Source organism: Micromys minutus, assembly GCF_963924665.1.
Source record: "Micromys minutus genome assembly, chromosome: 5".
Taxonomy (NCBI): Eukaryota; Metazoa; Chordata; class Mammalia; order Rodentia; family Muridae; genus Micromys; species Micromys minutus.
The window spans coordinates 63,346,947-63,419,035 of NC_137974.1; the positions used below are offsets into that span (position 1 = coordinate 63,346,947).

The 72,089-nt window shown below is 35.6% G+C and overlaps 1 pseudogene across 1 annotated transcript; it reads left to right on the forward strand.

Moving 5' to 3' along the window:
* Positions 1-35,393: 35,393 nt before the first annotated feature.
* On the forward strand, positions 35,394-52,135 carry LOC308421173 (proton-coupled zinc antiporter SLC30A1-like; annotated as a pseudogene). The gene is made up of 4 exons: positions 35,394-35,414; positions 50,393-50,432; positions 50,840-51,004; positions 51,236-52,135. The product of its transcript is annotated as a proton-coupled zinc antiporter SLC30A1-like (transcript).
* The last annotated feature ends 19,954 nt before the right edge of the window (positions 52,136-72,089 follow it).

Below are 72,089 nucleotides of genomic sequence, written 5' to 3' on the forward strand. Positions count from 1 at the left end.
GTTACAATGTGTAGTGGCTTAGAGTGGAGAGAGAAACTCAAAATTGATGTGTGACAAAAGCCAGTTGACAGAAAGACTAGAGGACCTACCCCAATAGGACTACATGTAAGGAACAAACAATTCTGGATTTAAAAGTCCTAAATCTTCATAAAGGAATAAGATATAAATGACTCCTTAAAGATATTGGTAGCTCAAGTTTTTTGAGCTTCTAACTTTCTTCAGCCCTCTTGCCAACATCAACCTTTAAAAGCATTTTCTTAATGAATTCTCTCTATTTCTACCACTCTCAATAAATTTCTGGTCTAATCCTGTGTTTCAGAGCAAAGATACATGGAAATCTGTGGAGGTACCCACTGGACTCTAATAATATACATTTAAGAACAAGTTAGAAATGAAAACAGCTAAGCTACTGAGGCACCTCCCTCAGCACAGTACATGTCACATATTAATTAGGTGCTTATTATCCTGGTGGAAGCAACGCAGGTCTGAGGTTTTAATGGGGTTGTATACTGATAGCCCAGGTAAACATCAAGATTCAAAACTGAAAGTATAGCTCTACTCTCCTTAAGCTGAAAGCCACATAGTCAAACCATGGCAAATCAAGAACCATCTCTATTGTGATTCTACTTCACAATGCCATAGATGAAAATAATTTCAAGTGTTAATAAGAAAATGCCATACCTCAACCAATGAGCTCACATGGAGAGACCCATTGCTGCAGTTGCATATGTAGCAGAGGATAGCATTGTCTGGCATCAATGGAAAGAGAGACTACTTCATGAAGGCAGTGGGAGGGGAAGGGGGGATGGGATTGTCAGAAAGAAGATAACACCTGAAATGTAAATACAGAGAACATCCAATTTAAAAAAAAAAAAGAAAAAAAGGGAAAAAATAACCCTGAAACAAAACAGTAAAAATAAAAATTAAATAAATAAAAAGGGAAGTGTCTACTTGTGTTTTTGGTGTGTATAGATTGAGGGTATATATTTGTGTGTACATTTGAAATTTCAGACATAAACATTCCATATCCATAGGTTCAACTAACTGCATATAGAAGATATTCACAACAAGCACAGTACATTTGACTGAACAATTCCAGACTGCCTTTTTCTACTGTTATCATTTAAGCAATCCAGTCTCACAATGGTTTGCATATCATCTGGACTTTGTCAGACTTCAGAATAATATTTTGAATATATTTATCCAGGAACTGGAGAATTGTCTCCACCATTTAGGACATTTGCATCACTTGCAGAGGACCCTAGTTCTGTACCCAGCACTCAGGCTTAGTGGCTCACAACCACCTCTACATCCAGTTCAAGAAGATTCACCCTCTGGGGTTTCCAGGTACCCATATTCACATGCACATCCATCACAGACAGACACATAAAAATAAATAGGAAAACATATAGTCAGATATTTGGGAGATTGATATATGGCTTAAAGGTTAAAGGCAATGTTTTTATAGGGGACCTGGCTGTGGCTCCCAGGAGCCATGGTTCTTTGCAAGAATCTCATTTCAGCATCAATTTCAGGTTCCTTATAACCACTTGTAATTCCTGTTACTGGTGATCTGATTCCTTCTTTTGGCATCCTTGGGCACCCACACACATGTGCAGATGTACATATGAGGCCAAGTACACACAGAAAACAATACATTAATGAGCAAAAGAAAAATGGTGTCCATAGAATGATTCCAAAAGTCCACCCAAAGATATGTATAATTATGAGGAATTTTTGTTAGCGTGAATAATTCAATCCAACTCTTGAGAAACTTTATGCCATCTAATTGAATTCTTCAGTCAGCTTCAGTTTCCAAAGCATTTATGACTTTCTAAATAGTACTCATTTCTAGAATTTTAAAGAAAGAAAGCAGACAGTCATATTTTATACAGCTAACTCTAAATAATTTTGCCTTCTTACAGGCACATGTAAATGTATAATGTATAGAGACTTGACATTCCCAACTTTAAAACAAATGAACAACTGATTTGGCTAATTTAGAGTTAACCTTTCTGCCTGTTCTTTTTAAACAACAGTATTCTGATTACAGTCATTGTCAGATGATTTGAACCGAATACTATGAATTTATGAATAGCATTTTGCAACATTATTCATTTAAAATAGGTTCATTTTTCTCAAGTTTTTCTTTTTCTCTTACTTTATATCCATACATAATAACCGTAACTAAGGAAACAATTAATTTCTATTCTAAGAATTCCTGTAGGAACAAATGATTTTTTTTTCTGGCAGTATTCATGAATATTTGAAAATATGCCAAAAATAAATCACAAGAAAGTGCTGTTTGTCAGGATGCTTAGCCCCAAAATGGGTTATTGTCAGCTTTGAGCAGATGTGAGGTGATGACATTGTGGCAGGTCATATTCCCAACTAGAATTGGCAACAAGGCAGGTTAACCTTGACTCAGGCTAAAAACCCCTCTAAAATCTCTAGTCCTCATTAACGCGTAAGTAAGCAAGTCTTCAATTCTCCACTTACGCTAATTAACTGATTTTAATAGTAAATATACAGAAGTGTTGGCTAGTACAAATGCTCAAGCATAACCTGCATTTTAGCTTTGCAGTCAAAAAGAATCCCACTTCAAGCAGTAAGGTACAAACTAAGCTTGTGATTTTCTTAAGGGTTCCCCTATGGAGACCTAGGCGGTTATTCTAATTAATTAAATCACAAGTTGTTAATTTGTTTCAGCTTATAGGCCTGCTTTTGGGAAGACTGGTTAGTGTAAGAAATATAATTGTAAAATTCATTTTTTTAGACTATGGTATTATTTGAGCAATTAAAAATGGGCTTGGTTTAGCATTTTAAAACATTGCCTTTTAATTTATACAGTAATTCAAACAACAATCACCAGCCAAAAACAAACAAACAAACAAACAAACAAACAAACAGACAAAAAGCAAGCCCATATAAAACAAAAATACTTAATTTATCACAATATCCAATTTCAGAAAAATTCACAAAATGGTCACATGACAGTTTTGGCAAAGTTATCAAAACCATGTAGTTGAGTGGGTACAAGGTATTTCAACTAATGGTTCTAGAAGAACTGAATCATCACAAGTAAAATAAAACTAGATCTCTTTTTTTAATTACTGAAAAAATGTAATGCAGCATATTCTGATCATGCTTTCACCCTCCTCCAACTCTTTCTAGAATTTATTCACATTTCCACCCAAACCCAGGTCTTTTCCTTGTTTTTCTCTCTTTAGAAATAGACAAGAAAATCGGATAAACAAAAAAAAAAAAAAAACTGAACAAATAAACAAAGAAAAAGAAAGAAAGAAAGAAAGAAAAAAGGAAGAAAGAAAGAAATGGAGGGAGGAAGGAAGGAAGGTAGGTAGGAAGGAAAGAAGAAAGAAAGAAAGAAAGAAAGAAAGAAAGAAAAACAAAGTCAGACAGACCCAAGGAACTCTCACACATCCTATTTCTTATACTATATAAATGTTAATTTAAATTATTCAATGACCTTAATGTAAGATTTGGAACTACTAGGGAGAAACCAAAAAAATCTTCACAACAAATTATAGTTAATGGCTTTTGAACAGGTTTCTTAACAGCCCATGACATAATAGCAATAATTGACAAATAAAATTTCCATTAGACTTTTTCCTTTGACATTAAGGGGATTTTGATGCTGCAATTGTTCAAACTTCATTTATGAAGCCATTTTCAGAAAAGATTGTTCTACTGTAGATTTCCTGGCATCTCACTTTTATAATATTTCTCCTACATCGGAGATATTTTCTGAGGAATTGATGTAGAAACAATGATGGAGATGTGTCCCCTGGGGCTGGTCTCCTCATGATCTCTTGATCTCTGCATGAAGTCATCAAATTCACTTGTGGAGTTTTGATGATCATTTCCATTTCCTATGAGCAAGCTTCTTTGCAGAGGTAATGATAGCCACAATTCTCTCTGTGTATAAAAAAATGATTGAGAATGTAGGAATTTTTTTTTTTTTTATCTAGCAAAATGGTAGTAGCAGAAACGCTTTGAAGATTCATGTCTCCATTAGCCCCATCCAAGAAGCTGGGTAGGATTTTAGAACCAGGTATGCTTTCCCTCCTATTGAGAGAGCATTACTCCAAATAAATTGATATAAATTACAACCAACATACAAATGCCTCTCATTATTCCAGTCTTCCAGACATCTTGTCACAATGGTCATTGCTGTGATTCACTGGAGTCATAGCTAGATAAGATTATTAATAGCTTCCCTCCCTTAGCATAGTGGTTTTTGGTACCATGGAAGCCTGATCGTAGGAAGATGGTATTCATGTTAGAGCCAGATTGGATTATTGAAGTCCTATATCCAAAGTCGAGCTGTTTTCATCAATAGGTGTTTAATTTCAAATTCTCAGAGGAAACCAAGAGCAACTGCCATAGTCTTTTGCTTTGGAAGCCATTTGGATTACCTTTATCATGTGTGCATACATACACCCATATGTATTGTGTATGATTTTAGGTAAGTGTAAAATGATTCCTTGACGTTTTATCAAACACCCTTGGTTGTTTTGGCCCTTCTTCCCATCTGCTCCATTTATCTAAAGCTTTTCTCTAAACTTGGAGGCCCCTTCTCAATGTTTCACATCTCTTGTTCCATATCAACTGCATCCTGCTATTTTCCTTTTATGCACCTTTGCTCACTGTGGTCCATTTATGCTTTTCCATTTGCTGTGGTTACTCCATTTATACATCCACATCTGAAGACTTAGAGCTAATGCCACAGAAAAGAGAGCATGTGACATTGGTCTGTCTGTGTCTGAGTACCACTGTTGGACAAGAAATTATGGATACCTACTCCCGAAGAGAGTGAGCCTCTTACAATAGTGATTATTCTAATTATCTGTCCAACACATAGTGGTCATCCCTGATCCATGTACATACAAACAACAAAATGATCCAGCAGGTTGTATTTATATATTTGTATATAGATATAATATACTTTCATACTTAGATATATAATTAGGGAAAAAGTAGATGCCAGTTTGAAAGTAAGGGCATGGGAAATCTGAAAGAGGAGACATGTCAGGGCCTGGGGTGGGGCTATGTAAGGGAAAGAATGTGTTAAATATATCAACTTAACATTTTCTTTAATTAAAAGTGAATTGCCAAATGAGATTGCATAACATTTAAAAGCTTCTTCTCAGCGAAACAGTCACCACATTGAAGGAACCACCTTCAAATTGAGAAAAATTCTTTCACAGCAATTCAGTCACAAAGAGATTAATATTCTAAATAGGCAAAAAATTGAAAATTAAACATCATAAGAACAAAGAACATGATTAGTGTCTGAGTAAATTAATTTGACAGAAACTTCTCAGGTGAAAAATCATAAATAGTCTTTGAATATAATAAACAGTGCTTAACAATTAAAATAACTGAGGTTGTGCAAACAAAAACCACACTAAGATTTCCTTTAGCTAGAATAACTATGATCAACTAAGAACAGTAAATACTGCTGAAAATGATGGGGAATAAGAAGCCTTTGTACAGTTTTGGTGTATAGGTAAATTTGTCAACACATTATAGAAAGTAGTGTAGATGGTCCTCAAAAAGCTAAAATTATAATTATTAAATGATCCAGATATACCAATATTGGCTATATACACAACAAAATAAAAGTCTTCCTTCAGTAGAGCTTCAGACACATCCAGTTTTAGGGTGACTCTATTCACAATAGTGATAATCATTAAATTATGTCCAGGTGCCCTTAAAATGATGAAGCATGAAATATAAAATTGTATAGTTTATAGGAATAAAATGGAGACAATTCATATGTAAAGAAATAACATAGATGAAAAGAAAAATGGGCATGTTTTCTATGTGAGTGCTATCAGATTTTTAAAAAGATATAAATGTAAATGGAAGACTTAGAGAGTGTCTTAGTTAGGGTTTCACTGCTGTAAACAGACACCATAACCAATGCAAGTCTTATAAAAGAAAACATTTAATTAGGGCTAATTTACAGGTTCAGAGGTTCAGTCCATTATTTTCAAAGTGGGAGGATGGCAACATCCAGGCAGGCATGGTGAACATAGAGCTGAGAGTTCTATGTCTTCATCTGAAGGTTGCTAGCAGAGTACTGCTCCAGGAAGCTAGAATGAGGAACTTGAAACATACACACAGAGTGACACACGTACTCCAACAAGGCTACACCTACTCCCACAAGGTCACACCTTCTAATAATACCACTCCCTTGGCCTAGCATATACAAAGCATAACAGAGAGTAAGAGAAGGCCTCTATCAAACAAAATACAAGGTTAGTCAGGGTTTGAATATAATATAAATACATCTCTACATGGCAATGTAATAAAGGGTACTACTTTTTAGAGTTAATATATAGTAATAAATGGTTACACATCACAAGTCTTTTGTAAAATTGCAATTTTAATCTTAAGTAAAAAAAAATAAAGGCAACTCGGAGGAAGCTGAAAGTTAAACAGAATTGGTTACTCCTCTCTCTCTCTCTCTCTCTCTCTCTCTATATATATATATATATATATATATATATATATATATATAAAACATGTGACTATATATATATATATATATATATATATATAGTCACTTAACATGTATCTGACATGCCAGTGATTGAGCACTCTTTTAGGCTCTATGATACCTTAATTAGGTCTAAGTAGCACCAAATAAACAAACCAACAACGTTAGCAAAGAATAGATGCTTTTAGATGCTTGTTAGATAAATAAATGTTGTTTGACTTCATTTTCATACATATTTACACACTCCTAATATGAACACTGAACAGTCTTGGAATTATTTCATGATGAAATCTTTTTCTGTAGCCCCTCATATTAATAAGATGAACATATAAATGGAGGAATCCAAGACTCACCAAAGAATGACACCCCAGTCTCAAATAGTGTGTAGAAACAAAGTGTTTTATTCTGCAGAAGTCCAGCACGCTGGGGTCTTCCATTACAAGAATAGAAAGACACTCAAGGGAGATTGCAGGCCACATTTAAAGCACAGTAGGGAATGCTGGGTAGGAGTCCTCTATGTTAATCTGTTGGGTCCATCTCTATGAACATTCCATTACTGGGGTTTGGGGGCAGGAATCTTGCTTGGTTATCTGGAAAATGTTGCTGACTCATTGTCTTTTCCTCAAGCCAGCTGGCAGGGCAGTTTGTGAGGCATGGACTTGCCTGAAATTGCCCAGACTTGGAAACCTGAATTCAGGCCTAGCCTTCTTAACTGCCAATTTGAAGCATGTCATGGAATTGGCCCAGCCTTCTCATTCTCCTCTTTCAATAAAAGGCCATCTGGAATCATTGAGATGTTTCTTAGGCCCCTACACTAGCAGCTCCAGCCCTCCCTGGGTCAAGGAGAGAACCTAGTAATACAGTGGAAATGAAAACTCCTTTAATTCAGTTTCTTGGAGGTGCTAGCTGCTTGAAGACATGAAAGTACTCAGTCCCATATAACCAGGCCATAAATGCATGGGGTCAGCCCTGAAGTATAAGAGCACCAAGCATTCTCTAGGGGAAGCATGTATCCTGCAACAGTAGGGGTTACAGTGCCTTTGCAGAGGTGGTATTAGGCTACTGGTACCTTATTTCCAGTGCAGAATCCCTGTCCAGTAACTAATAGTTCTGTGTCAGGTCCAGGGGATGGGGGAGAGAGGAGTTGAGAACCAGCAGTCTAATTGGCCTTCCTTCCAACCACTGTGAACTTGACAGTAAGGTTGTTCCATGGAACATTGGCAGTACCCAGATATTAAGGGGGCTAGTGAGTGATGCAGCAACACTTAAGTAGCAAGCCAGCAGGATCAGAAGTGCTGATTTACGGGGTGTCGGGGGACCTTCCATGGTTTTTGTGGCAGCATGTCTGGGACATCAACTGCTGGATTGTTTCTGCTGCTAGGTTTAACATGGGTATGGTGTATCCACATCTGATCCTGTCCACCTTAACAGCTCTAGGCGTGGCCAAGATCATGGCTTGAGTTCCTTTCCAGAAAGATTCCCGTGTCTTGTGGTTATGTCTCTTACTCCTGACATTGACACCGGACTCGAAGCAATGGGAAGTTAGGGGGAAGAGCAGACTCATCAGCCTGGCAGGTGGCAGGCCAGGGTTGTGTCTGGTTCCCATGGAGGCCTTCCAAAGTTTTTATATATGTATGTTCGTCATATTCCGCTGCAATATCAGACTGAAATTTAGGCAGCAAGGGAGGGAGCCTTCCATGTAGGATCTCAAAAAAGGGGTGGCATCTAAAATATAAAAGGTGTTCCTAGCCCTATATAGGGCATAAGGTAGGAGAGATGCCCAGTCACTGACAGTTTCAAAGGTTAATTTGGTCAAAGCTTCCTTCAGGATCCTTACAGGATATTTATCAGTAAAAGCTTAGGTGGCTTCCCTTTAGGCTCGATCAGGTAGCCTGTACCCTCAGGCTATTCCTGATGTCCTGTTCTGATGCTGGTGTCAATGAATCATTGTCACTTTGAGAGGAAGCCATAATGCCTCCAATAAAACAAGTATTCCTTCCTTATTTTTGATGGTTTTTCCTTCAGCAGACAATAATCCTATCTGTTGTCAGTGTTAATGTTATCTATGGCTCCTTTTGCCAGTTTGAAAGCCTGGATTAGAGCCTTTCGTTCAGATTTCTGGGTAGAAGTTCCTGGTGGCAAAGTGATTGCCAAAATAATAGAGTACAAGTTCATTAGAATGAGAGGCTGGGCCGATACCATGTCAGGTTTCAAATTGTCAGTTAAAGAGACTAGGCCTAAATCTCTGTTTTCGGGAGAGCTCCTGTCACATGGTTATTTTGTCATCATCCTTGACCTCAGGGCAGTGGAAGCTATGATCTGAAGGCAGACTGGTCATTATTAGGCCACTGGGTCCAGCTTCTGAAATAAATAAGTGGGTCCCAAAGTTTAGGTGAGCACCCCCTTTGTTATGCTGTTTCTCTGATCCATATATGTATCGAAAGGTTTGTGAATGTCTGGGAGGACCAAGGCTAGCACCTTCAAGAAGGTTCTTCTTAGAGTCTTAAAAGCCATGTCTCTCACATAGGTCCATTCAATTAGTTTTCTTGGCCCCTGGTGGCCTCATATACTGATTTGGCTATCTCAGTGATTTCTGCACCCAAAGTCTACAGAATCCAGCAGATCCCAGAAATTCCTTTACTTGCCTTCAGGTTGATGGGACTGGACTGCTAAAGGTGGTTTGAATCCTAGCTTCTCACAGCATAGGTTCTCTTTGAATATGTACTCCAGATTGGTGGCCTCAAATTGATAAAGCTAGGCTTTTTTTTTTTTTGCAGACCCTTCATAGCCAAGTTAACTCAACTCCTGTAGCAGATCTCATGTGGCTTCCTGCCATGTCTCTAAGTTGGGGGCCCACGATACATACTAAAACAAAGTTGATGGTGGGCCTGCTGGTACTCACCCAATGTCTCATGCAGGGAATCATCCAAGATGTTTCCTTGCTTTCTTTTGTGATCCCCCTTTTATCTCTGATTTTGTTAATGTGCAACCTTTTTTCTTACCTTTTAGTTAATTTGGAGGTGTTTTGCCTATTGTGTTGATTTTCTCAAAAAACCAATTCTATGTCTCATTGAGTTGCTTGTAATTTTGGTTGTTTGCTTTTAATTTATAAATTGCAACACTGAATTTGATTGTTTTTTGCCATCTTCTCCTTTGCATATGTTTTCTTCCTATTCTGGAGCTTTAAGGTATTGCTAGGTTACTAGTGGGAGATTTCTCTCATTTTTTTCTGTAGGCATTTAGTGCTATAAACTTGACTTTTTGGACTACTTTCATTGTGTCCTCTATGGTTGCAATGTTGCTACTTATTTTCTTTCAATTTTAGAAAGTAATCTCTTTTAGTAATTTCTGTTTTGATCCATTTTTCATTAAGTAGTGAGTTGTTCAGTTCCATGAGTTTGTAAGCTTTCCGTTGTTTCTGAAGTTGATAGCGACTTTCATTCTTTAATGATCAGATAGGATGCAGGGTGCAACTAGTCTGCCTGTAGAAAGTGCTATGAGGTGCTGGAAGGGTATATTGTTTTGTATTTTGGTCAAATATTTGTAAATATCTTTTAAATTCATTTAGTTTGTGCACATTACATCTTTTGTTTAGTTTTTGTCTAGATGAACTGTCTATTGATGAAAGAGTAGGTTATTGAAGTCTCACATTATTAGTATGTGATGGTTAAAACACAAATTATGCTGTATTGCTTTATAAACTTTATTATGTGATGATGGAAATTTCATTTCTGGTCTACTTTGGTGTTCTGTATGGTTTTTGTACCTTGACAGGCATGTCCTACTTTAGGTTAGGGAAAATTTCTTTTGTGGTTTTTTTTTTAAAACATTTTCTCTACTTTTTTTCTTGGGTTTATTTTTCTTCCTCTGATTTTTTATAATGTTTGTATTTTGTCTTTTTGTATGGCCCCAGATTTCCTGGATATTTGTAACAGGATACTTTTATATTTAAGATTTATTTGATCAACGCAACCAGTTATTTTATGGTCCACTCAGTGCCTGCGATTCTCTCCTTCATCTCTTGAATTCGGTTACTAAGGCTTGCCTCAGAGGTTTCTGTTTCAGTTCCTAAATTTTTCATTTCCAGATTCCCATGAGTTTTGATCTTCTTTATTGACTCTGTTCCTGTTTTCAGGTCTTAAACTGGTTTTCCTGTCTGTTTGTTTTGTTTTCAATCAATTTTGCTCTACTGTTTGCTTAGGTTTTCATAGATTGATTTAAGTGATTTATCCATTTTCTCTTTAAATACCTCTATCATATTAAAAAAGGATCTTTTAATGTCCTTATCTTCGACTTTAGCTATGTTCTATTTCTCATGGACTACTGGAGGAGGCTTGCTTGGATTCAGTATAGACAGACTGTAATGGCAGTTATTCTGCTTTTATGCTGGTGTTGAAGCATCAGTGTGAAGGTTATATATCTTGTTTTTGTTGGGGGTTGTTTTTTTTTTTTTTTTTTTTCAGTTGCTCTCTCTCTCTGTGTATCTCTTGTTTGTAGAGGGTCTGTTGCCTGGTAGAAACTTCTTTTGGGATCATGGTAGGTATGATCTTTAAAGGTTAAATGTATTTCTAACACTTAGTGTTATGGATGGGCCACAGGGACGAGGCTCTATTTTTCTGTAATTGTGTCTCCATAACTGTAGTCTATGGTCCACACCTACTTCAAGTTCACGACAGCAGATCATTTGGAAATCAGAGACTTGAAAGTAATAGGAAGCTCTTCTGACTTTAAAATGGATGTTTGTGGTTTGCTGCTTTGTTTCCTAGCTTCCTCTCCAGGCTTCTCAAACAAAAACTAGGCAAAGGCTCTTGAAGTGCAGTCCTGATATGTATGTTTTTAAGTCAATAGAGAATTAGAAATATGTGAACTGGTTCTCACCTGAGATATGTGAGGTGATTAGAAAAGCAAGCACAGATCCAGCATGGAGAGGCAAGTGTGAAGAGAAAACAGTCAGCCAGCCAAGAAATTTGTTTCCAAAATATGGTGCCATAAGAAACATTGATTTCATGGAAGGATACCAATGAGAGACCATTTCTGAGAGAAGAGAAATACAAGAGTCATCTAAATGAGAATTCAAATTAAGCTTGAATAGTCTTTAAAAAAATAAAGCAACACTTCAAAAGTAAACAGAAGGCTATGAAATGAAATCAGTTGGATATGTATCAAGGACTGTTGCATGTAGACAAAAGCACAATATTAATCTCAGAAACAAACAAACAAGAAGTTACCCGAGTGTATACCCCTCACATTGAGGAGTCTTACTTCCTTCAGGATTGAAGAGTTGATACTGATTCTGTCGTGTAAGTGCCTGGAATATTGTCCAACAAACAAGCTCTCATTTGTCTCTCCATCAAAATCTCTGGCAGCAAAGAAACCAAGTGTAAAAAATAAACATCCAAGTTCACTCTATCAGTGTGAATCCTTTTTGATTCATGGTTAGTATCACTTGACCTGCCAATGCTTTGTAGAACCTATTATGTTATGGGCTGCCTTAAAAAAATAAAAAAGCTAGAAGGAAAGTAAACTGGTGTGTTTTGAACATTTACTCAAACAGATAAGCTTGCTGTCTATTTAATCCTTTAATTACTAAAATATCTATAATCACATATTTGAAGTAGGAATGGGTCTGTCAGAAACAGGCTCTGCAGGTGCATTGAATCACCTGTAGCATTTTTTACACTGTTGCTTCTCTATGGAGGCACCACATCTGTGGAGGTATGATCTATTCAATACTACTGGGACACTATTTTTTTACATTAAACAATATATTATCATTCAGACCAAGAGTTATAGAACCTTTGCTAAATTGCTTTGTGCATTTATGACTATACTTAATGCTTAAACAGATCAAAATGTAAATGCAGCCCATTTAGGCCCTCAGGGTCTGGACTGTATGGAGTGCTGAGCATGATCAGTGAGCCAAGAAGCTGTCAGCACCACAATAGACGGTGCCAAGAGAGGCCTGAGCAGACTGCTCACTGCTGGCATGCCTCTCTGCCTGACAGTGATGCTGATGGTAAGGACACACTGCCTCTGTTCTGGTCCTTGTCAGAACAAGAAATCAAAAGCAGTTCTACAAATAGCCATTTCAGTAACTTCTAGGAAGCAAATACAAAACATTCCTGCTTTGTGTTAGGGAGAGGGACATCGGAGGCAGGCTGACATCTGTGCGCTGAATGGTCCATGCCATGCTTTGTCTTGAACAGTTATAGTCTCTTCTCTAAGCAAATGTGATAACTGGAGGTTGAGAAGAGATTTCAAACTCTTTATAATCCCTTCCAAATTGTATTTTTAGTTCTACCACTGAGTTATTTCTGTAACTACACTGACAAATGTAAGGTCAGGTAGCTTTGGCCTTTATTAGAGTCTTTCACTTGTAGAGAAAAGAAAATCACAAGCATACAAGTGAAGAAAAACAAAAGTACAGTCAAATCTCACACTTATGTGAGAATTAATACTTTGTCAAAGTAGTTATATAAGAACCAATGTAAACAATTATATAATTAACACTTTCTAATGCTTTTAAAATTAAAATATTTCAAATCTTTCTTATGGTACTAGGTGGGCAAATTTTCCAGTGTAATGTTCATTTTCTTATAACTGCATGCATGTCAACAAAACCTTTGAAATGGCAAGGAAATCATGTCAATAAACAACACACATAAAAATGTATAACAATATATCAATGTAACTTATATTCTGCTGCAGTACCTGTGAGACCCCAAACATAGCATAATGAAGAAACAGAAACTGTATGGCCCAAGATTCTCATTGTAGAGAATTTGTTGACTCATATGTCCTTGCTATATGTTAGAGGATCTTTTGGATATATGACCAGGAGTGGAACAGTTGGGTCTTCAGGCAGTACTATGTCCAGTTTTCTGAAGAGCCACCAGAATGATTTTCAAAGTGGATGTACTAGCTTGCAATCCCATCAACAATGGAGGAGTGCTCCTCCTTCTCCACATCCTCAGTAACATCATTATTTACCTGAGTTTTTGATCTTAGCCATTCTGACTGATATGAGGTTTTGTGAGGGTTTTTTGTTTTGTTTTGTTTTTTTGTTTTTTGTTTTTTTTTTTTGTTTTTTGTTTTTTATTTACATTTCCCTGATAACTAGGGATGTTGAGTATTTCTTTGGGTGTTTCTCAGCCATTCAGTATTCCTAGGTTGAGAATTCTTTGTTTAGCTCTGTACCCCATTAGCACTGAGGTGGGGAGGGTGATTAGCATAGGAAGCACCTTCATGGAAGCATGTAGAGAGGGAGAGGGAATGGGAGAGGGGAGGAGAATAACCTTTGAAATGTAAATACACAGGATATTCAATAAAATAACTTAAGAAAAAGAATGCACAGACACACAAATGTCCTGAACTCCAGGCTCCTTAATGGGCTGTTATACTGACAGGAGTCACAGGGTAATGAGTGCTACCCACTCATGGTGCTGTATACCTTCCACCGCTGAAAGGGGCCTTGAAAACATTTAAGAATTACTAAAATAATGACAAATAAGAGGAAGACTTGGGAGCAATATTTGTAACTCTCTGATATTCTCATTTTTTTAAATACCTACAAACAGTGACTTTTCGAAAACTGGATGCATTGTAAAGGGACTTTTTGGAGTACAAAGCAATCTCATTTGCTATTTTTTTTAAAGATTTATTTCCTTTTATGTCTTGATGTCTTCAGACACACCAGATGAAGGCATCAGATCCCATTGCAAATGGTTTTGGGGCAACATGTGGTTGCTGGGAACTAAACTCAGGACCTCTGCAAGAGTGGTCAGTGCTCTTAACCACTGAGCCACCTCTCTAGTACCAAGCCTTTTTATTATTAAGGCTTCTACATTCCAACTTGATCAACAGATGTTCTTTAAATATTTATTTTATTTTTAATAATATGTGCATGGGGATGGGTAGAGGTACTACTGGAGGAGGCCTGAAGTGTCTGTCACTTTACCCTCGAACTAGAATGACATGTGGTTGTGAGCACACACTCAACTGTTAATTAATCTCTCCAGATCCATAATGAAGAGACTTTTAATGTAAACATGGTATGTGTGAAAAATTATTTCACTGTTTATATGGTTAAATATGTCAAAGCACACACACTTTATTTATAACACATTTTCCTAGTTGCTGCTTATCTAAAGTTAAACTCAATCCATATCTGATACATTATTTAGGGAAAATTATATGTAGAACATTTTTGTGATTCATCAATATTTTCAAATATGTTTATAGACACACTACTTATTCTTGAATTATTTATCTACTTTCTTGTTTTCTGTTACTATTCCCCATGAAGTCTTTTAATAAAACATATTTTAATTGCTGTATTTTCTGTGTGTGGTGATTTGCTTGCATGTGTACCTGCACCACATTTTCTTCTTGTACCTGAAGAGACCAGAAGAGGGTACTGGATCTCCTAGAACTGTGGCCACCATTAGTTGTGAGTGATCTTACGGGTACTGAGAATTAAACCTTAGTTCTTTAGTGGAGCAGGCACAGCCTCTAGCCAGTGATACATTGTCTTATTTCCACTGCCCCATTCATTCATTAGTTGTTGCATTTGCTGGCTAATTCTTTCATTGTGGGGCGAATTTATCATTTAAAAACACATTATATGCAGGAGGCGAAGTATGGTACTTCTATAACTACATGTAATATATTTAAATCATAATTCCTTCCTCTGTCGCTCTCTATATTCTGCCTCACCTTCCATTTCCAGGGTAGTCCCATTAAATACCACGTCTGCCTGGGTTTTTATTCTTCTTGTTGTTGCCCTGTTGTTATTGTAGTTCTAATTTCACATATGGAAATGATCACAAATGGAAAAAAATGATCACAAGGTAGTAGCTTCTTCCACTTCATGATCTCTACCTTGGAGCATTTCTATTTGAAAACAACATAATTTCACAGTATTTTTATATTTAAGTTACACGCTATACTGTTTGTTCCATATTTTGTTTGCTTTTTTGTTTTATTTTTTTTTAGTGCAAGGTTTATTTCCGTAGTCCTAGCTGTCCTGAACCTCGCTCTGTGGAACAGGCTGGCCTTGAATGCAGTGATCTTCTCTCTCTCTCTCTCTCTCTCTCGCTCTCTCCCCCTTTCTTTCTCTATAATTAAAGGGATGCACTACAAGCTTCTGGCTTTAGTCGTTGGTTCTTAATTGCACAGATACTATCCTTACTATCCTATTCTGGAAGCTCAAATGTCTCCATTTCATGGTGGAATTCTTCCATAAGGTTAGAACATACTTGACCTGGATAAAAATAAATAAATAAATAAATAAATAAATAAATAAATAAACAAACTTAAAATCAGAAAAGGTCAGGGGGTGTTAGGGATTTTAAGACACAGAAACTTTACCTGTGGCTTTACCTTTTTAGGTCTTCTTGACTACATGAAAAAAATTACCATCAATATACATCATCATTATATTGCTCCTTATATAGCTATATTGATTACTTATAAACAATATCCAAATTGTTACATAAAGAATTTGTAATCAGTTTTATATGAAGAAATATCATATAAATGTACTCAAGAAGAGTGTTGACTTTATTACTGCTTCAATTATTACTGCTTATATAACCTAAGAAATGGGCTTTAGGAATGTTGAAACTTTCAGAAGCCTCCTGAGCTTGTAAGATTTATTTACTTTCTGAATCTTAAAAGTTTCTTCTCTCCATCAGGAGAAAATGTTGGAGGAAAGAGTTGTATAATATAGCACAACTTAATAGTTCAGATATTATTTCTTCTCCCATTAGAAAAAAAAAGGTGAGTTCATAAATTTTCTTCTGGCTTTTCTGATTCTTCTCCTTTTTATTTGTTTTGTATAGCTTATTTTTGGAAATCACAAGATATTAAGGGAAAATTACAAAAGAAATACATAGATTAGTTTATTTTCCTAAACTTGAGATACTGTCTCAAATACCAAGAGCCAAAGGATTATCAGCTTTGATCATGTATGGAGAGAATAATCCTTAAATACTTTTAAGTTTTAAGTTTTTATGCAATAGTTCAGTGCTTAAATGGCTAAAATTCCCAGTCTAAATTATAACATAAGTAAAAAGAAAACTAGTTTAATAAAGCATTTAACATTTTATATTTATATTTATTTACAGTTGCACTATCATACCTAAAAATATCGACAGCTTGGTACCTGTGTCTTACATAGCTCAAAGAGACCCAGAAGAGAAGGCATATTTTGACTATAAGGACATTGATTAATAAATGAAGAAAAGTACAATTAACTATATTGACCTGGTAAAATGGCTATTGAAGAAAAGCTTTCTTAAAAATTGGTGTTAATGTTTGGTTGTTTGTTTGCTTGTTTGTTTATTTATTTGTCTTGGTTATTTGTTTGTTCCTTTTTCTCAGCCTTCCTTTAAACATTTTTTTATTAGATAGTCTCTGTATTTACATTTGAATTTTATCCCCTTTGCCAATCCCGCTCCTATCCCTCCTCCCCCTCTACTTGTCTTCCAAAAGGTACACTAGCTCCCAATCACCCTCTCCACCTCAGTGCCTTGGCATTCCAATGCATTGGGTGAATGTCCCCTCCCTTGACTAAAGGTCTCTTCTCACACTGATGGCAGACACTGCTATTTTCTGTTTCATATGGAACTGGAGCCATGGGCCTCTCAATGCATGCTCAGTGGTTAGTGGTATAGTCCATGGGAGCTGTAGAGGATTTGGTTGGTCGACAATCTTGTTCTTCCCATGAGGCTGCAACCCCCTTCAGCTCATTCATCCCCCCTCTAGAATCCTTACAGAGGTCCCCGTGCTCGGTCTGATGATTAGCTGCAAGCATGCTCAGCTGCAAGACTCTGGCAGAACCCCTGAGGAGGCACCACTATCTGGTTCCTGCCAGCAAGCACCTACCAGCATCAGTGATAGTGCTTGGGCTCAGTGGCTGTACATAGGGTGGATCCCCAAGTGAGGTAGCCCCTGAATGATCCCCTTGATTTTGTTTGAGAGAAAATAAGAATGAACACAAATTTGGGTGGCTATGTGGTAGGGAAGATCTGGAAGGCTTTATAAGAGAGAAAAGAACATGATCAAAACTAAAAATAATTATAAAAATGAAAACATATTTAGAAGCTGGCAACAACTGCTACTATATTAACATAGAAACCTCCCACTCATGCTGACTCTGGAAATTTTGAGTGGCATATATCACCAGGGTATCTGTGTGTATACATGAGCATGTATAAGTGAGCTTGCAAATAGACTAATTTTTAACATAATATTTATTAATTCTTTTTAAAGATATATTCTAATTCATCATATTCATTCTTGATAATTTCTTCCAGATCCATGCCAGGTCTCATATCAAACCAACTTTGTGCCTTCATTTTTATTTAAAAGAAAAACAAAACAGTGAGACCACTTTGTGCAGGAAACAAACTTGGATGTATAATGCTGCTAGGAATATTGTTAATAAAAATCAATATTCCATGATTTTGATATTTTGCTGTTTTTATTGTTGTTAGGTAGTTTTTGTTTCTTGGTTTAGTTGTTTGTTTGTTTGCTTGGTTAGTTGATTGGTTCACTGAATTTTTGTTTTTTTCTTTTGTTTTTGTTATTTAATCAATCTTCCTTTGTAGCTCTATCCTGGACTCTTAGACCTTTTAGACCTATTTGGGTTTTTACTATCTTTGTAGACCTGGCTGGCCTGAAACTCACAGAGTTTGATTCTCACTTGATTCTGCTACTGAGCATATGACCATGTCTGGACCACAGTCTTGAATTTTTAATTGTTTAGAAACCAGATCCGATTCTCGTCTGTAATAGGCAAAGTTAACTCTGAGTTTAATATATGCTGTTAGACGCAATCCAGGTTGCCATTATTTACCTGGATTGTTATTTTTTCTTTTCTTTGTTTTTTTTTTTTTTTTGGTTTTATTGAGTTTCACCTTTTCTGAATCTAATTTTCCCATTAGAAGTAGTTAATTTACTTATTTATTTATGAAGGTATAATCGGAACACCATTACAAGGAGATGGCCATAATTCCATTGTCTTTTCTGTTTCTTCTATTGTTTTTGAATGGGCTTCCTCTTAAAGTAATGGTTTAAATGATTTTAAATGTTTTTTAAATATATAATGGTTTTAAAATAATGGTTTTAAAAATGATTCCTATAAAAAGAATTAATGTTTCTGTGAATGTACACCTATCTTAAATTCAAGTAGATATGTTTATTCCAAATGTTCTTATTGTGTTAAACCTATATATACCCACTTTACTGACTATGTGGAAGAAGCCTCTCTGTCATGGTTGTAGTCATGTTGAAAATCAAGATTGGTGTAAGAGTCAGGAAATCCACCTCTAATGAATCTAATGGACTCCAGAAAAGTACCCCTTTCATTCAACATCCTAAGTTTTCCACCATTGTCTATTCAAGAAGGCAGGATTCCTGTTTATTCCTTGGTTTGGGGACACTTTTCCCCCACAACTACCAAGACCATGGACCTAAAAGATTTAAATGTAGACCTAGAAAAAAGCTTTTATTCCTAGCCTATTTAACTTCCTCTGCTCCATGACAAGCTTCAAATTGGCAGTTACAAAGACTAGGCCTAAATCTCTATTTACAATTTACAAGTCCAGGCCTCAGAAGCTGCCCTACACATGGCCTGAAGAAATGACAGTAGGTCACCGGCAGTTTCCAGACTTCCCCAGAAACAGTTTCCAGGTCTTTTCAGCAAGTTTTCAGCCCCCACACTCAGGAATTTGAATGTCTGTAAAGATGGACCCAACAGATTAACTCAGAGGATACCTACCGCAGCATTCCCTAATGTGCTTTAAATCATGCCTGTTACCTCATTTTGGTGTCTTTCTATTCTGGTATTGGGAGACCCCAGCATTCTGGACTTCTACAGAATAAATTATTCTTTGCATGTTCATATTGTTTGAGTCCAGGGTATCATTCTTCAGCAAATAATTGACTCAATGTGTGTATGTGTTGTGGGTATGTACATCATATACCTATACCTATATCTATACCTATACCTATACCTGTACCTATACCTATACCTATACCTATACCTATACCTATACCTATACCTCTACCTCTACCTCTACCTATACATCTATACCTATACCTATACCTATACCTATACCTATACCTATACCTATACCTATACCTATACCTATACCTATACCTATACCTATACCTATACCTATAACTATACCTCTACCTCTACCTATACATCTATACCTATACCTATACCTATACCTATACCTCTACCTCTACCTCTACCTCTAACTCTAACTCTACCTCTACCTCTACCTAAACCTCTACCTATACCTCTACCTATACCTCTACCTATACCTCTACATATACCTCTACCTATACATCTATACCTCTACATATACCTCTACCTATACATCTATACCTATACCTCTACCTCTACCTCTACCTCTACCTATACATCTATACCTCTACCTATACCTCTACCTATACCTCTACCTATACCTCTACCTATACATCTATACCTATACCTATACTTACACCTACACCTACACCTACAGCTATACCTATACTGATACCTATACCTATACCTATACCTATACCTATACCTATGCCTATGCCTATGCCTATGCCTATGCCTATGCCTATGCCTATGCCTATGCCTATGCCTATGCCTATACCTATACCTATACCTATACCTATACCTATACCTATACCGATACAGATAGCGATACAGATATAGATACAGATATAGAGACAGATAGATAGATATCTGTTACAGCATCCTACCAATCCAGGTGTTTTCTGCATCCTAGACAGCTTCAAAATCATTATGTGCTTGCTCCAGTCTAGCCTCACAGTTGCTTCAATTGAGATTGAACTTTCCTAGCTAAAAATGGTCCCACAGATCCTAGACAACTGTGAAACAGGCAGCTTTCCCAAGACTTGGTGATCATCCCAATGTTCTTAGGATCCCTAACAACAAAATTGCCCTGAGTCAGCAGGTAGTCTAAAAATCAAAACACTCTCCCTCCTTCCCCATAATCACTCCTTTCTAGTTCCTTATTTTTAAACAGAAAGGGAGGACTGCTAGCTTGCAGCAGATTCCACTAATCTCTTTCCACTGATCTAGTAATGGCTTAAATCATCTGCTGCTACCTTCTGGTACTTCAGGTATGGGCTGTTCCCACATATTTCCAGCCAAGCTCTCCCTCCCTTCATCCTTCCTCATTTCTGCCCTTTGTGCTTCATCCTTTTCACTACCTCATGATTCTGCTCCTATCTGTCTGCCTGTCCACCTGTTTACTTTTCTGACTCTACTCCTCCCGCAGGTAAGTCCTCACTCCCTCTCTTTTCCCAAATAAACCCCCATTACACCAGATGTGATACATGGCATAATTATTGAAGGGCATACCTTGACATAGGCCTGCCATAAGTGTGAGTGGTAAGTTTTTTCGAAAAATTCAGAAAGATTTTTAGATGACCTTTGTCAATAGCATTTGGCTACAATAGTAGAGTCAATGGATTTCATGATGTGAAGATAAAAGATAAATTTTAACAACTGGACATTTGAAGAAGAAAATGATGTTAATAAATAAAATATTAATAGAATAATATAGTTTACAAACACTGAATATTTTATAAAGAAAGCTCAGTTTACCTGTGATGTACAGTTTATATCGATCAGATCCTAGATGTTAAGTTAAAAAATTAACTTTTTCTTACTAAATGTAAATGGTTTATTATTTCAAACATTTACTTATAGAAAAGCAGAGGGCCAACACAGCTACAGATGTTAATAGAGCTAATATAGAGGCTCATTGGTTATTACATTTTGTGGATCATAAATAAAATAACAGTAAGTATGTTCCTCTGCTACATAGTTTTCAAATTTTTTTCTTGGTTAACCATTTCATTCATTTACATCTCAAATGATATCTCACTTCCAGATTATCCCTCCACCAATTCCACATCCCACATCCACTCTGCCCCTCCCCTTTGCCTGTATGGAATCAGCAATCACCTACCCTCTTCTGCCCCACTGCTCAAGCATCTTCCTACACTGAGGCCTTAGGCTTCCCCAGAACCAAGGGCCTCTCCTCCCATTGCTGTCGACAAGGCCATCCTCTTCTACATATCTATCTAGAGCCATGGGTCCCTGCAGGTAAACTCCTTGGTTGATGGGCTAGATTATGGGAGAACTGGGTGGTTAGGACAGAATATACTGTTCTTCCAATGAGCGAAGAGTCCTCCTCAGCTCCTCCAGTTTTTTCACCAGCTCCCCCAACATATTTTTGGATAAATGATGCTAAGGCTTAAAATTTGCAGGTAAACAATTGGTTCTTATACAACAGTTTAAAACAAGATGTTTCTGAAAGCAGTGGTCATTTTATAAAGGTCATTTCATAATGTGTTAGGAATTTGTTATTCATGTTGAGAAAGTAAAACACCCAAAACCAGAAGATGCCTTTTCTATTTTTTCTAAGGAGAATCTGATGATACAGAATCCCTATAATGCTGGGTTAACACACAGTCTGGCTGTCTTGCTGAGGGATGAGATGTGGAAGTTGTAAGATATTAGATTTGCATTTCCTTTTCCCAGATGTGGTAATTATGTAATTATGTCATAGAACTCATCCCCACAACCCCTCTCTAGGGATTTAATGATTTACCACCTTTGCATCATTACACAAATTAACACCAACACAAACTCTCTCCCTAGGTTACCTTTGTAATTTTAAATGATATAATTGCTTTAGAGGCCTGTACAAGACCTGTATCTATTAATCAGAGATATTTTAATTGAATGTAAGGTGATAATTGCCTTTCACTAGCAAATTAGGTGTGTGAAAGCTAAGAGACAAACTGAAAGAGTGTTAGTTTGGGTTACTGAGCTGTACTGAGGCAGCACTGAAATCTTAAATCGTCGCTCCAACATTTGGAGGAGACCAAAAGACTAGGGGACAGTAAATGCAGGAGCTTCCCTTTCCTGTCTCATTTCCTCTTTTTAAGTCACACACTTAGCACAGTTAAGAAAGAACAGGCTCCCATCCTTAATGAGTGCCCCATGCTGCTGAAAGGTGACAAATTGGCAACTTCAGGGAAAGAATCCTGCATCAGGAGACTGGGTACCAGATTGATGGTGACAGGGATAAATCCTCCTATCACACCTCCACCCGTTTATCTCAGCCAAGATCACAAGGAGTTGGCAGCCTCTGATGTCTGCTCAGGATTCATATTCTCTGACCTGTTTGGCTTCTGCCTCTCTGCAGAGACCACCAGCAGGGGAGCTAATTACTGTTAGTTGTAACTTGGGCCTCCCTTCCCCCAAGATTAGTAGAGTCAGGATCACTTTCTTTATAACAATTCTCTGCCCTGCTGTGAACAGCCATTGAACAGCAGCGACTTGTTTCCAGCATCAAGCCAGTGGGACTTCTTCAAACCTAGAAGAGAAGGGTGTAATAAATCCTTTGAGTCATCCAATGTCTTGGAATGGTCTTAAAATGAGATTTTTTTTTTTATCTTCTTCACCCCCCCCCCCCTTTACAGGCTGTATGATTTTGCTCACTGTCTGGTCTTTGCGTGTCTCTGCATAAACAGTTTTAGGCTTTATTTAAGTGTCGCATTTCCAAGTGGTTATGACTTTATGCAGGGCTTGCCACACATCACTCACTCCTTATTTTGTAGGGTGAGTGAGTAATTAGCATCTTTCACAATTAGCCAGGGTTTGCTCTGCTAATTTCATTCCTTGATGGAAGGTGCTAACTTGGTGTGAAACTGTAATCTGCTGGTTGATTTATTAAGTCTCTGTTGATGGGTGGAAATCACATGCTTGCCTTCCCTGTTGAGAAAGTTAACAACATACATTTGAAAGAGATGGTATTTGGAAAGAGGAGCTGGTGTGATTGAATGTGTGAATGTATAATGAAGTCAACACAGATAGCCCCTTTCTGATTAAATTGTATTATAATCATGTGGCAGTTGAATTAAAAAAAAAAAAAAAGACACCAAAGGAAGAAATATGTGCTCATCCTCAAGAGCTTCTGCAAGTGATAATGCTATGGGAGGTATAGAGGAAAATGTAATACCTGTTTTGTTGTTGTTTTTTGTTTTGTTTTGCTTTGTTTTTTTAAGCAACAAAACAGAGTTATTTCCCTACCTGAAGGACTTTGCCTCTTAACAGAGGCACCAAATATTTTTTTTTTAATTGAACAACTTTGTTTTAAAAAACAAAGATAAATGTACAGAATTTAAAAGCATTTTTGCATAAAAGTATATGAATACATTTTTGTCAGTACTTGATTTTTTTAAAGGTTTGATAGTATGCATTAAAATCTTACTAGTTACAATGAGCATAAAGTACATGTAAAACAAGATGTAACCTGGAAATATTCAAGGTTTTCTTGGTGTGTAAAGATTAAGCATAATGATTTTTCATCATTTTTGTTTGGCCTTTTTTTTAATTTCATATAGTCTGTGAGTTGTTTCTGGGGTGTTCAGAGGTTTCTGGGGTTATTATCCAGTTATTTTGCTTTCCTCTTGCCATCTTGTTTTCAGTGACTATACGTGGTCTTGTTGTCAGTGATTGGTTCCTATCTCTCCTATGTACTTAGCCTGTGTTCCTGGATCTCTGCTCTTCCAGGTGGCATATAGCCTGAGCATTTTGTCCGAATGTACGGTCACTCCAGTCAGCAGAGTTCCTGTTCCCCTCAACCAATTGGGGGGAGGCGCTTTCTGCATGCTCGGTCCAGACCTCTCTGTGTCCAGGCTACTCACAGAGCAGGCTCACCAGGCCTGCGTCCCTGGATCTCTGCTGTTCAGGCACAAAGTATTTTGCAGAAAACCAAAATTAAACAACTTGGTACTCACTCCATTATATTTACTGATATTATTATTTTTCTTTAGTTTATTTTTATCTTAAGCATAAGAACCTCATATTCTGTTGAAAAGTTTTTATTTGTCTTGATATCAGTTCTCAACATATATAATACAGACTAGCTTAGAACCTCTTGCTCCTGTAAGGGTCAATGATCCTATAAAAAGTGACACACTGAACTCAAATAGTATGTAAAGCTAGAGTTTTATTCTGCAGAAGTCCGGCATGCTGGGGTCTCTCATTCCGAGATGAAGACCCCAAAGTGAGTTTGCATAGCTGATTTAAAGCACATAAGACTAATTCTGGGGTAGGTGACTTCTATCTCAATCTGTTGAGTCGATCTCTAGGAACATTCCAGAATCATTACCAGTGTGTGGAGACTGGAGACAGTTGCTGTGGAAGTTTGGAAACTGATACTGGCCAACTGTTCTCATCTCAGGCCAGGAAGAGAGGCAGCTTCTGATGGCAGGGCAGTTATTGGGTAGCTTTCTGAAACCTGTTCTTTGTTTGTTTGTTTTGTTGTTTTTTTTGTTTTTATTTTATTTTTCTAATAACTGACTTACCTGAACTCTCTGGATTTGCCCAGTTCTTAGGCATAGTCTCCTAAACTGCCAAATTGAAGCCTGTGATGTGATCAGTCTTGCTTTCTTCACTCCCACTTCCTTATGTGGAAATTATTTTACACAAACTGAGCATGCTCTATTATGTATTCGGAATATATTATATTATATATTTCATACATGTATTGACATAATAAAACAAACTTGTCAAACATGTATTACCATTGTCTTTTTTAAAGTATGAATTATTTTGGCATGTGTGCAGAATCATTAAAATTTTAATAAACAACTGTTTTATGAGGCACTGTACAGATGACTCAGTGGTTAAGAGCAGTTTTTATTTTTTCAGAGGACTGGAAAACAGTTCCTAGTACAAGATAGGTATGAGGGATTGAATTTATAGTTTTTCCCTTAGTGTTCATTTGGTGTTCTCAGTAAACAAAATTGGGCATCTGTTATTCTGGACCTGAATATACAAGTAGTTTTGAGCAAATTGTAGGTATTGGTAATTGAACCTAGGTTCTTTGGAAGAATAGTCGGGTATCTTAATTTCTTAACTATCCCTCTAGTACTATCTAAAAAAAAATTAAGAGAGGAGTAGAATTATTTTTTCATCAACTTATCTACAAAATATACAAAGTATTCTCTCCTAATTTGTTGTTATATACCTACAAAGGTAATTTTACCTTATATTTAAGATAATAAAATTAGGAAACGATTTGCTTTTCATCTATCTGTCTATTGTATTATGTGACCTAATTTTTCAATTGTTGTTCAGAAAAGAAAATCACAGCTTCATGATAAGAATCCTTAGTTGTCCAGGAACAGCGGACATTCAGGGACACAGTGTTGGCATTAGGACAGCCCCTTCCTCCAGCAATGGCTCCACCCACAGGTGACAGGAACCTAGCACATCAATTGCCATGGAAACAGCCAAAGCATTCCCAGAAGACAACAGTTCTGAATCCCATCTCCACCTGGGAGAAAGTGACATCACTATCCCTACAAAAGACTGAAACCCCTCCTCCTCTCTCTCTTTTTCTCCTCTTTGCCTGGCCTTGACCCCTGCTCCATTCCATTCTATTAAAACCTCTCCATGTGGAACAGTGTTTGGTGTAGTATGTCTGGGCATGGGCAAGAAATCTACTTAACAGCACTCAGGCCTGGTGAGACTGTGCTGTGAGTAGCTGGGGAACAGAGAGGTCTGAGCTGAGCACACAGAAAGTGTGCCCCCAATTGTTTCTGGGGAGCAGTAACTCTGCAGTAGGAACTCAGATTCCACCCGGAGTGGCTTTGCATGCAGAACAAATGCTAAGGCTATCTGCCACTGGGAAGAGTGGAGATCCAGGGACACAAACCAGGTACACTGGAGAGAAAGGAACCAATCACTGACAACTAGACCACATATAATTACACACAACAAGATGGCAAGAGGAAAGCAAAAGAACATACCCAATGGAAACCAAGACAACCTGGCAACATAAGAACCCAGCTCTGCCATCACAGCAAACAGCAGAATGCCAAACACTCCTGAAAAAAAATACTCACCTGAAATCAAGATGATGATGGAGATGCTTAAACAAGAATGGGAGGAAAGGCATAAAGAAATAGAAGCTTTTAAAGAGGAAACAGAAAAAAAACACACAAAGAAATCAAAGAACTAAAGGAAAACCGAACCAAAGAGATGAAGGAATTGAAGAAGGAATTTAAAATGGAAACAATAAAGAAAACACTAAAAGAGACAACTCTGGAGGTAGAAAACCTAAAAAAGACATCAGGAGTCATAGATGGAAGCATCTACAACAGACTACAAGATATAGTAGTGAAAATCTCAGGGGCTTACGACAACATTGAAAACATAGACAAAACAGTCAGAGAAGATGCAAAAGTCAAAAAGCTCCTAACCCAAAATATCCAGCAGATCCAGGACACAATGAGAAGATCAAACCTAATGATAATAGGAATAGAAGAGGGTGAAGAATATTAACTAAGATAGTAAATATCTCCAAAAAAGTCATAGAAGAAAAATTCCCTATCCTTAAGAATGAGATGACCACAAGCATAAAAGAAGTCTACAGAACTCCAAATAGAGTGGAGCAGAAACAAAATTCCTCCCGACACATAATAGTCAAAATGCCAAGTACCAAAGGCAAATAAGGAATACTAAAAGCAGTAAGGTAAAAAGGCCATGTAACATATAAAGTCAGACCAATCAGAATCACACCAGACTTCTCAAAAGAGACTATGAGAGCTTGAAGATCCTCGACAGACATTATGAAGACCCTAAGAGAACACAAGTGTCAGCCCAAGCTGCTATACCCAGCAAAACTCTCAATCACCATAGATGGAGAGACCAAGATATTTCAAGACAAAACTAAATTTACACAATATCTGACCACAAATTCAGCACTACAACAAATTATTGGTAGAAAACACAATATAAGGAGGGAAACTGCATCCAAGTAAAAACAAGAAAATACCTAATCATGGAAACCAAAAGAAGAAAGACACACAGGCACAAATGTACCTCTAAAAGCAAAAATTGTAGGAAACTTCCACCACTATTCCTTGATATCTGTTAACATAAATGGACTGAATTCCATAATAAAAAGATATAGGCTATCAGACTTGATACATAAACAGAATCCAACACTTTGCTTCATACTGAAAACTTATCTTAGAGACAAAGACAGACACTATCTCAGAGTAAAATGTTGGGAAAAAACCTTCCAAGCAAATGGCCCCAAGAAGCAAGATGGAGTGGCCATTCTAATATCTAATAAAGTAGGTTTTCAACCAAAAGTTATCAAAGAAGATAAGGAAGGAAACTTTTTAATCAGTACAGGTAAACTTTGTCAGGAGGAACTCTCAATCCTTAACATATATGCTCCAAATACAAGAACACCTATATTCATAATAGAAACCCTACTAAAGCTCAAAAATACATTGTACCCCACAAAATAATAGTGGGAGACCTCAACACACAACTCTCTTTAACAGACAGATCATGGAAACAGAAACTGAACAAGGACACAGTGAAACTAGCAGAGGTTATGAACCAATTGGAATTAATATCATCCTAAAACAAAAGAATACACCTTCTTCTCATCACCTCACGGCACCTTCTCCAAAATTGACCACATAATTGGTCACAAAACAACCCTCAATAGATATAAGCAGATTGAAATACTCCCATGCGTCCTCTCAGATCACCATGGTGTAAGGCTGGTCTTTAACAACAAAGACAACAAAAAGCCCATAAACACATGGAAAATAAACAATGCTCTATTAAAAAGATAGCATGGTCAAAGAAGACATAAAGATAGAAATTAAGAATTTTCTAGAATTAAATGAAAATGAAAACACAACATTCCCAAACCTAAGGGATGCAATGAAACCAGTACTGAGAGGAAAACTCAGAGCTCTGAGTGCTTCGAAAAAGAAACTGGAGAGAGCATACACTAGCAACTTGACAGCACAGTTGAAAGATCTAGAACAAAAGGAAGTAGATACACCCAAAAGGAGTAGATGGCAAGAAATAATCAAACTCAAAGCAAAAATTGACCAAATAGGCAAAAAAAAAAAAAGCACTATTCAAAGAATCAACAAAACCAACAGCTGATTCATTGAGAAAATTAATAAGATTGATAAACCCTTAGCCAGACTAACTATAGGGCAAAGAGAGAGTATCCAAAAATTAGCAAAATAGGAAATGAAAGTGGATACATAACAACTGAAACTGAGGAAATTCAAGAAATCATCAGATCCTACTACAAAAGACTATACTCAACAAAGCTGGAACATCTGGAGGAAATGGATGAATCCCTAGACGGATAGCAGATACTAAAGTTAAACCAGGGCCAGGTAAATCATCTAAATAATCCCATAACACCCAAAGAAATAGAAGCAATCATAGAAGACTCCAAACAAAAACAAAAGCCCAGGTCCAGATGGGTTCAGTGCAGAATTCTATCAAATATTTATTGATGACCTAATACCAATAGTCTCCAAACAATTCCAAAAAATAGAGTCAGATGGAATACTGTCACGCACCCACGTCCGCCGGCTGAAACAGGCGTGCAACAACAACAAGATTCTTCTTCGGAAAACCTTTATTGTACAGCACTCAGAGCAGGGAACTTCCTGAGCAGGAAACTTCTCTCTGAGCAGGGGACTCCCTACCGGAGTCTTCTGTATAGGCGATCTCTCACGTGCGGATCTCTCTCCCTCGTCTCTCTCTCACGTGCAATCTCCCTGCGATCCCTCCACGTGGGGTCTCTCTGCCATCTCTCCACTATCTCCCTCATGAGAGAGAAATGCAGTGCTTATAAATGCCTAAGAGACTTGTGTTGCTACCTGATTGGTGCATCCTCCAGTAGCTCATTCACGTGCCCCGAGATTGGGCTGTGACTTATGTGGTTGCCAAGCAACACGAGGGAAAAGGTTTTTGTAAGCTGAATAATGGGCGGGAAGCTGGCGCCATCTATTGGCGCCAACGGCTTCCTACAGAATACTACCTAATTTATTTTTCGAGGCCATAATAACCCTCATTCTTAACCACACAAAGACCCTCAAAGGAAAGAGAACTTCAGACCAATCTCACTTATGAACATTGATGCAAAAATACTCAACAAAATCCTTGGAAACCGAAACCAAGAACACATCAAAATGATCATTCACCATGATCAAGTAGGCTTCATCTCTAGGATGCAGGGATGGTTTAGTATATGGAAATCCATCAACATAATTCACCATATAAACAAACGCAAAGAAAAAAATGACACGGTCATCTCACTAGATGCTGAGAAAGCATTTGACAAAATTCAACACCCCTTTATGTTAAAAGTCTTGGAAAGAACAGAAATCCAAAGCAGATACTTAAACATAATAAAAAGCAATATACAGCAAACCGATAGCCAACATCAAACTTAACAGTGAGAAACTTGAAGCAATCCCACTAAAATCAGGGACTAGACAAAGATGCCCACTCTCCCCCTACCTATTCAACATAGTACTGGAAGTCCTGGCCAGAGCAATTAGACAGCAAAAGAAAATCAAAGGGATACAAATTGGAAAGGAAGACATAAAAATATCACTGTTTGCAGATGACATGATAGTGTACCTAAATGACCCCAAAAATTCCATCAGAGTGCTTCTACAGCTGATAAAGAAGTTCAGCAAAGTGGCCGAATATAAAATTTACTCAAAAAAATCAGTAGCCTTCCTCTACTCAAAGGACAAACGTGCAGAGAAAGAAATTAGGGAAAAGATACTCTTCAGAATAAATACAAACAGTATGAAATACCTTGGTGTGACTCTAAGTAAGTAATTGCAGGACCTGTCTGACAAGAATTTCAAATCTCTAAAGAAGGAAATCAAGGAAGATCTCAGAAAATGAAAAGCTCTCCCATGCTCATGGGTTGGAAGGACCAACCTTTTAAAAATGACAATCTTATCAAAAGCAATCTATAGAATCAATGCAATCTCCATCAAATTTCCAGCCCAGTTCTTTATAGAGTTTGAAAGAGTAATGTGCAATTTCATCTGGAATAACAAAAGACCTAGAATAGCGAAATCCATCCTCAACAACAATAAAACATCTGCAGGAATCACTATCCTTGACCTTGAGCTATATTACAAGGCAATTGTGCTAAAAACTGCATGATACTGGTACAGAAATAGGGACGTGGATCAGTGGAATAGAATAGAGGTGCCAGAAATGAGCATATATATGGTCACTTAATTTTTGACAACGGATTTGTAAACATTCAATAGAAAAAGGACAGCTTCAACAAATGGTGTTGTTCCAAATGGTACTCAGCATGCAGAAGAATGAAAATGGACCCTTATCACATTGGACAAAGCTCTAGTGAAAAGATCAAAGATCTCCCCATTAAACCAGGTACACTGAAATTATTAGAAGACAAACTAGGGAAAACCTTAGAACACATAGGCACAGGAGAAAATTTCCTGAACAGAACACTAATGGCCCATGCTCTAAGGTCAAATATCTACAAATGGCACTTAATGAGATTGCAAAGTTTCTGTAAGACTAAGAACACTGTCAAAAAAACTAAACAGCAGCCAACAGATGGGCAAAAGATCTTTACCAACCCCACATGTGATAGAGGCCTAATATCCAATATATATAAAGAACTCAAGAAGCTAGACCAGAGAATCAAACAACCCTACTAAAATATGGGGTACAGCACTAAACAAAATGTTTTCAATTGAGTAATATCAAATGGCTGAGAAGCATCTAAGGCAGTGCTTGACATCCTTAGTCATCAGGGAATGCAAATCAAAACAACCCTGCGATTCCACCTCACACCCATCAGAATGGCTAAGATCAAAAATTCTTATGACAGCAGATCCTGGCGTGGATGCAGGTAAACTGGTGCAACTACTCTGGAAATTAGTCTGGCAATTCCACAGAATATTGGACATAGTACTACCTGAAGACCCAGTTATTCCACTTCTGGGCATATACCCCAGAGAAGCTCCAACATACAACAAAGACACATGCATTATAATGTTTATAGCAGCCCTATATAATAGCCAAAAGCTGGAAAGAACCCAGATATCCTTAAGTAGATGAATGGATACAAAATTTGTGGTATATTTTCACAATGGAGTAATTTACACTACTCAGCTATCAGAAATAATGACTTTATGAAATTCTTGAGAAAATGGATACATCTTGAGAATATCATCCTGAGTGAGATAACCTAGTCACAAAAGAACAGAGATAATATGCAGTCACTGATAATAAGATACCCCAGAAATCTCTGAACACCTCAGAAACAACTCACAGACTACATGAAGTTCATGAAAAACAAAGGCCAATAAAAAAAGAAAAGAAAATGAAGAACCATTATGTTTAATCTTTACACACCATGAAACCTTGACTATTTCCAGATTACATCTTGTTTTTTATGTACTTTATGCTCATTGTAACTAATAAAATTTTTATAAATACTATCAAAACTTAAAAAAGTAAGATACTGACAAAATTTATTCATATACATTTATGCAAAAATGCTTAAAATCCGTACATTTATTTTTGTTTTATTAAAAGAACGTTGTTCACTTTATATAAAAAATTCCTTAGTTATTTCACTTCTGATTTAACATTTACATTTTTCTATAATTGTAAACTTGGGAAATATTAATGTGTCATATTTCAGGAATTTAAAAAATTGGTTTGTGTCAAAATGTAATGCAACAGTTCCATTATTTACACAAAAGAAAAGTACTATTTTTGTCATATCTCAAAGCTTTCTTCTCACTTAACATACTCAGAGTATATTTTCTAATTTGTTGATGCATTTTTGATGGTCCTTTTTGAGTCTCCATTTCAGGGCCACTCAACATACCTTTTCTCACTGCAAATTAGGTGCTTTGGTTTCCATGGCAACAGTCCTTGGCCAATTTCATTTTTGCTGACTTGCTTTTTCTCTCTTTTTTTTAATCTCTCTGGGGGGTCTTCTTGACACTGCCTTGGGCATAGATGCTGAGTTTATCACTTTAACCTATTCCTTATATTTATTAACTATTTATAAGTGACTTTCAACTTCTTCATCATTCATACAATTTTGGTTGATAGACATCTTGAATATTGTGGAACATTTGTATTATTAGAGAAAGCACTTTTCGACATCAAATTGACTGACTAGTATAGACCTAAATATAAAACAGAAATTTAAGCAAAGGCCTAGAAAATGAGGGTATGAGCTATATATTCATCTGAACAATAATCTTTGGAGCAATATATACCATTTAGAACAAAGAGAATTTCTAATACAAATTGTGCCCTCAATTTCTAAGGACCAGGGAGGAGTCAGCATAATTTAAAATGGGATAAAAAGAGAAGTATGTAGATCAGACAGCACCTTGCAGGCCACTCCTAGTTTAGGTTTTATTGAGTATGTGTTTCAAGGAGAGTTCTGGGTAAAGGACCAATAAAATAATATTATTGGTAAAAGTGTAATATTTAGATGAAAACAGGACAGGTTAGGAGTATTTGTGAACACATCCATATGAAGTTATTTCCAAGGGATTGAACTAAAACTTAATATCTCATTTCCATTTCCAGTCACTGTTGGCTCTTTAAGTTTGATAAGTCTCTAGAAAAAGACTTACATATCTATAAAACTGAAGTTATTAATTAGAAGACATTAACTTCTGAGTTATGTGTAACTTCTTACCTGTCATATAACTCATCTAAGTCATTTTGAGAAGAGCAGAAGAATTGTCAATTTTCTGCCTAGAACAACTTATATAACAGCATTGGCAAATGCAAAATGAGTTTTTGCCTGCATCTCTTATTTATGCCTTTTCTATACACAGTATTTTATTTATAAATTATACTATACTTATTCTGCTTAGATGGTTCCCAACTGTTAGTTTTCATTTTTTTTGTAACCTCATAGAAAATTTGTCATATATTTTGTGTCTACTATTATCTGCTATAAGTACAAAATGCTTTGTAAATTTGGTATCTGTTCTTTTTAACTTCTAGAAATTATACTCAATCATACAAAATTCTGACATCCTTATAAAGAATGTTATTAATTTTAATTCTTCTAAACTCTTTAGGTAAGTATAATTTCAGGGAAATATAATACAATTTGATGTGATGTTTTTATCCTTTTGAATTTCTCAGGAGGGTCCACACTATGAATTACAATATTTTTATTTTGACTTACAACTGAATTATTTTGGAGCTTAATGAATTAAGTAGTAAATATATTTGTGTGTGTGTGTGTGTGTGTGTGTGTGTGTGTGTGCATGTGTGTTTGTAAAGCATGTGTAGGAGTGGCCTGTTGGATTAGAAGAAGGGAGGGTACTTGGTAGGGGTAGAAAGGTGGATAGAAACGGGAGTGATAATGGTGTAATTTTATCTTAGTTTAAACTGTATGACAATAAAAAATAAATAAAAGAAGAAACTCAAATTGTTCAATGGTTTTTCTGTATCCATGGTTTGACAGAGAATGTAATGCCCATTTCCTGAATCATCAAATTTCCCACCATACCTTTACAGTTGCTTTTATTTCCTTCTTATGAATAAGTGACAAATACAGAAACTATTCTACAGCTTTTGGTAACACTTAAAAATATAAATGTACAAGATCATTGTTCTTTTAAACTTTTAAATATTTTTTTTTTTTATTTTTCCATGATGCTGTGCAATAGACATTATTTTTTATTGTTAGTGTTTTTTAAATTTATATTTCAATCAGGATAAATACTAGTTTGACCTTGAAACTTTTGCCTAGCTTATAAATAAAGATGGATAAATATTATTCTGATAAACATGGGAAAATACAGGGATAAAAAGTAAAGATAATGTCTCCCGAGGTTGATCCCTACATTGTGTAGGTATAGAAATTTAAAATTATGTCAAAACTATTTTAAAGTTACGGAAAAATTTGTCAACCCATGTCTGGTGTGTACAATGTGATACCTAAGTACTTTTGAACCTTTGATTCAGATTGGACACGACTCACCCAAATACATCATTCTACCTCTTTACCAAGTCACCCTAGAGAGGGAATCTGCCTTCTAGCCTTCCCTAAAGTAAGTTTGTTTCCAATACAGAGTCCCTTAGCTCCTAGCAGATTTGGTTCCTTGTCATGAGCAATGTTGATAGCTATAAAAAGTTCTAATAAGCCATGAACGAAAAGAAAAAGTTTGAACTGTGAAAGATGGGGGTTATGCTACAACCTTAGTGAACACAGTTACTAATTAGGATCCACTTCTCTGTCTAGGGAAAACACTTTGAAATTCTTAAGACTATTCCAATTGACAAGTATTGGTAAGTATTGAAGATTCAATAATCTCTAATTGAACATAAAAAATCATAAAACATTAGAAAACATGCATACATTTCAATATGTATTACAATATTTTAAATATAGTATAAATGTGTTTTAAAGAAATCATTAATGAAACCTAGTCCCTGTGTATAGAAATAAATGTGGATTTAAGAAGATATCCTATCTGCCTGAGCTCTGCTCTCTAAATTTATGTTTGAAGCCAAAGTAATAAGAAATATATTAGTTTTGCTTTTTTGGTGAAGTAAAGTTATTAACTTGAATACTTAGCAATGATAGTTGTAGGAGGTACATAAGATATAGTTTAAGAAATATATTTTTGACTGTAATAAGTCACTCTCTCTCTTTGAGTAAACAACTATAACCACAAGCATTAGAGATATTCTTCAATTAGTCAAAAGTCTTATGGAATCTTGTATTTAGTTCTATAAAGTAGAAAAGAAACTTTAGAGCAGTGGCCAAATTATATGAGTGAATGAAAAGTTAAGTCAGAAAGCACATGAGAATTTTCAGAAAAGTGAACACAAAATCCTATGCCCACCTGTAGCATGTCCTTATATGTTAATGCTGTTAAATTTAATCTCAATAGACAGAACCATGATATGAAAGTTACAATAAACATGATTGTAGTTGGTCATGAGGTAAGTTATTTGAAACTGGCTTTCAAACCTGTAATTATTTCCTCTGGGAAGTTTTATCTACGCTATCATTATTTTGAAGTTATTCAAGAACAGATAGCGTAAGATAATATAAGAATACGTTAGAAAAAAAATCTCATCCTTAGACAGGATAACATCTGAAAATAAAATGTACATCATACGATAACCATAGAAGCTTTTGAAAGAAGAGACTAAAATGTCCGTGAATATTGACTCTTTATTCCTTATAAAACATTTATTCCTGATTAGCGTGTTTGTGCTCTAGATCACAAAGAATATAAAACATACATTATATACAATTGTTCTGGAAAGTCTTTGACTCTAAACAAACCATATATCTAGCATTACAATACATAGTTAGAAACAAATTTATATATTATTTGAATCTTTCTGATTCTGTATGTTAAGAACTATAAGCCTGCTAACTGTATTTTGATTGCTAAATTGAAGAATATCTGACTCTTTCATATATATGTATATATGTATTTATGAAATCATATATATATATATATATATATATATATATATATATATATATATATATATATATATATGTTTTTATGTTTTTACCTTGCCTCAGCTTTCAAGATGCACCCTATTATATGGGCTATTTAATAATAATATCCAAAATCAAAACATAAATATTATTTTAATTTTTCACTTGTTTGTATTATGTAGACAAAATTGCTCAGGAAATTATTTTTAAATGTAATGTGAAAACATATGCTAGAAACCCTGAATAACAGGCTTACAAAACCAACAATATATGAAAATACAACTCATAAAAGATAATGATTAATTTGTTCTCAAATTTTAAGTCATTTTTATAAATAGTATAACATTTTCCTAAGACTTTCCTGGGTATTTTGAATTAGGAGACATGTATAAAAGCATATACCTGTAGGGAGCCGTTTGTGGTGCACCCAAACATGGTGCCGGCTTCCCGCCGAGAACTCAGCAAACAGAGCTGTTGCCCAGCAAAGAGACTTAATGTGCATGCACCACATAAGTCACAGCCCACTCTTGGGGCACGTGATTGAGCTACAGGAGGATGCACCAATCAGGTAGCAAGACAAGTCTCCTAGGCATATATAGCAGTGCATTTTCTCCCCCATGTGAGAAGAAGAGGAAGAGGGAGAGAGAGAGACCACGTGGAGGGATGGCGGAGAGATACCACGTGGAGAGAAGCCCGATAGGAGAGGTTGCGGGAGATCCCACGTGGAGAGAGACTCGGTAATAGTGATTGCGGGAGGTCCCGCGTGGACAGAGACTGGACAGAGAGAACGCTCATGGGGGACTGCGCGTGAGAGGTCGGCTAGACAGTAGAACCCGGTAGGGGGTCCCCGGCTGAGAGAGAAGTTTCCTGCCCAAGAAGCCCCTGCTCAAAGTGCAGTTCAATGAAGGTTATCCGCAGAAGAGTTTGTTTTGTTGCACGCCTGTTCCTAGCGGCGGGAAGCGTGGGCGCGTGACATATACCATACCATGTTCTTATGATTTGCTTTTTTCTTCTTATCCAAGAGATGGGCTGATTATGGCTTAGGAAAGACCCAATACTTGGTAGTTTATGTTCTGAGGCTTTGTACGTTTTGAGTAAAGTATTCAAGTCATATCCTAAAATGTGTGTACATTTTATTTCCATGAGAAGTTGCTTAAAGTTTTTGGGATGACCCATCAATTTGTGTGCATTCTACCTTTTCTCCTCACTCAGGAAGTCCAGGCAAAAAGAACTCCTGGAAATGAAATTGAATCATCCCAGGGCTCACTCCTTGCCTGTGAAGTTTTTTTTTAGTCTTGGTTTCATCCATACTTGTGAGTCTTTCTACAGTGAACAGAGTGACAACTATATATAAACAGGGTAATGCTGCAAGGCTAGGGTTACAACACTTATTAATGGTTGCAGTATTGGCCTATTATAATGACTAAAAGGATGATTGACATTTTAATCTCACTACCAATGTTATATACCTAACACTGCATATGAGGTTTTATTGTTTGTTTTTGGATTACGTTATTTAAGCATAATAGGAAAATATCTGACCTAAACTGAGTTTATTATTACGGATCTTCTCCATTTCTCTGTTTTATCTATCCATATAGAAACCCTTTACCTCTTAGAATACTATAGCTTAATAATTACTACTTCCTCACATTTTAACGCCAAAGTATTGATCAATTTTTAGTGAGTGTTATTGACATTTTTCTGGCATATGGAGTTTCAATTTGTATCTACATAAATTCACCCGTTTCACAATACTCTCCTCCCCTTCACTGACTTGTCTCATAAAATTTTCACTGAGAAATAATTATAGAACAGACACTTTTGTCTTCTAAAAAGCATCTTAGTATACAGGAAGAATGTATTCTATCTTTATAAAACATTGGAAAGTGGAAGTGTAGAGAACAAACCCTGCACAATAAATATGTCACACAGAAGTAAGTGTCTAATTAATATTTCTATTGCTGGACCATGGACAAAAGCTACTTAGGGACTAAAAGGTTTATTTCTTATTATACTTCTACATCAATGTCTAGTATAGTAAGAATTCATGGCAATACTTCAAACAGGGAAAGTACCTGAAACAAGAGCTGATGCAGGAGCTGCCGAGGAATGCTGCTTTCTGAGTTTCTTTTCCTGGTTTGTTTGGCCTGTTTCCTTCCTTATACAGCCCTCGACCACATGCCCAGTGGTAGTATGTCCCACAGCAATTAAACAAGAAAATACACCACGCACTTGCCTACCATCTTATATGGTGAAGTCTTTTGTTTTAAAACTAAGAGATTTTTTATTTTTACACATATGTCCAAATTAGTGTCAAGTTGACCAGTCAGCACAGCAGTCCACCAAACAGTTTACTAATGGTTACTGATTACTAAGACATGAAAGGAATGTGTGCATCAGAGGAGTTAATGAATTCATGAGAGGGCAGAAGAAAGTCAAAACATGTATCTGTGAAAAAAAAATAAGTAATTTTCAAGGGTAGAATCCAAGGTGAGGTGTAGCTGCATTATTCTTGAATAGAAAAGTTATATCATCCTTACTACAACAGAGAACTTAGACATGGTTTCAAGCAGAGCTGCAGAATGATGTTCAGACAAGGCTGAAATTGTCTATGTGCATATAAAACTCTCATCACTTGTGGCACTGGACCATCATAAACTGAAAAGAGTTATCCCTAAGTCAAACAAGAAGTTTTTTACCTCTCACATGTGAAAGAATATATCTGAATACATCCTAGCTAAGACTGGAAAGGAAAGCACAAACTAGGCATATAACAGATGGGTTTCTCTTGGCCTGATATTAGAATATATTCTGTTCAGCACCTGGACAATGACTGTAGAAAAAGACAGTTGCCTGCATGCCTCACATCGTCTCAACTACTTCCTTAGAGCAGAACTGAATCTCTGTAGCTGAGATCACAGCAATGCTTTACATAAGCTTCCCCTTGCTGCCCAACCCCCCAACGACACACTGCAATTTTTTTCCTTACAGCTTTATTTTTTAAAAAAAAGAGGGATACATTTACAGATTTGTAAAGGCATTTTGGCACACTGTGATTCTTGACTGGTTCATTTAGCTGTTTGCTCTCCTTTTGATGACTTACAGGTATTTTATATTTTCTCACTAGATGAAAGGATCTGCTCTTTGCTCTTTAATTGGAATGGCTGTCAAACTTATCAGCAGTTAGTATTAGGCAGAGAAATCAGCCTAGTGGTCAGGGTATATTTTAAGTCACAATTCTGAGAACTAGAGATTTCTTTGTCTGAGAATACTGTTTTAGGTTTCATATGTTTTCCTACCTCTTTTTAGACCTCATAAGAATCTAACAGGAAGATATCCCATGTAAAATGTATTATAACAAATGCATGTCTTCATGCAGAAAACAACTTCTTACAAACACATGAGTGGAACATAATATCTAAGCTTGCTCTCTGCACTTGATGGTTGTAGAATAAAGCCCTGAATCTTTTCATTTGTCATTGTTCCAAATTCTCAGGCCGATAATTTTTAAAGTTTTCACTTAATACTATGTTAGTTTTCTGCCATTTCAATTTATCATCCTTATAAAATTAGATACATTCTGAATTATGAGAAGCACAAGAAGTTTATTTTCAAATTTAATACATAGGTTGTACATTTATTGTTTCTCTTTGTCTTTACCATAAGAAAGTCTCTTTCTATTTTGATGCTCAGGTCCCATTTCATATTTTGTAAATGAAAGATGAAGAGTGATTGAGTGGAAACTAGGAAAAAAAGAAGTAAGAAGTGAATTAGAGTTTGAATTTCTATTCTCTAGAATTAAATTAAAAATGAGCAATTGTCTAATCAGCCTTTATGCTGAAGAGAGTCAATGAATGATATTGACTCTTTCACTTTCCATCTATACAGCATAGCATACATTACTGTGCTCTTCTGGTGTTCTCTAAATAGCCCATGATCTTTAAGATTCATTTGCTACAGGAAGTCAAGTGTTACCTAGACAGACTGTGTAAGAAGACGTCTCTGCTTGTGAGATCCCGGTAGGAGAGAAATAATCTAGAGGTTAAAATTTCTCAGATAAAGACCATGTTCCATGAAAACATGCAATAGCAACATCTCATCCCTTGAAAGGACCACAGTATAGGAGGGAAAGAAAAACAGTAGTGACCAGTTTAGCTACCTGCATCTTCTATCCTGTCCCACACAGCTTGTATACCCTACCAGTCTACATGGTGTGAACTTGAAAACCATAGACAAAGGACAACCTCTGTAGAACTTCAATTGCATTCAACCACCCTATCCACTCGAATCCATTCAATTATACTTATCCCAATTTTCTTCCAGGAATTTGTGTTTGTGGTGTGTGTGTGTGTGTGTGTGTGTGTGTGCTCACGAACACGCGGGCACGAGTGCATATTTGTGAAGGTCAGAGGGCAACAACTTTAATTGTTTTACCTCTGGCACTAATCACCCTTCTGCACCCTACAGTTTTTCAATGGCCCAGAATTTGCAAAATAATGCAAGCTGGCTTTCAGTCAAGCTCCCCATATCTGTTCCTGCCTCCTCAGTGTGTTTACAAGCCAGTGCTACCATGTCTATTTTACTTGGCTTCTGAAAATTGAGCTCAAGTCATTCTGCTTGCAAAACAAATACTTTCCTGACTGAGCTATGCCCATACCATAAATAACCTTTACTTATGAGGGAATATTTAATACCATAATCCCATCAAAACCAATTTGAAATACAAATCTGTTATGTATATGCTACACTTTTCTTTGTGATTCCTATGCTGTTCGAAACCAAATTGATTCCATATTTAAACTCTTTTGCATAATATTGCAATAAAATATTGATGTACAGTATCTTTGCAATACATAGCTTAAGATTCCTTTAAGTAAAATATTTGAGAATGGTGTAGTGGGGTCACATGGAAGACCCTCTGTTAGTGTTTTTGCAAATCTTCATTCTGAACTTCACAGTGAATGGATGGCTATTTCTATTATCACATCTTATTTCCCTAAGGACTGTACTTTTGACTGGAAAAAGGTGAAATTTCAGTGTAGTTTTGGTTTGCATTTCTTCAAAGCTAGTTATTTTGAAACACCCTCCCCATGTGTACCATCCAATCACATTTTATTTTTTGAGATCTACTTGTGCATTTCATCAGCCTAGTCATTGATTGGGTGATTTGTTTTCTTGTTTTTTTTTTTTTTTTTTTAGTACTTTTATACAGATCCCTAAAACTATCTGCGTAGTGTGAAACTGTCTAGAGGGACATAGAGGATCAGTGCAAGTGGAGAGGGACATGACAAGCTACAGGGTGAAGGAGAATATGGTCAATGTATATGCATGTCTGAAAACTTTATAATTGCAAAGTAAATTGTTTTCTGCTTTGTCAGTGCAGTTATGAATTAATTTAATAATTTTGTTTATTAGGTATTCAGCATGGTCAGTGCCTGTTGTTCTATTTTCTTTATTTTATGATCATAATAGTTACCTGTGATCAATTTATTTTTTTCAGTGGAATATAAAACTTTTTGTTTTCTATGTTTAAGAGAGTAATCAGCATTGAATGATCATTCAACATGATCTTCAGAAACTCCTGATATTGGAATAAAGTGTTAGCATCTTTTTTTTTATTGATGAGTCTAACTTATACAAGAGGCAAAAATCAGATAGGCAGATAGCAACATTTTAGATAACCTCGTGATGGGATCACATACTAATGGTTTTGGTTCCGAAGCACCATGTCAGATTTGCCACATCCCAAACACTGTTCTTTAAGAAATGATGAAAGGCTGGGTAGATTATTTTTAATCAGACACTAATAATAACCATGTCAATATGTTTCTTTTTTTATAGCCAGATGGGTAATTCTTTCTTTCCTTGAAAGCCTCTTTTTAGGTGGGTGGGTCTTATTATTGCTTTATTTGTTTTGTAACCTGACCTCACAATACCATACTTTATTCCTGAATTCACGATTGGAAGACAATGAATTTGGTCAAGACTTTTAGAAGAACATCATTGGATACTGTATATTTTATGATGTATAGTAATTGATGCATTATTTTTTTGCCATACCTACCTACTTACTGTGATATAAAAGGGAGTCCATTTGTCATTGGTGAGATCGCCAGTGCCAGAGTTAGTAATTTTATAATCAATGAGAAGTGGTTAGTGAGTGCAAATACACAGAAAATTTATGCTTATTAAACATCCTCTGCTGACTCTTTTAGCTCACCTTATCTGCTCTTCAGTTCCACCCATGCCTTTTTAAAATCCAACTCATTTTTTAGCTTGCTTCTTTCTTCTTCTCTGTGGGAAAATTCCAGAGTAAAAAAAAAAAAAAAACATAAGTTTGTAACATTTGCTGGAGCCAATAGTATAAATCATAGTTCAACCTGTTTACTTAGCTTAAGGAAACCATAGTCTCTGTCAACATTGCTTATCAAGTTATTTTCATTTAATATGCATTCAGATGCTTTTTGCTTTCAAACTTAGATCTACTCAGTTGTACTTAGCATCTATGTACTTGTTTTGTTTGGTTATTTTGTTAATCTAACTCTTTAAGTGCATCAAAGGTTTATCTTTATTCCAAAGTGTCAACACTCAATGCAGGTTAACAACATGCTAAGATTGTTAATAAAACATCCAATATTCGAGTTAGTTTGCGATTTTTACATTGATCACAATAGAACATTTGTTCCCTGTCATTTACATGTTAGTGACACCACCAACATGCATCGTACACTTTCTAACCCTTTCCTTCTGTATACACCGGGTCTCACTTTCAGAAATTATTGCTTTTGAAAGGTCCCTGCTCAAGGAGTGTTTTATTTCTTTTCTAACAAATACCAAGAAAGATACTTCCTTTTCATAGAGCCTAAAATATTTCCTGTTTATGAAGAATCTGGTACCTTATTCACAATGTGCTGAAAAGTGTTTTTGTCTCGTTTCTTTGGTCTGCGTCAGCATATCCCTGATAGGGTGATATGCTTTCATCCAATTTAACATTTGTTGAAGAATCCAAAACTTTGAAAAATCCAAACTGAGTTTTGCCATAAGCAATTCTTCTACCATTTAAGAAAATCATATCTAAAATGATCAAATTGTTCCTGTCCTAGTCCGTCTGAGGTGCTGCCTAGTGTCATGTCCTTGGGAAGGAACAGATTGTTCAACAATGCCATTTAATGAAAAGAACAGCCTGAATGTGTAGGAGGGTTGATGGCCCATTTCTGTTTATTGCTAATCTTTATACTCACTGTGCTTCGATCTTCAGGAATGATGGCTTTCATTTCAGGCATAAGGATGCAACAATTAGCATTCAGTTTTGTGCAGGCACCAACTTTCTTTTCAACCTTACTGCACACATATCTGCATTTACCTTTCTTGATAAAGCAAAAATAGGTATCTTTCATATCAGCATTTACTGTAAAAACAATAACACATCACAAGAATCATTGTATTATTTTGCATATTCTATATGCCTGAATTTGAAATATATCAGTTGTTGATATGGAAATAAATTTAACATCTAACTATTGTGGTAGGAGTTTTAGAATTCATTTTTTTTCTATTTTGCTTGAGATAATAACTGTGATTTTTTTTGTTTCATTGTCAGATTTCTTTTAAATTATTACTGATAGACTGAATCTACTTTTTGCTCATACGTGTATTACATTAAAGCTATCATATATATACACACACACATATATATATATACACACACACATCTCTCTCTCTCTCTCTCTCTCTCTCTCTCTGTGTGTGTGTGTGTGTGTATGTGTACGTGTATGTGTGTGTATTGCAAGATCTAGAGTGGCTTTGAGATGTACACTAAAATTTTCTAAGGTACTCTTCAACTTTGATATGCCTTGTTCAATCAGCTTTATTGATATAGTTGGACACCCAAAGACATTTCCATATTATATGCACAGTTAGATAAGTATTGATGCTCATAGAAATATTCATGGCATTAACACCTCAAACACTCTGTGTGTCTGCCTGTCTGTCTGCCTGTCTGTCTGTCTTTCCGTGCATCTCACCATATGTCCACCCATCTCTTTATCTGCCTGTCTGTCTATGCATCTTCTGTCCATTCATCCATCCACTCATCCCTCTATCTATCATCTATCTATCTATCTATCTATCTATCTATCTATCTATCTATCTATCTATCTATGTATAATGTAATAAACATATTTTCTTCCAATTTCAAATAAATTATAACATTTAAATATCTTTGTCTTTCAATACAAGATAGGACACATTGTTAATAGTGATTATATTACTATGTAATATAGATATATTTAGAGTTGAATTTTATGGAAAATGATAATACCTGACATACTTTGAGGTATGAAGGGATCTTTGAACACTATAAAGATCTGAGGACTGGCTAGGAACAACAGGTTGCAAGAAATTCAAGCATTATCATGCAAGACTACCCTTGGGAACATCATAAAAAAGTTAAATAATAACTATTTCTTCATTTCCTTACATTCAGATTATTTTATAAAGGACTAAAACTTGCAGGATATTAGCTTATACTAACTGGTAAACTTACCAACCTCATGAGAACAAGGTTACTATTTTGCCTTTTTAGAATATTATACGATTTTTATTGGATATTTTATTTATTTACATTTTAAATATTATCCCCTTTTCACATTTCCTCTCCTCACCCTCTATTCCATCTCCTTTCCCCTGCTTCTTTGAGGATGATTCCCCACCTACACAACCACTCCCACCTCACCATCCTGGCATTTCCCTAAATTGGGGCATCCAGCATTCACAGGACCAAGGTCCTCTGCTTTCACTGATGCCAGATAAGTCTATCCTCTGCTATTTGTGCAGCTAGAGCCATGGGTCCCTCCATGTGTACACTTTGGTTGGTGGTTTAGTTCCTGGGAGTTCTGGGGGGATATGGTTGGCTGATGTTCTTGTTATTCCTATAGGGTTCAGTCCTTCTTAGAAGCAGGAACAAAATACTCACAAGAGATAGGAGGTAGGAGAGATTGGGAAGAAGAGAAGAGCGGTAGGGGATATAGTGGGAAGTATCAGGTATGGGAGGAGACAGGGATTATATACAGAAGGTCAGGAAATTGAACAGTGTCTAGGGATGGGTTTGAGAAACTTAGGATAGCCACCAGAATAACTCAGATACCAGAAAAGCAAGAAGCTTCCAGAGCCCAATGGGAATAAGATTAGCTGAAATGCCCAACAAAGTTGATGGAGAACATATAAAGACAATACCCAGAAGTTAGGCAAGGCCCCAGGTGTAGAATAGGGCCACCCACCCATTTACAAAATTTAATCCAGAATTGTTTCTGTCTAAAGGAAATAAAGGGCTGAGCAGAGACTGAGGGAGAGGTCATTCAGAGACTGCATCACCTGCAGATCCATCCCATATACAGAAATTAAGCCCGGACACTATTGCAGATACCAAGAAGCATTTGCTGATAGCAACCTAATATAGCTGTCTTCTAAGAGACTCTTCCATGAGTGTGAGAAATACAAATATGGATGATCACAGCCAAAGATTGCTCTGAACACGGGGACCCAAATGGAGGAGAAAGGGAAGGGACTGAAGGAACTGAAGGGGTTTGAAATCTCATAGGTAGAATATGATTCTATTTTTAAAACATTCCCAGTGAGTGGTAAGCTCTCAATGTAAAATTATGAAAAGTAATTGTGAATAATCAGATATCAACCAGGAAGGTACGTGAAAAGTATCCACCCCTTTCTGTTAAGATAACTCAGCATCCACGCAAGGCAGAAATGATGGTCCTTATAATTAAATATTCTTGTTGTCTGTTTTCAGTGATCTCTGGTAAATAACAATAACTCCTTGACTTTGGGAAGGAAATGATTTGGGAAAAAATTAAATTCATATTATTTCTCTGTGTGTATATATATACTGTGGATGAAATTCAGGGCCTTATACTCGTTAGAAAAATAGCTCACTACTTATCTGTATCACTATCCCAATGGGAGTTCTTTACCACACATATATTAAAGTATAGGATGCCACGGCTCTACTGCATGAATTAATGATGTTTGTTTATTTAGATTATCAAGAGAGATGCTATTTATTGCCTTTGATGCCAAGGGGAAAAGACATTATTTCAGCAGGTTAGAAAAAAAAATTCATCCTCAAATTACACTGTCCTACAGGAGGGTGTGAAGAATATATGTTGACTTAGTTGAAATCTACAAATAACAAAAGATGACAGCTGTCAAGCATCAATATGAGAAAGAGAATAGCATTATTTAAGTGGGAATTATAAATTAGCATTCTTCCACTAGTAACAAAAATAACAAATAGCTTCTCTCTAGATAGAATTCCATATTAAAATTCATTTTCATGCACAAGAAAGAATTGCAAATTTCTCAACTTTTAGATAAATCTATCCACACATATACACAGTGTCTCTGAGGGTTTTAAAAGTCCTGAAAATGTCATGAAGAACTTCACAAATATTTTTTTCCAAGAGAGTGACATGAGAGACACATGTAAATCATGCTAGTGTAACTGGCATTAATATTTTATTATACACACATGGCTGTGCTAAATGCCAGCATGCATTCTGAACCTGTTTAGCTATGATTTCTTGAAGAAACAAGGAAAAGGAAATGGGAGAGATATGAGGGGAGGGAAGGAGAGGAGAATGATGTAACTTTAAAATTTAAATATATTTAAATATATTTAAGAGATTTTGATATATTGCCTTAAATTTAAGGCTATGTAATATATTAATACTTTTAATAATTACCATTTAGGATGTTTAATATGCATTATAAACATTTAAATTATACAATTTCTTGTTATTTTTTGAAAATGAGGCTTTGCTACCATGCCCATTCATAAGGCTGTTGATCTCATGTGCTCAAATGTCCCTTCTGTCGCAGACTATTTAAGTAGTTAGAACTACATGTGTATGCTTCTTCTTCTGACTTCAGAACACAGCACCTTTTTGTAATGTGAATTTACATCTATTAAATTGCTTTATCTATTAAAACTGGACATATTGATCGAGTGCTTGATTTGTTTTACACTGTTATGGAATGGACTCAAAGGTCAAAAATCAAAGTGTTCAAAGATTCCTTGTGTATTTGCTTAGCTAGCTTCCTCATTGTTTTAAACAGAGTAGCAGTGATTGTAGTATTTTTGCATAAACAAGAAAAAAATAGTTGTCCTATCTTAAATCGTCTGAAATGTGTTGAGACTGTTTGTTCACTGTTCTTTATAAAAATGTTTCCTGTTGGTGCGAATCTAAAGTCCGAATAGTGAAATCCTTGAGATAGAAAACAAGTACACCACCCAAGCCCATTAAGCTCAAGATGATAAACTTGTCTTCTGTTACTTTTGTAATAAGCAACAAAGAAGATGTTCATTTTATAAAAGGAGATGTTCTCTGCTTTCAAGTATGTTTAATATAATTTAAAAATAATTATAATGCCAAGTTAAAATTCCTTTCTATTTACCCTCACTTACTTTATATATATTACATAATTACAGATAATTAATCTTTATGAAAATGATTTCTAAATGCAATTAATATACTTAATGAGTTTAAATATCAGACATAATAGAAATAAAATCTGAATATAAGTATTAGAAACTTCAAAGAATATAATCATTTTATTAATGTTTAATTTCTTTGCTCATAATCGTTTAATCAAAACTATATATTGTTAGTTTCCCACAGTGTTAAGGCTTACTAGGAACAAGGCCACAAATCTTCTACTTATGATACTCTCTAGGGGACTCTAAGTAACTATTACTTGCCTACGAAAATCACTTCCTTGTCTTAAACTGACATCTGAAAGCTTTTCCTCTCCTGTAACATTCATCTTCCCAGCGAATCATTCATTTTACCTGTCCTCAACAGGTCCAGAAAGCAAAGCAAAAGAAAAAGAACAGGCAGCTTCATGTTGACGAGTAGTTCACAGCAGAAGTTCCAGTGTCTTTAAATGAGAGAAAGATGGGCAATTTTTGTGTTTTCTGTCTCTTCCTGCAGTGGTAGGAATTCAGACATTCATGCTTATAAGTTACTGATCTTTTTATCTGTGCCTGGGGCAAAGGGGCCAGATATTCCCTCGCTTTCATCTCGAAAATATAAAAGTATTGTTATTGTCAGCTGATGGTTTTGTTTCTAAGTAACTATTTTTTTTTAAGTAAGGTAAATGTCATTGGTGACATCCTTTGGGATGTCCCGGGGTATATAGACATAACTAAATCTTTGCATTTTTTTTTGTTCCTCTGCTTCTTAAACCCCTGTGTATACTGTAAATCAACTGCAACGTTTAAAAAGCCAAAAGAATCTGTAAATTTTTATATCCCAATTTATTAGTCAAGATATCGTATGCAATCTTTATAGAATATGATTATTACTGAAGATCCTTGTCATGATAGCTGAAATAAATCATCCTGTGCTAATATACAAGTCAGATTTCAGACATAGTGATTTTTTTAATGTTTATTTATTTATTTATTTATTTATTTATTTATTTATTACAACTTCATTTTAAAGAACAAAGATAAATGTACAGATTTTAAGCATTTTTTGCATGAAAGTATATAATACATTTTTGTCAATACTTGTTTTTTTTGTTTTTAAAGGTTTGATAGTGTGATCAAGATCGCACCAGTTACAACGAGCAAAAAGTACATGTAAAATAAGATGCAACCTGGAAATAGTCAAAGTTTTTTTGGTATGTAAAGATTTTTTTTTTTTTTAACAATGAGCAGACAGTACATGTAATACAGGGTACAACCCGGAATTTGTCAATGTGTTCTTGGTGGGTAAGGATTGAGAATGACTATTTTTTTTTTTGTTTTGTTTTGTTTTCTTTTTTTCTTGGACTTCATACAGTCTGTGAGTTGTTTCTGGGGCAGTGCCAGCCTCTGGGGTAAGCTTCCCACTATCAGTGACTGCATTTTATGTCTGTTCTTTTGTGACTGGGTTATCTCACTCAGGATGATATTCTCTAGATGCAGCCATTTTCTTAAGAATTTGGTTAAGTCATTGTTTCTGGTGGCTGAGTAGTATTCCATTGTGTATATGTATCACAATTTTTGTATCCATTTGTCTTCTGAAGGACATCTGGGTTCTTTCCAGCTTCTGCCTATAAAAATAGAGCTGCTATGAACATTGTGGTGCATATATCTTTGTTATGTACTAAAGTGTCTCTGGGGTATATGCCCAGAAGTGGAATAGCTGGGTCTTCAGGTAGTACTATGTCCTATTTTCTGAGGTATCGCCAGACTGATTTCCAGAGTGGTTGTATTAGTTTGCAACCCCACCAACAGTGGAGAAGTGTTCCTCTTTCCCCACAACCTCGCCAGCATCAGTTGTCATCTGAGTTTTGGATCTTGGCCAATCTGAGTGGTGTGAGGTGGAATCTCAGGGTAGTTTTGATTTGCTTTCTCTGATGGCTAAGGATGTCGAGCACTTCCTCAGATGTTTCTCAGCCATTCGATATTCCTCAGGTGAGAATGTTTTGTTTAATTTTTATAATTAATAGGGTTGTTTGATTCTCTGGTGTCTAGCTTTTTGAGTTATTTGTATACCTTGGATATTAGGCCTCTATCTGATGTGGATATGGTAAAGATCTTTTCCCATTCTGTTGGCTGCCGTTTTGTATTCTTGACAATGTCCTTAGCCTTACAGAAACTTTGCAATCTCATTGAGTCCCATTTTTTAATCTGTGACCTTAGAGCTTGAGCCATTGGTGTTTTTGAAGTATCCAGAGCCTCCTGTGGATGAAATGTGGGTGGGCTCTAGTGGGGACGACTAATTGCTGTGTTTGCTATTGGTTGTGTTTCTGTGTTGGCCTCCAGGCATTTGAGTTTGGGAATGATTATGAGTCTAAGAGCTGACTTCAGGACTTATTGTTGGGTGGGTGCTTCGCTCCATAGTTTCTGTTTCCTTTCTGGACTTTCAGCAATCTGGATGGCTGTTTTCTCTCTTCCTGGACTACCCAGCTGCTGTGGTCACAAAAGACGCCTGTTGGTGTTGGAAGCTGTGATAACAGGACGAGTTGGGAGAAGAAAATTTAGAGAAAATCTTTGTGTTCCTTTGGGGATGAAGTGAGATATGAAACGAAGATCACATCAGGGTCCCTGCTATAGAGTCAAGAATGAAACCTTTTCTCCAAAGTTGCCACTGTAGTCCTCATACAAAACTTCTGATATATAGGAAGTCACACCATGGATACCTTCCCTGCCTTCAACTTGTGTGTTCTAATTAATTAAATTTGCCTTTGGAGGTATATACTACTCAGTATTCTGCAACATATTTGATACCTTATTATCTAAGTTCCCAGTACTGATGATCAGATTTAATCATGATTGTAGATTTGTGAATAGTTTTCTGTTAAGAAATCAGAAAAAAAATTAAATGATAATTCTGAAACAATTGGTAGCCAAGTTTTTTTACTTTTAGTAAAAATTTTAGTTACTCTTATTTTGTGACAGACATACATACATTACCGAGTTCTCATTATCACTTATAATGGTAAGGTCAATATAGGAGAAATTGCCTTGATCTCTCCTACATACAAATTAAAGAAAGGAAATTTATAGTTTTGAAAGTAAATGTGCTGGAGAGATGGGTCAGATGTTAAGGGGCACTCTACTCATCTAGAGGTACAGAGTTTAATTTCCAGCAACCGTAATTAAATTTTCAAATAATATATTTAAATTTTTGGTCAAATTTTCATTCAGAGTCAATGTGTCCTTCATATTTTCTGGAAAATTGCTTCTAGTGTTCATATTTTATTATATAATTATACCATTATAATACTTGAGTTGTCTAATTTGTAGGTTGAACTTAAACTATAGAACTTTACTAAACTAAATACTCTTGAACTTGGCTATGGATATATGTTCTTTAGCTTAAATTCAGATTGCTTTTAAACCTAGTTCAGCTCATCCGCGCTGAGGTGATGGGCATGCTGGTGAATGCCATCCTCCTCATGGGACTGTACTTTGCCATCCTGCTGGAAGCTATCAAGCTATTCCTAAAGATGAAAGAGGGACGACGTGCTGGGGTTCTGCCTGTTCCACCACCGCAGCGCAAGGTCCAGGGTGTGGGCCAGGGCCACAGCCACAGCCACCTCGCCCAGGACACGTGCAAGGCAGGCTGTGTGGGGGTGGGGTGGCACGTGGAGTAGGAGGGCGTGGTCCTGGGCCAGATACCAGACCAGGAGATGAACATGTTGGTGGACAACACTCCCAATACCATCAGGCTGAAGGCAGACCAGGCATTGAAGAGAAGCCCAGTGTTTACAGGTAGACCAACTCAATAGTGAGGGACAGAACCAGAAACATTGAGAAGTGATGAGCCAGTGGATGTTCAAGTAAATGGGAATCTCATCCAGGAGTCAGACAGTCTGGAATTAGAAGACAACAGGGCTGGACAGCTGAACATATGAGGAGTGTTTCTGCACGTCTTGGGAGATACCTTGTTCTCTATGATCATGGTACTCAATGTCTTGGTCTTTTAGTTTTCCTGGAAGAGTTGTACCGAAGACGGCTTTTGTATGAACCTGTGTTTTCCTGATCCCTGAAACTTGTCTGTAGAAATAATTAACAGTACCCATGCCTCGGTGTGAGGGGCTGGTTCCTTCGGGTTCTCTATCTAGATCCAACCTTTTGGATTATAATGGTTTGTATACTTCTTTACACGACTTACACATTGCTTAATGAATCTGCTCTTATTATTTTACAAACTGTTCCTAAGCAAATTGGTATCAAAGATTTGGTGAAAGTGTTACTAGATGTTGAAGGAGTTGAGGAATTCTGTGAGTTACACATCTGGCAGCTTGCTGGAAGCAAAATCATCGCCACTGCTCACATAAAATGTGAAGACCCAGTTTCGTATCTAAAGGTAGTCAAAACCATTAAAGGTGTTTTCCACACTCACGGAATCCATGCTACTACCGTCCAGCCTGAATTCACTGGTATAGGCTCTAAATCAAGTGTAGTCCCTTGTGAACTTGCCTGTAGAACTCAGGGCGCTTTGAAGCAGTGCTGTGGGACTTGGCCACAAGTCCATTCTGTAAAGGATGCAGAGAAGGCTCCAACAGTTAGCACTTCTTGTTTAGAACTCAGTGAAAATCTAAGGAAGGCAGGGAGGACTAAAGCTGCAAGCAGTTTCCCTGCTGTGGGATAGAGATTAAAAACGTGCCAAACAGACAGCTCCAATCATCTTTGTGAATCTTGAAAGAGATGTGATATTTGACTTCTGCTTTTACAAAAGTTATATAAGAAATGAAATGTTTTTTATTATTATAATTTTTATAATGTTTGTCTTCAATTAATTAACATGAGTGTGTGTTTCTAATTAAACTGTATATATATATATATATATATATATATATATATATATATATATATATATATATATAAATGGTCAATTATGTTGCTGAAATAATTAAAAATAATCAATATATATAACAGATTATATATGTATAAATGTATATTATATATATGTATATATATAATATGTATATATTATATGTGTATATTAGATTTCATAGATAATGGGTTTTTTTATATCTTTGCCCCAGATTGCCTTTCATTTTAACTTTCAGGGATAGACTTTAAATATAATCAAAATTTAAATATATTTATTTGCAAAACTATAAAAATAATTCTGAAATTTAAAAATCCATACTATCATTATTTTAACATTTATAGTTCACCTTTAGGATAAAGCTATCTTACATAAAATCTTACCACAGTATTTGACTTATTATATTTTCATATATATTAATTCTAGTTGCTTGATACTTTGCTAGTATCATCATTTTTTATTTATAGAATAATGGTTCTCGTTATCAGCTGAAAACACCATGTCTTCATTATATTTTTGTACTTCTTGCTATTCTAAATACCACAAGCCTTTCTTTTGTTTTACATATTGATAAACATACCTATGTGTGGTAAGTGTCTTTTCTGCACTCTCTCTTTCCCTTGTTTTGTTTACATTGCTGGGGATTAAATATAGGGATCCACAGTTATTAATCAAACCTTTTATCTTTGAATTACTTGATTCTGTTGGCAGTGTAGAACTCTTGATTTTTGTACACTCTTGGTAAGAAGGTATCCAGAATTTCTCCATTGCTAGTTTAAGCCTATTTTTCCATTGAAGTATCACTGCTTATTTTTGTTTTTATCTATGTACTAATTCTGCTGTTTCTTACATCACTAAAATCCTTGATATTAGGGTATAGATTAGAATGTATTATGTCGGAAATTCTTTCCCTTCAATGGAACTTTTCAGTAAAGTCTGCAAACAGGGTTTACAAAGAATGGATTACTTTACTGTGGCTTGAATCATCAAGGGAAAATATATGTAGTTATCATATTTAAGGTTTTCTTATAAGGAGTGTACAAGTTAATAAATGCAATTATTTCATTATTTTGACTTCTTTCATATATAATATTTTAATGCTTCACATTTTTGTAGTTATTTGTTCTTGGTTTAATAATTGAATTGTATATAATGTATATCAAGAATCTTTTATTTATTTAATTTTTGGAGGTTTTTTTATTGGTTTTTAAAACATTTTATTTAATTTTTTTTCACTCCAGATTTTATTCTCCTCTTGGTATGTTCTCTGACTGGTCTAGATCACATACCTTCCCACCCCCTATCTCTACGAAGATATTCTCAGCCTCCATCCCTACCCCTACCTAACCTCTAAACTCCCTGGGCCCTCCAGTCTCTTCAGGGTTAGGTAACTCATCTCTGACTGAACATAGGCCTGGCAGTACTCTGCTGTATATGTGTTAGGGGCCTCATATCATCTGGTACATGCTGCCTGGATAGTTACAATTTTTATGATTTGCCCTTACTTAAATTTTTTAATCCTGTAAAATATATTATCACTAGATGCAATATTTTTAATAGTTTAAACTTCTTTTGTTCTCTAGTATGTTATAATGATTAATGTGTGAGCAGAAATATTTCTTACCATGTTGCTAATTTTACCATGGGTGTTCAATTCCAGCCCAGAGAAAGAGCCGGGTCATCACCATTATGAATCAGAGCCTAGTCCCACACTGCTGAGCACCCAGAAGAGCCCCAGAAGCCATCTGAGCCCATGGGGGAGACCAAGACAACCTGGCAATATCAGAACAAAATAGTCCCACCACAGCAGGTAGTGGATATCACAACACACTAGCAAAACAAGATATGGACTTGAAATCATACCTCATGATGATGATAGAGGTTTTGAGAAGCACATGAATGAAAGAATTACAGGAGAACACACATAAAACACAACCAAACAGGTAAAGGAGGTGAAGACAGAAATAGAAACAATAAAGAAATCACAAAATGAAACAACCCTGCAGATAGAAAACCTAGGAAAGAGATCAGGTGTCATAGATTTAAGCATCACAAACAGACTATAAGAGATGGAAGAGAGGATCTCAGGGGCAGAAGATAACATAGAAAACATTGGCACAGTAGTCAAAGAAAATGCAAAAATCAAAAAGCTCCTAACTGAAAACATCCAGGAAATCAAGGACATAATGAGAAGACCAAACCTAAGGATAATAGATGTAGAGGAGAGCAAAGACTCTCAACTAAAAGAACAAGTAAGTATCTTCAACAAAATCAGAAGAAAACCTCCCTAACCTTCTTAAGAACGAGATGACCATAAAAGTACAAGAAACCTATAGAACTCCAAATAGACTGGACCAGAAACAAAACTCCTAACATGTAACATCCAAAACACTAAATGTTCAAAACAAAAAAAGAATACTAAAAGCAGTAAGGTCAAAAGGATAAGTAACAGATAAAGGCAGATTGATCAGAATTATACAAGACTTCCTAACAGAGACTATAAACAGCCAGAAGATTCTGAACTGATATTATACAGACCCTAAGAGAACACAAATGCCAGCCCAGGTTACAATATCCAGCAAAACTCTTAATTACTATAGACAAAGAAATCAAGATATTTAAGGATAAGAACAAATTTGCACAACTGTTCACAAATCAAGCCATACAAAGGATATTATATGGAAAACTCTTAACAAACAGTGGAAACAAAAATCATCATTCCTTAATATCTCCTAAAATCATCAGACTCAATTCCCCAATCAAAAGTCATAGACTATCAGAGTAGATACCTAAACAGGTTCTAGCATTTTGCTACATACAGGAAACTCATTTAAGCAACAAAGACAAATATTACCTCAGGTAAAAAAAAAAAAAAAAAAAAAAAAAAAAACAAAAAAACAAAAAAACAAAAAAAAATTTTAAGCAAATGGTCACAAGAAACAAGCTGGAGTAACCATTCTAATACGTAATAAAATAGCTTTTCAACCAAAAGTATAAAAAGGTAAGGAAGGACACTTTTTACTCATCACAGAAACAATTTATCAAGACAAACACTCAATCATGAACATCTATGCTCCAAATACAAGGACACACACATTCATAAAAGAAATCCTATTAAAGCTCAAAGTATATATTGTACCACATACAATAATAGTGTGAGATTTCAACACCCCACTCTCATCAGTGGACAGATCATGGAAGCAGAAATTAAATGGAGAAACAGTGAAACTCGCAGAGACTATGACCAATTGGAATTAACAGACACCTACAGTACATTTTATCCAAAAAAATAAAAAAATAAAAAAATAAAAAAAAAACAAAAAATATACCTTCCTCTCAGCACCTCACAGTACCTTCTCCAAAACTGACCATAATCAGTCATAAAAAAGGCCTCAGCAGATAGGAGAATCACAATACCTCCATGTATCCTATCAGGTCAGCATGGACTAAGGCTGGTCTTTTATAACAACAAAAACAACAAAAAGCTCTCACACACATGGAAGCTGAACAATGCTCCACTCAATGATAACATAGCCAAGGAAGAAAGAAATAAAGAAATTAAGGATTTCTTAGAATTCAATGGAAATGAAGGCACAATATATCCAAAATTAAGAGATGCAATGAAAGGAGTACTATGAGGAATTTTCATCATTCTGAGTGCCTTCATAAAGAAACTGGAAAAGCATACACTAGTAGCCTGATAGCATACCTGTCGCAGTGTTCACAAACAATATGAAGTAGCTTGGTGTGACTCTAACTAAGCAAGTTAAAATTAGGTATGACCAGAACTTCAAAACTCTGAAGAAGGAAATTGAGGAAGATCTCAGAAGATGGAAAGATCTCCCATGCTCAAGGATAAGAAGGATCAATATTGTAAAAATGGCCAACTTGCTGAAAGCAATCTACAGATTAAATGAAATCCTCATCAAAATTCCAACTCAATTCTTCACAGAGGTAGAAGGCACAAATCGCCAATATATTTGGAATAACAAAAAACCCAGGATAGCGAAAACTATTCTCAACAATAAAAGAACTTCCAGGGGAATCTCCATCCCTAACCTCAAGCTATATTACAAGTAAATTGTGATAAAAACTGCATGGTATTGGTACAGAGATAGATCAGGTAGATCAATGAAATAGAATTGAAGACCCAGAAATGAACCCACACACCTATGGTCACTCGATCTTTAACAAAGTAGCTAAAAATGTTCAATGGAAAAAAACAGCATTTTAAACAAATGATACTGGTTCAACTAACAGCCAGCATATAAAAGAGTGCAAATCAGCCTGTTCTTTTCTGCTTGCACATGGATCATGTGCAATTGGATCAAAGTCCTCCACATAAAATCAGGAGCACTGAAACTATTAAAAGGGAAATTAGGGAAGAATTTAGACCACAGAGGCACAGGTGAAATTTTTCAGAACAGATCACTAATGCCTTATGCTCTAAGATCAAGAGACAACAAATGGGAACTCATGAAATTGCAAAGTTTCTGTAAGGCTAAGGACACTGTCAACAAGACAAAATGGAAGCAAACAGGTTGGGAAAGAATCTTTTGCAATTCTACAACTGATAGAGGGCTAATATCCAATATATACAGAGAATCAAATAACTCTATTTAAAAATGGGGTACTTAGCTAAAAAAGGAATTCTCAACTGAAGAATACCAAATGGACTAGAAGCATTTAAAAAAATGCTAAACATCCCTAGTCATCAGGGAAATACAATTCACAACAACCCTAACATTTCACCTTACACCAGTCAGAATGGTTGGGATCAAAACCTCAGATGACAGTAGATGTTGGCGAGGAACACTCTTATATTGTTTGTGGGATTGAGACCTGGTGAAACCACTCTGGAAATCAATGTGGTGGTCCCTCAGTAACTTGGACACAGTACTATATGAATATCCAACTATTCCACTTCTGGTCATATACTCAAAAGGCCCTCCAACATGCTCTACCATATTCATATAAGCCTTATTTATAATAGCCAGAATCTGGAAAAAATCCAGATGTTCTTCAAAAGAGGAATGGATACAGAAATTTTTGTATATTTACACAGTACTACTCAGATAGTAGAAACAATCACTTCATGAAATTTTTTATGCAAATAGATGGAACCGATCATCCTGAGTGAGGTAACCCAGTCACAAAAGAACACACATGGTATGCACTCACTGATAAGTGAATACTAGCCCCCAAAACTCTGAAAACCCAAGAAACAATTCAAAAACTATATAAAGCTCAAGGAGAAAGAAGGCTAGATTGTGAAAACCTCAGTATATCTTAGAAAAGAGAACATAACACTCATGGGAGGAAATACAAGGTCAAGTAGAAGGGCAGGGATTGAAGAAAAGATCATTCAGACTTCCTCACATGAGGATCCACCCCATATGCAGCTACCAAACCCAAGCACTATTGCTGATACCAAGAAGTACTTGCTGGCAGGAGTCAGATATGGATGCTTCCTCAGAGGTTCTACCAGAGTCTCACAGATACAGTTGAGGACACTTGCAGCTAATCATTAGACTGAACACAGGGAACCCAATGAAAGAGCTAGATAAATAACTGAAGGAACAAAAAGGGTTTGCAACCTCATGGGAAGAATAACAATACCAACCAGCCAAATCCTCCAGAACACCCATGGATTAAAACACCAACCAATGAGCACATGGAGAGACCCCTTGCTCCAGTTGCATATGTAAGAGGATAACATTGTGTGGCATCAATGGGAGAAGAGACCTTTAGTCCATTGAAGGTGCATTTTTCCAGTGTATGGGAATCCCAAGGCACTGAGGTGAAGATGGTGATTGGGAGAGGGAGCACCTTCATGGAGACAAGTAGAGGGGGAGGGGGATGAGAATGGGGAGAGGGGATAACATTTGAAATACAGAGATCATCCAATAAAATAATATAAAAATGATGTGTTTAATCCATTTACTGATTTGAAAAATGAAAGGAGCTGTGGGTTTCTTATAAATATGTGGTCTTCTGTTGAGAAAGATCCATTCTCCTCCTAGTTACCGAAGTAGTTTCCACTTGAATGGATGTTAAATTTGTTGCAAACAAAGTTGCATATAACTTTTTAGATTAATCCTATAACTTGCTTTGTTTTCTTTAAATAATCACAGGGAATTGCACAACAGGAATTTTCAGCATGAAACTAAAATGTCACTTTATTGAATAATATGTCAAAGATTACTACATTATTTTAAAATCAGTTTGTTTAAACGTGACTGTCCTGGAACTCAGTCTGACCCTAAAGTCAGATTTTCCTGCATCTACTTTCTGAATGCTGTAACTAAACCAAGTGCTAGCAACACCTGGTTGTTCTTAGAATTCTTATAACTATAAAAGGACATTGAATTTTAGGTTTTATCTCTTCAATTCTCTTTTAAATGTTTTTGTAATTTATAGGATTACTATATTTCCAACTGTCCTTTCCCTCTCTCTCTTGCCCCCTTTCTCTCCTGCTCTTTTCCCTAGCCTTCTCCCTTTCACTCCCTTCTCTCTGTATAGTCTCTAAGTCTCTATGCAGAATAAAGTTTCTGTCAGTAATTGTAAACTTTATTTTTCTACCTTTAGTTAAAGTTAGTAGATCACATACAGAAAGGAGGAATGAGAATAGGAGGAAAATTTTGAGACACTGGGTTTCATTGGAACAGGGAGGAAAGAGGTAAGTGGGGAGTAAAACCTACTAAACCTAATTAGGCAAATGTGTGAGACTGACAAAAATTAAAAAAAAAATAGTGGTCTTACTAATGGCTATTTTTTATTAATCATTAATTGATTGTAAATAACTACTCTTTTCTCTTGAAAATGAAGTAAAAAGCATTATTGAAATTTATATTTTTACAAAATCAAGTTTAACTTTCACTTCTATATTATTATATTAGCATCTGAAATTATTTATTGGATAACTTGATTATCTTGTATTTTTATTGAAAATTGATATTTTGCTACAATATATTCTGATTATGGTATCTCCTTCTTCAACTTCTTCCAGAATCTCTGTACCTCTCCACCCAACTAAACCACTCAACTCATACCTTTTTTGTCTTTGTCATTACAGAATAAACATATATCTAAAGTAATAATAAATAATATGATATAAAAACAAATAATTATGAATAGTGAAAAACAAAGGAGCAGAAAAAAAGAGACAAAGAAATAGGAACCAGAAAAACTTCTAGACACAGTAACATGCACATTTATTCACAGAAATTCTATAAAGACACAAAAGTGGAAATCTTTATATGTAACAAAGACAGGTAAGGTTAAAAATAAATGAATGAATGAATGAATGAATAAATAAATAAATAAATAATGAAAGAAAGAAACAAAGAAAGAAACAAACGAAAAATAAGAAAGAAGAAATGTCCAGACAAAGTGATAAGAGACAAAACCCTCCAAAACTGCCAGAGTTCCTTTCATACTGGTCACCTACTGCTGGGGAGTAGTTCATAGGCATGTATTAGTCCTTCTAGTTCAGATAGCCTTGTTCTTCTGGTGCTTTCTATCCCCCTGGCTCTAAATAGCTTTCTGCCTCCTTTCTGCAGAGTTCCCTTACCCCTGAGAGGTGTTCATTGATAGAAACAACACTTATGGCTTAGTGTTCCAAAGACTCTAGCTCTCTGCACTTTGTCTTGTTGAGGGTCTCAGTATTTTCTTCCATTTACTGCACAGAAAAGACTCTATCTTATAACTTTTTCAATAATTATGTTTTACAATCATGAGATCTGTTACTCTCTGTCTCTACACACATGCACACACACACACACACACACACACACACACACACACACACAGAGAGATCTACACACACACCCCTTTATGTAGGGGATGAAAATTATATATTGTGATATCCTATAGAAATATTCTAAAATTCTTTCAATTTTACAATAAGAAAATGAAAACCTTCAAAAATCAGTTTGACAATTTTGATTTTATTCAATTTTAAAGGTAAAATTTCCAGCATCTGTTTGTAAGCCTACATCTCTCAAATATCCTCTCTTAGGATGTTTTCCTATGTCATTTTTTTATATCTCACCACAGGCAAGACCTTGGGTTTCCCCCCTGTATCCCATTTTTCTGTATTTTTCAGTTTCTTCTTACAATTATCTTGTTCATAGTGCCTTCTTATTAGACCAAGTATGTGCAGTCTCAAGTCTGTATAAGAACTATGAAATTACTAAGTAAAGTATAAGCCCTGATTTAGTAATCATTGATAATTCCAACTCATATGAGGGAGGCTTCTAATTAAAACAATGGAGAAAGGCAGGCACAATGGAACATCTTACAAATTCTGGATTAACTGCTTTTATCCAGAGACACTTTATGTTTCTTTTCTATTTTCCTCATCCAACATTGAAATAATTGGTTATCATAGTGCAATCTACAAAGGCATAAAAATTCCACTTGATACAAGGTAAAAAAAAATCTATTTTTATTAGTAATTAGTATAGTTTCGACAATGTATTAGATTTACAATTCTTACTTTAAGTTGTGTATTTGGGAGTATAGGTGAATTTCTCTACTTTTTTGTAGTCTCGCATTACACAGCAGGGCCCAGTGTCACAGGAATTGTATACATACTCCCAATTGTTACATTCAGATTTGCATATGCCATGGACCAGGAAACATTTGTGTGTTCTTTCCACAATATCTCTTGTTTTCATCTGAGGAGCTAGAGAAAAACATCAATAATTATTAATCAAAGTTTATTTCAGATAGGCAAGGACAGGTATAGATGGATGGATGGATGGATGGATGGATGGATGGATGGATGGATGGATGGATGGATGGATGAATACCCTATCTTTTGCATAGTATTTCACAGTTTTAGTGTAAAAATCATGCCTAAGTGACATTAATAAAACTTTTTCTCCTTCAAGTTTGTTTGATCAACAATATTTTCCTTTACTTTTAGCATTTTCTATTTCAAGATATGCTTCAAATATTTAATTTGAATATAAATTTCTCAAAGGAAAAAAGACCATGAGGAAAAAGTTGAAATGAGCAGCACTCCCATTATTTTATTGACAAAACTAGATTAACAAGACTTAACTTGTCAGTTAATAAACTTACACTTGAAAGAAAAATAGTATTTCTACCAATAAGAACCAGGTTCAGTATATCACATAACAAAATCATCTGGTCCAATGCAGCATCTTTGAGCTAACTTTCTTGTTATTTAGCTATTTCTTTTACTCATTCTTCTTTAACAAAACAGTAAGACATGTCTTCTTGTAACTTGCTTTTAAAAGTCTCTTAAGAACACTATGTTTTTCACATAATGCATTTGTGAAGAAAATATTCCCTTTCCCATTTGTTCTACATTACAAACATTACCTGAAGGTCCACAAGACACAGAGACGATGACAATCAGAATAATGCTGAACATCTTCATTGCTGGCTGCATTCTTCAGGTAGAATTAGGATAGAGCTCAAAGAGTTTGTGGCATTGAAAAAAAAGGGGACTTTGATTTTATAGCTTCTCAGTAATTACAATTGGGATTAATTATGCCTTTCTGGACTGAGCAAATATTCATGGAAGTATTGTGAAATAGCAAATGCTTGTAATAGAGGACTTAGTGCTCTGATGGTCTCAGTGACCCAGACATTTTCATTTTCAGTGAGACAGGAGAAAAGCAAAGCAGAATTTAAAGTGCCCTTGGCAATTAGTTGAAACTATGTGCTTACCTAAGTCAGCCAGGCACCGAAAAAATATATTTCCATCATATATGGAAGATAAAAACATACATACATTCATGCATATATACATACATATATATGTCATGAGAGCAGAAGCATGAACATTTAAGAACACACAAGGGAAGAGTCAAGGGTAGGGTTGGATAAGAGTATATTAATGAGTGTGAACAAAGTACAAGACACATATTTGACAAAGTCACAATGAAATTTATTATTTTGTGCACTACAACAGCAAAACATGGAAAAATCTATGTGTTTGTTGTTTTAAGCATGCTTGAATGTACTGTACATTGTCCTAAGCATACTTAACATTTTTAAAATTATTTTACATTTTTATAGTGCTTTGGATTGAAACAACATCTCACACATGCTAGGCTAGAACTTTACTCAACTTTATAGCTGATTGATAGTCTAACCCTTGTTCTTAGCATTTTTTATATATTAATCAGATTAATCCTAATGGTATTTTTAATCAATAGAAACTTGTTTCTAATTGAGAAGTTAAGCCTCTTATTGGTTCCCAGTTACTTGTGTCATTGTCAGAGTTAATGTGAACTCTCAGCTACTTTTTTAATTGGGGCATATTCTAAACCTTCCCACTTCTGGCTTCATCACATCTTAGGAGAACATTTCTGCATTTGTATGTGTGGTCTGATCCACACGTTGTTCGTGGAATTTAATTAAAATAGAAATTATATTTCTAAAAAATTTTTCCACACTGTTACATTAAAACTATTTGTACTCAGAAAACAGTGTTGTGCTTTTCATGACATATGAACATGAAATGGTGTAATTTATATTAGAACACAGCTTTTTAAGAGTCTGAAGAATGCTAGTCTCAGGAAAAGAAAGTGTTCTAATGTGACACTTTAGTATGTGAACACATGAACCATACATTTTTAAAAATTCACCATTCTTTTATGATCTCTTCATGGATGGAATAGTACATCAGTCTTTTAAACATTGAATTGTAGTGGCAAAGAACTAAACAAATACCCATTGTGAGATTGACACATGAACATTTTAACAGTTTAGATCATGCTTAGCTTGATACTGATCTCCAAAATATAACATCCCTCAAATGACAAATTTATGTTCTAGATACATCTGTATTGAAAGAATAAACTACAGATAAATTACAATTAGAAAGGTAAATGCCAATATTAACTTAGTGCTTAAATAAATAAATAAATATAATCTAACACAAAAGTTCCCATTTATCACAGTGGAACTAATGCCATTTTATTGTCCACAATAAACCACAAAGACCAACATAGTATATCAGCTGGATCCTGCAAACGTTCTTAAGTTTTTCCCATATTTGGTTAATAGTTGCTAGCTAACAACACCAAAAAAAGATTAGGGATTTGATTATGCAGAAGATGCTTAAATAGAACATTAGCCAGAACAACATGAACTGAAAGTTAAAATTGCTGACGCATCATGCTTCTACATATTTCAGTCAGAATTATGGCAGCTGAGATGGGTGGACCTCTTAGCACGTGTCTATAATTCCAGCATCTGGGAGACTTAAAAGGAGTCATGTGTTTAAGATCAGTCTGTGTTACATAATTAGAAAAGAGGAACTTGAGGTCAAAACTTGAATTATTTCAACTACATATTTAGGAAAAAAATCTTTGGAAAAAGAATATATTTTACAGTAGAGAGTTATTTTCAGAAGACTGCAGCTGAGCATCATCCAAGAGATGAAATTCTCTTGATGGAGACATAGCTGTTGAAAACACAAGTGAGAAGAGAGATGGGCAGAACCTATACTAAATGAAATTTGTTCTCTCAATTGTATGACTTGAATACACTTACACACAAAATTCTTGGTTTAGTGAACAGATTCTGACTTTTAGTTTCTCAGGGATGAATAACAATGAAAGACTAATATCAGGTCTTTTGGAATTTCAAAGCCATGGTATTCTTTCTAATTTTTTTGTTTGCATTTTACTGTAAATAACAGTCATGCTTTTTACCAAGCCCTCTTGAAGAGAAAGCATATTATTTCAATTAATAAATTGTCTTTCAGAGTAAATTAATCACAAAAAAATGCCTGAGTGACTACCTAAATTGGTGTACTCTGAATTAGGTAGTGTTTATAATCAATTAGGATGACCTCTTAGAGAAACTTATAGACTACTTACTTATATCATCCCTGATTAGTCCAGTCTCCTAACAAAATTACTTTACACTCTTATTATTAAATAAATCCCACATTTCTGATTCTTGTCACAGCTAATCAATTACCACCTGAATAGTTTAACTCATCTTCTGTCAGGAATAAGGTTACTGGTGTCATATCTTCCATTTAAGTGAACCTATTAGTTAGTGGTTAGTAAGAGTATCGTTCACTAGTGTTAAGCGATGCCTAGATTTGAGATATGTTTTTTCTTTTCCCCACAAAACCCAGATAACCATGTTAACATTGAGTAGGTGAAACTAGCCCCAATTTTTAAATGTAAGCATAAACAGCTTGGCATGTGGAGAGATTCTGTGTCATTGACTTCTAATTCTGTAGCACTTTTGCAAGGGAAATTTTCTTTCTGAGCATTTGAGCACTTAGATTATTAAGAATAAAACTAACAGCCTTTTCAAAACTGTAGTGTAACCCATGTAAGAAAGCAGCTAATTCTCTTACACTGGTTCCCTGGAAGTTCCCAATGTAAATTTGACTATACCAGAAATAGAAGAGTTTATTGAGAAACTCTCATCTTTAATATTTTTTTAGGACTCATGAGCTAAGGAGCTGAAGACAAAAATACCCACATTTGTAATGTATATGCATGTATATTCAACATAATTTGCTTACAGATTGAAACCAAAAGGAATATCAAAAAATTTATATGAGTGAAAACCAAATAGCAATACCTGGAAACACCTGTCAACTGCTTTGATATTACCTATTAAAGCCTCCTTCAATAACATTAGCAGAGAAACCTAAATTCTAATCATTCTTTAAGCAATCAACAAATATACATTGCAATGGAAAAACCTTAGTTAGATAAACAAACAAGCAAAACAAAGCAAAACAAACACTCCCATTCCAAGAAGGCCCTATGACAAATCATACAACATCTTATAAAATAACTGTAATGATTTCTTTGCAATTTTTAAATTGAGATTTATCTTTACATATATGTAAAGTCTAATGTGATTTTTTAAATCCATGCACACACTGAATAGTGATTAATGCAGAGTATTGATTTCTAAGAGTTAAAATTAAGGTATAAGATATTGAGATCTATCTATCTATTGAGTGCTCACAACACTTTGGTTGTGGTCTTTAGAAGCATAGAAATAAATCCACTTTATATTTCTAAAATCTACTTAATACATTCACCAACTTATGTGCACCATTACATTGCAACCCATTTGCTAGACTATGAGGAATTTAAAATATGGCTTTAAAAATCTACAAATGTCCTGTGTTTGTTTCTAAAAATTGGTTTTATGGGCTAACTCTCTGATACTAAATTTTCTTCTTTCAACTCCAATGATTTAATATGATTTGTTATTTTGTTTACATATTCAATTAAATTATGCATAAGTTCCAATGTATTCAGAAATAATTGCTGATATCTGACTGTATATTGGCACAACTCTATGATACCATCCATGGTAAAAGAAATAGATAGACATAGTCTATAATATTCATCACAATAAATTATTTTAGAAATTTTAGACCTTGTTCTACATAAAATAGAGTCACTTAGTTATTAAGACGAGAGTGATATTATCAGTTATAAAGGATCTCTATTACCCCTGAAGTGGAGTGATAATCAAACTATAACAAATGGAGGAGGACATTATTTTTTTTTTCTCTCTTACAACTTTATGTAAAAAAAAGAGGGATACATATACAGATTTTAAAAGTCATTTTGGCATAACACTGTATGAATATTTTTGTCAGTACTTAATTATTTTAGAGGTTCACTAGCCTACATTGAAATTCCACTAGTTACCATAAGCATAAAGTACATGTGTGATAGAACGTAACATGGAAACAGTTTTCTAGGAGAGTATAGATTAAACATAATGATCTTTGAATACCAAAAGTTGTAACAAGGCTATATTCTTAGCTCTTGGATTATTAATGATTTAAGGTCCAGGTTTACCACACTCTGAGAGGGAGCTATACATTTATTTTTCCTAAGAAGGACTGAGGCTTTCATTTTGTGGCCTTTGTTTTTCTTGAACTTCATATAACCTGTGAGTTGTTTCTGGGGGTGTTCAGAACTTTCTGGGGTTAGTATCCAATTATCAGTGACTGCATATTATGTCTGTTCTTTTGTGACTGGGTTACCTCACTCAGGATGATATTCTCTAGATGCATCCATTTTCTTAGGATTAGAGAGGATATTATTAAATATTCTTTAGAACACTGAAGGTCTGTAGCAAGCCAGGAAGGTAATACATATTGAAAAATAGGACAGATACTTCCAAAGAAGCAATGACTGTTTTTATAAATATAATCCTATATAGTTTTAATTATTAAATTATCCAAAAGGAAATTCTTATTGCAGAATGTCTGGATTAATTAGTCTATGGGCCTGTTGGTAGGGAATTGTCTTCATACTGGTTAATATAGAAGGTCTCAGCTCACAATGGAACCCCAATCCTCGGGCAGGTGATCCTGGCCTGTATAAGAAAAGGAGCTAATAGTTATGTGTAGTGCTACATTCCTCTAATCCCAGCATCTAGGAGACAGTGTCAGATTCCCTTATTTGAGATCTGGTGTACATAAGGAGTTCAAGCCAGCTAAATTCTACATGGTGAAACCTCTTCTATAAAACATGTCTTGAAAAAAAAAAAGAAAATTTGTTAAGAATGAGACTGTAAGGAAGCAAACAACAGTGTATCTCTTTGATTCTGCTTCAACTTCTTGCTTCAGTTTCTGCATTAATTTCTTCCAGTGATAGACTTGATCTGGAAATATAAGTCAATTGAACCCCTTTCTCCTGTATATTACATTTGGTCTTGGTCTTTGTCATAGTAAACAAATGAAACTAGGGAAAAGGTGGTATAAGACAAAGGGAAGTTAAAGACTCCTTTAGCTTATAAGCGGAGGATTTGCATTGCCATAAAAATATAAATTGTGATGACTATGTAGGCTCTTTAAGAATTCTGTGACTAAAAAGATGATGCTCAGCAGAGAAGTAATTCTAAACTTGTTCAGCATATTCTTCGTTTCTCTTTCCTCTAGAATTCAGGTTTTTTTTTTTTTTTTTTTTTTTTTTTTTTTTTTTTTTTTTTTTTTTTTCATTTTGAAGCTTCTCATACTGCCCAAATCTGATCACCGTGGAGCAGAGCCTGTCCCTAATATTCTTTCTGATCCTTTGCCAGGTGACTGACATTGACAACAATCTCATATCTTCTGCTTTCTAGCTAGGCTTAGGTTAGATACCATCTTGCTTCTGAAGGAATAGTGCTACATGGAGTTTAGGGGGTGCGAGTTTTCTTGTACCTTCTGAGGCCCACTTAATTCAGAGAGCATTCCTATGTTGTTACATAATAACATACGTTGAATACATGATTTCTTCCTTCCTTCCTTTCTTCCTTCCTTCCTTCCTTCCTTCCTTCCTTTCTTTCTTTCTTTCTTTCTTTTCTAAGAAGGACTGAGGCTTCCACATTTTGGCCTTCCTCGTTTTTGAGTTTCATATGGTCTGAGAGTTACTTCTTGAGTATTCAGAACTTTCTGAGACTAGTATCCAATTATCTGTGACTGCATATTATGTCTGTTCTTTTGTGACTGGGTTATCTCACTCAGGATGATATTCTCTAGTTCTATCCATTTACCTAGGAATTTTGTAAAGTCATTGTTACTAATAGCTGAGTAGTAATCCATTGTGTAAATGTACCACACTTTCTGTATCTATACACAAACTGATCTTAAATCTCCCAGCTGTTGGAATTATAACCACATGCTAAGAGGTTGCTCTGCTGCCATAATTCTGATTAAAATGTGTACAGGCATGATGCTTCCTTCACCAATCTTACCTTTGAGTTCATATACTTCAGGTTAATATTTCATTCTATTTAAAAATCTCTATAATTGAAGTTCTTTCTAAATCAATCCCCATCCCAATCCTCAACACTTTTTTTTTTTATCAAACTTCAATCTTTAATAAATATTTTCACTGTTTAACTCAAAATAAATATCACGTATGAATACACGCATTATTTTTAGACAATTCTCAGCAGACAGAATGTGGCTGTTGATTTCTTTTCTTAAAACAGTGAAGTGAATGTTGTTTCATATGGCAAAAATCAATAAAGAAAGGCAGACTTTGGAAAGGGGACATGCCCATGTTGACATTTCATCTGTGAGGCATATTGTCTAGCTCCTTGCATTTCTTTTCCCATACTGGGGAAAGATCCCAGAGTCTCATGCATACTATGCAAATGACTTATGAATAAGACTCATACTTGCAAACTTTATAGATATGTCTTAAAAAGTAGAGCAAGTTTATAGATTATCAAGTCTCTATTGTTTAAAGAATGAACAGCAACTTTTTAAAGTTAAAATAGTACATCGTTAATTTTCTAGAAGCTTAAAATGCTTCACTGATCATGTTTTTAAAACATTGCTCCTGTTTCTACACAGTCTGTGACAATATATCAAAATGTGGGTGAAAGTTCTTGAACAATCTGTGTCCTAGTCAGGAACATTTCACTTGGATCACCCAGCCCACAGATATTCTTGCCCCACATGAGTCTTTTAATGTTTTCTATGTTCTGTTTGATGGCCAGAGAGTTCTCCTTTGACATGGTAAGGCAATCTTCAGTGTCTTAGAACTCTGTTGTTGACTTGTGGCTTTGAATTTGATTGCTGTGATACTGAGTTGGCATTTCCTCATGTAACCTGGGTCACTGCTGCCATCTGTGATGAATTATACCCCAGCTAACATTGCAAAGTGGATATCCATGAATTCTTATTTTCTGGCACATGCATATACATATGCACATGCACCTACATATATATGTATATGATGGTTATAATTTTATTTGTAGAATCTCAAGCAACGTTTTTGTTTTTTCTCATTTGTTTAGTTTCTGAATATGCTAGGCATTGAACAAGGAGATGAAACATGCAAAACTCCTACCACTGAGTTATATCCAGACTGGACTATCTGCAGTAGGCTAGTGTTACCTTGCTTTATTGGTTAGGACACTTAAATAGATGTTCTCTTCAAGGTGGACATTTTACATTGCACATTAACTGATTTCCACAAGAAGTATTTTAAACATAAGTGTTAAAAAAAGCATGCCATGTTAAAGAAAAATAATCAAATGAATAAACACAGAGTTTATGTTGGAAATGGCTGTGTGTGACAGATGAGCAACAGAGAGCTTATTAATTAATTAAATGAATTAAACACAGAGCTTACATCGGGAATGGCTGTGTGTGATGGATGAGCAACAATATTTTGTCCACAGAATTTCCTCAGTTTTCTGAGCATCACTCCACTTCGTGTTTATGCCGATCAAAAGTGTCGGACACATGGTTTAGTTAATGCAATGAGAAAACCACCTTATATGTCCCTGAAAGCAAAAAGGATTACAGAGAAAACTGTGACACCGAGCCAAAAGTAAACCTTTGTCACTATTGTTCTAGAGCAAGAATTATAACATGGAGTCAGAGGTTAGTTAAATCTTGGAGCCAAGATAAGGGAAGAAGTTTCTCCATGGGAAGTCCAGTAAGGCCAGAAGACATAAAAAGGTTTGGCCTGTGTAGTGATAATCTGTTAACCACTTGAAAGTCTTTATTTTTTATTGGATAGTTTATGTATTTACATTTCAAATGTTATTCTTCTTCCTGGTTTCCCCCTCTCCTATACTCCTTCCTGCTTCTATTTGGATATTCCCCCTCCCAGGGACTAAATCACCAACCAAAGAGTAGACATGGTGCAACCGCATATGTAGCAGAGAATGGCTTTGTCTGGCATCAATAGGTAAAGCTCCTCTGAAGTCTTGATGGCACTTCTTGCCAACTGTGAGAGTTCTCTGGATCAGAGAAATGAAAAACAAAAAGGCTGGCTTTAATTGTAGTATGCCTTTAGAATGGCTAGGATTCTCCCTAACTCCACATGGTTAACCAACTTCCCTTCCAATATTCCCGGGTTATATTTTATTATCCATATATTTTCTCTATTACCTCAGACCCAACCAGCAGATTGACTTCTGAAACCACTTCCTCAGCTCGTATGTGGCTGGATGACTTTGTTCCTGCAGCTCTTAAGACACCTGTCATAGTAATTCTGTTCCATCCTTTTCCCTTCTTCCTTTGTGTGGGAAATCTAAAAGGCCTGCCTTCATCTCCCTATGCAGCCAGTAGTAACTGTATTGACCAATCAAAAACCAATTGGGTGGCCTAACAAAATTCTCAAGAAAATGGATGAATCTAGAGAATATCATCCTGAGTGAGATAACCCAGTCACAAAAGAACAGACATAATATGCAGTCACTGATAATGGGATACTAACCCCAGAAAGCTCTGAACACCCCAGAAACAACCCACAAACTGTGTGAAGGTCAAGAAAAAAAAGAAAAAAAATATATTTTAATTAAAATAGAACTGTATCACATCACCCTTTCCTTCCTACAGCCCCTCCCAGTTTCTCTCGTATCTCCTCAAATTAATAACCTCTTTTCCTATATTATTGTTACATATATACATATATGTATGTATATATACCCACAAATACTTAATTACAACCTAATAAAAATGTAAATAAAAACAAAAACAAAACAAACAAAAAAAAATAATTGGGGACAGGGACCCTCAGCATCTGGACAAGAAAATTCCCTTGTGAATTTGGGAACTGAATTAAGATGGAGCAATAGAACCAATCCCCAGAGGGCTTGATGAAGTGACTTTAAGTAGGAGGAATCATCTACTCTGTCTTTTTGTTTTACATGTAAGAAAAGAACTAGAGGGAGGCAGAGAAAGGCAGATCTCTGTAAGTTGGAGACCAGCCTGGTCTAAAAGGTAAGTTCCAAAATAGATAGGGCTGTTACACATAGAAACTCTGTCTCAAACTAGAAAAAGTGAAGTTTACACACTTTTCCATGTTGTATAACTGCCCCCATGCTTGTATTATTTTACATAATTTCCCAAGGATCCTCTCATTTTCATATTATTTATTTGTAGATAGAGAGAAAAGGAACATTGCTTACAGGTATCTAAAATATAAAGAGAGTACAAACTCTTTCCTGTATTTTTTAATTCTCATTTTTATGTCATTTATATTAGGTAGACACTTGTATCATAAACAGGCTATAAAATGATACATTCAAAAATGATACATTCAGATAAATAATGGAATTCATTGTCCTAATCAAAATTTAGGGTTGAATAGATATTTAAATAGGGAATGACCTTTATACATCTCTGTGCCTCCAAACCTTTTTAAATGTCTAACCATGTTATTGTGTATATCTTCAATTATGGGCTTGTAGGAACTTTTAACCCAGTAATCATAAAGTGAAAACTTCAAGATCAAAAGACATATCTGTAAGTTCCTTGTTGGAATTTTCACTGGTCCCCCTTACCTCTTGTGGAAAAATTGTTATAAAATAATCTAAACTGAGAAATCTAGACATTGGAATCTGTGCTTTAATACAACATAGTATTAAAGGAAAATGTAATTCTATTCAATGATTTTAGGAGTAAGACCATTTGCCCCATTCTTTGCCTTTCGATTCACTTCCCACTGCTATGTCTGATCTAACAACTTTGTGACAACCAGGATAAAAGTTGTGAAATGTATTAAGTTAGCACATAGTTTTCACCATCATAAAAGAGTGAAATCAAATAGCATATGAGGCCTCTTGCATATGAGTTTTGCCTCCTGTAATGATTCTGCTGGACAATTGAAAATTGCCTATGACCTTGTACAGTTGCTGTGCAAACCTCTTCATATTGTTACCACATAGAACATGGACTTCATAGTGACCTAAATTTGTATTCCTGAGTCATGTGAACCCTACCTTATGTCCAGCATAAACTAGCTCATTTCTATTGTAGTCAAAATTGTGCTTTGTTTTCATAGACAATTGATAGCATTTACAGGACAATGAAACTCATTAAAA